Source organism: Lactuca virosa, chromosome 2 (genome assembly GCF_052849685.1).
Source record: "Lactuca virosa cultivar CGN04683 chromosome 2, Lactuca_virosa_CGN04683_v6, whole genome shotgun sequence".
In the NCBI taxonomy this organism is placed as follows: domain Eukaryota; kingdom Viridiplantae; phylum Streptophyta; class Magnoliopsida; order Asterales; family Asteraceae; genus Lactuca; species Lactuca virosa.
Window position 1 is genome coordinate 310,125,921 of NC_136427.1, and position 72,089 is coordinate 310,198,009.

General features: G+C 33.9%; 4 protein-coding genes and 1 long non-coding RNA gene across 6 annotated transcripts; 3 read left to right on the top strand and 2 right to left on the bottom strand.

Annotated features, from left to right (window-relative positions):
- Positions 1 to 31,722: 31,722 nt before the first annotated feature.
- On the top strand, positions 31,723 to 34,428 carry LOC145161659 (protein phosphatase inhibitor 2-like). 2 transcript variants are annotated; one of them, XM_079081241.1, is made up of 6 exons: positions 31,732 to 31,854; positions 32,002 to 32,057; positions 32,860 to 32,926; positions 33,550 to 33,668; positions 33,789 to 33,989; positions 34,073 to 34,428. In XM_079081241.1, exons 3-6 carry the CDS (start codon positions 32,904 to 32,906, stop codon positions 34,243 to 34,245), a joined length of 516 nt encoding a protein of 171 aa, XP_078937367.1. In that variant the 5' UTR covers positions 31,732 to 31,854; positions 32,002 to 32,057; positions 32,860 to 32,903; the 3' UTR covers positions 34,246 to 34,428. The 2 variants fall into 2 exon arrangements, with proteins under 2 accessions (XP_078937366.1, XP_078937367.1); XM_079081240.1 differs by lacking the exon at positions 32,002 to 32,057 and having other exon boundaries at positions 31,723 to 31,854.
- Positions 34,429 to 35,951: 1,523 nt separating this feature from the next.
- On the top strand, positions 35,952 to 36,801 carry LOC145161661 (Sugar isomerase (SIS) family protein). Its single transcript, XM_079081242.1, has one exon. The coding sequence runs from the start codon at positions 36,092 to 36,094 to the stop codon at positions 36,701 to 36,703; it is 612 nt and encodes a 203-aa protein (XP_078937368.1). The 5' UTR covers positions 35,952 to 36,091; the 3' UTR covers positions 36,704 to 36,801.
- A 5,958-nt stretch (positions 36,802 to 42,759) lies between these two features.
- LOC145158777 (ATP-dependent DNA helicase PIF1-like) lies at positions 42,760 to 44,044 on the bottom strand. Its single transcript, XM_079077622.1, has 2 exons — positions 43,936 to 44,044; positions 42,760 to 43,844 (listed from the first exon to the last, which is right to left on the bottom strand). The coding sequence occupies exons 1-2, from the start codon at positions 44,042 to 44,044 to the stop codon at positions 42,760 to 42,762; spliced, it is 1,194 nt and encodes a 397-aa protein (XP_078933748.1).
- Positions 44,044 to 47,429, bottom strand: LOC145158778 (uncharacterized). Its single transcript, XM_079077623.1, has 8 exons — positions 47,417 to 47,429; positions 47,180 to 47,341; positions 46,572 to 46,733; positions 46,213 to 46,470; positions 45,669 to 46,104; positions 45,321 to 45,412; positions 44,817 to 45,152; positions 44,044 to 44,684 (listed from the first exon to the last, which is right to left on the bottom strand). The coding sequence occupies exons 1-8, from the start codon at positions 47,427 to 47,429 to the stop codon at positions 44,044 to 44,046; spliced, it is 2,100 nt and encodes a 699-aa protein (XP_078933749.1).
- Positions 47,430 to 48,248: 819 nt separating this feature from the next.
- LOC145157191 (uncharacterized) lies at positions 48,249 to 55,008 on the top strand. The gene is made up of 3 exons (XR_013737154.1): positions 48,249 to 48,389; positions 48,494 to 48,610; positions 54,747 to 55,008. It is a non-coding gene; the product is annotated as an uncharacterized LOC145157191 (long non-coding RNA).
- Positions 55,009 to 72,089: the final 17,081 nt, after the last annotated feature.

The following is a 72,089-nucleotide window of genomic DNA, read 5'->3' on the forward strand; positions in this document are numbered from 1 at the left end:
TACATTCTTAAGTTTTCGTTTATTTTTTAAATTTCGAAAAATTGGAAAAACCAAAAATATTTTCGTTAGTTTGTATTCTTTTCGAAAAATCAAAAATTCCAAAAAGATTTTATTTTTGTTATTTGTTTTAATTTTCGAAAAAAACTTAAAAACACAAAAATATTTTCTTTCTTTTCAAAAATATAAAATACCAAAAAGATTTTTGTTATTTTGTATTTTGTCTTTTCTTTCTTAGTACAGATTCCACGAAAGCTTTACAAGGGTCATGCTTGCATTTCTAGGGTAAGGTAAATTTTCGACAACTTTGTACTAGTTAGAATGTCCCTAGAAGCATGCTGCAGCATGTCGACCCAAGCCTCTATTGACTAAATGTGTGATTTCGAAAGCCTTAATGAAATTTTTCATTACGAAAATTTCTTCCCTATCAGGCTTGCATTCACATTAGTCTACTGAGCTACTTAACTCTTCTCAAATAAGTTAAGAGTTTTCTGTTTAGTCCAAGCATAACAGAGGTACAATTGAATTCCTTAAACAACCTTTTTCATCTCAAACTTCTAACACATTTCACACACAATGACGTATGTCCAAGAGGTCATTGATCAAACCAATCATGACTTAGACATATCAAACTTATGTGTTAATGATCTAACATCATGAGGCCGTGATGAAAGTGAAACCCACATTATCGAAATCATTTAAGGAATTGACGGGGAACTATGTTCCAGATTTAACGAAACATTTGTTTCAGTACCAACTTTCGAAACTCCAAATCATATTCAATTCTTTTGAGTGATCTTGATCAAATAGTCGAAACCCACGATATTTGTTACCCAACAGGATCCAACTGAAAACAATTTTTCTTTGAATATGATTTTCGTGGGAGTATCAATTCTTTCAATTGTCACTTTCAAATTTTCAATCAAAGCATACTTGTCACTGATTACACTGGTCAAACAGGTAATTTCTGTTACAATTACTCACTTTATGTTTAGGTTGATATGTAACGAAATTTTTAAGCCACCCACGAAGCCTTGAAAAAGAAGCCCTTTGATACTTCTCTACAAGTATTCGATTGAAATTCACGAGAACATACACAAGCTGTTGATTATCTCTCTTGATAATTAACGAAGCAACCTTTGCCCGGGGTTTAACTGCTTTTGTGTCGAAATTTTATTTTTCGACATCACAGATCCCAAATTTTCGTTAGTTTGCTTCTTATCTTATTCTATTGGCACACTGCACTCACGAAATCCTTGAGGTTCTGAGTATTACCAACTCAGGCTGATGATTTTGACAGTCTGGCATATGACTTCGTCTCTAATCCCAAAGACGAAAGAGCCTAACCTCCATGCCGAAGGTTTTCGATCTTATCCACTTGGTACTCACGAACAGTTTGATGTGACGGTTTGGCAACGTGGCCCGAATTTCAAGGCACTTTATCTGACATGGCGTGTTTAACGGCTAGTGGTGAGACTTTCAAGGACAGACGTGGCTTACTCTTTCAAGAAAACGTTTGGAATTCAATAGGGGTTATATATAAAAGGAAATTCTAATCTTCTTTTATAATTACGCGTTCAAATTCTCAGACGATCACAAAGCCCTAAATTTCTCTGTTCTTCAAGATTTTCTCAAAACCCTAATCAATGGCGGTTGATCCAACCACCACTACTGAAGAAATTGCATCTCAACCACTTATGAAGATTCAAAGCACCAACTATCAGGTTGAAGGAGATGTGTCACTGTATCTAGAAGAACTCAAGATGCTGATTGTTGCTCTTCAACATTCAGGTCTCGCAACTGCGATGTTCAATGCTTTTGAAGTCCCGTTGTCATGGTTATCAATGGTTGTTCCACTGCTTCTTACATCAAAGCCACTGATGTAATCACATTCAATCTGGTGAATGAAAAGCGAATTCGAATCACGAAGAAGTTGTTTACTCAAATCTTGGTAATTCCAAATTCACCTCCATTCTTTAAACCTACTGCTGATCAAGTTATGTTCATGTTTAACGAGATGGGTCATCAGCCACCACTCGTTAAGATCAGTGATTTCAAGAAATCTGGTCTTCCTTGCATATGGAATTTTTTGTTTGGGATATATACCTTCGTTGCTTAACTGGGCGAAGTGTAGGGCTTGATAAGGGGAGAATGGAAGTTTATGCTATGGTAGCAAGGTTGTACTATGATCTCAATGTTGATTATGCTACTCAGATTTGGAAAGAATTTATCAAGAGCCTGGAAAACATGAATGTGGTAAAAGGAATTTCGTGTGCACGTTACTGGAGTTTGGTTCTTAAGTATGTATATGAGAAAGAAGGTATTCCAGTTCCTGCTGATGAGGCTAAGGAAGAATTCGTGAAATACCATTTTCCAAAGACTGTTGCAGATGATACAAAAGTATTCCCAAATGTTGCTCGAATTCCTGATGGGATGTTGAAGAAAGTTTATCTAACAAATTCTGTATTGGTGGCATACTTGCAACATGTTAATCCTTCAATCGAAACTGGGATTTTGCTGAAAACAAGTGATGAAGGTTCATCCAAGAAGTCGAAGAAGTCGAAGAAGTCAAAGAAGGTTCTAGAAGAGGTTGTTGTTCAAGAAACTCCTAACAAACAACCTAAGACTAAATCTCCTAAGAATATTGCAATTGAAACTGAGAAGCCTAAGGAGAAGGTTGTTCCTGAATCTTCGAAGGAATTCATCCCTTCGAAATCAGGTGTGTTCAAAAGATTGAGGAATTTCACTTATCATAAAATAACTTCATCAACAGATCAATCTCCTACTATTCGCAAACCTTAGCTTAACCGACAAGGAGTGAAAGTTCGTGAGATTCCTGCACCCGTTTCCCCATCCTCTAAGAAGCGAAGAGCTGAGGATGTGGCGAAACATATCAATAAGAAGAGGAAGAAACGAAAGCTGGTGGTTCGTGAAGAGTAATCAGATAGTGAGATCGTTCCAGAATCACCTTTGGGTTGGAATTCCCCAAAAGTCTCACAACCACTCATCCTTGAAAATGTTTCGTTGCCAACAACAACAGTTCCAATCGAGATTATTGTTACCAAATCAATTCCTGAAACGGTTTCAATTTCTCCAATTATTGCAAACGTATCTAATACGGATGCACATGTTGTGGTGAGTGTTAATCCATCATCTCAAGGTATTCCTGAACCTATTTCCAGTACTTTTGTTTCTCTTCCACCTTTTATTACACACGTTTCCACTATCACTCATTCACCAACTTTCGATCAAGTCTTAAACCAACCTTTCACTACACTTTTCCCATCACAATCCACCGATCCACCAAAACCAAATTCCGATGATGAAACAGATGGCGGAGGTTTCGGAGGAACGTTTGAAGATCTTTATTTTGATTCGGAAGAAGAGGATATACCAGATCACATGTTGATGTCTGGTAAGCAGTTTAAAATTTTGAACAGGAAGCTTAACTCTATTCTCCAATCACAAGCGGATTCTGGTGCAAAGAATTCGGTTTCGGGAATCGAGGTTGATGTTATGATGAAGGAAATGGAGCTTCGACTGCAGAAGCAATTGGATGGTATGGATAAAAGTAACGAATTGCGGGTCAAAGCTCAGACTGATTTGTTTAATTCTGCACTCAAAGATCTTCATTTTACAACAAAAGAACGACATGTTCTTTTTGTTAAAGATGTCAAGACAGTACGGGAAGATGTCAATCGAAAAATTAAGGAGTTGAAGGTTGAAGTATCCAAAGAACTGAGTGAGCTGAATTCAAATTATTCGACAATCAAGTCGAATGTTGATACTATAGCGGCTGCAGTTCGAACGGTTGTTGAATGGTATCAAGCATTAACTCCCAAGTTTGACGCAAAGGATACAGTAGATGCTCAGAATTTCGAAAAGATGGGTGTTTTGCTTGGTGAACTGAAAGAGTTAGTATCGAAACCAGCTCCAACTTCATTTTTAACTCCTGAGTTTTTAACTCAGAAGTTACATAGTTTGGATCAAGCCATTCAAAAGGCGGTTGCTCCTATTTCGAAGTTTACAAACATGTTACCCACTGGTGCCCTACCTGTTATCACAAGGGTGCAAGGGGGAGAAAAGAAAATTCAATAAGGCAAACCTTCAAAAATTACAAAAGGAGTTGATAAGCCGAAAAAGATTGAGAAGATTTTTACTACTGCTGGTGAAGTAACGAAAGTTGTATCTACTCAAGTCACAATTCCTATAGTTCCAAAGGTGAATACAACAGAAGCCATCAAGACTACAACAAGACCCATTCTGAAAGGGATTGTGTTTGGTTCGACAACTGAAGGAGGGAGTTCAAGTTCGTCAAAGCCAAAGGTTTCAGAAGTTGATAGAGATAAAGGAAAAGTAATTGTGGTTGAAAAATCGAAAGAAGAGAAGAAGGTTGAGATAGAAGCTGAAATGGAAAAACAAAGACATATTCAACGCATTATGAGACTTCGTGAGAATGATCCACCTGGTATGGATAAGGGATATCTAAAGAAGTTGCATAGCTACAAAAACATTGAAGCCAGAGTGTCATACAATCAAATGTATGCATTTGAGAAGAAACCATGAAGGAGTTATTCTATCGAAAATTCGGATATGAATCAACTCGACTTTCCTGTTAATGAAATTATGTTTATTACTGCTCAGTATAAAGTGATAGAGAAGTTCAAGAACGAAGATGATTTTCTTCATATGAAACTTCGGTTTCATGCTGTTGTGGGAAAGGAACAAGAAGAAGTGTGGTCACTTATCAAGATCAAAAAGGTGTTGAGTATCACAAAAGATGTAATGTTTGAGAACATGATACATAATTTTGGTTATCATGTTGTTAGAGCAAACAATGTTGCATGTGATTTCTCGATAGCAGATTTTCCTCTCATGAACTTGAATGATCTGATTCAAGTTGCATTAATTTTGAAAGACATGGAGGCTTCGCAACTTCAAGGAACTGACAAAGAAATTTTGAGACTAGGTCTTGGTCATATCAAAATTTTCATAGACAATTATTATGATTGTCTAGCCTTGACTGATGTTGAATTGTCAACGGCTCTTGGGAAGGAAGTGAAAGTTGCTATGGAATTGTCGAAGACATAAGCAGAACTGAAGAAATATGCTGATGGGGAGATATGCTTAAAACCTTTTGGAATGGCCTTTGCTGGAAAAGATAAGAATGGAAAATCTAAGAGGTTTTTGTTCCAGACTTCAGAGATAGAAAGATATACCACTTCGCAATATACGAACTTCATTGTTCGTATGAATGATTGCAAGAAGAACAATGATGGTGATAAGGTGGAGTTAAGGAAGATAATGACATGGTACTCGGAGATACGAAGGATGATGCACTTTGCTGCACAGATTCTCACGAATTGAGAAGTTCGACATGATTACAAATGGGGAGATTGTAGAGTCGAAATGTCTTGTAATATGTCGAAGTCTGTGTAATTGTCTGTTTCGTATGTTTCCTTATGTATTTGCTAAGGCATCTGTTTAACGAAGCTTAAAGTCTAGCCTTAGTATTTTTTGTACTTTCAGCCGCCTATAAATAGGAGCTGAACATAGATTAGATAGTAGAGTTTTCCCATTTTTCTATCGTTTTGTACTCGTGTTCATTGGAAGTAATATGAGCTGAACCAGACATTATTTACTTCTCGTGTTCATCTTTTACTCTGATTTGATTCTCATACTCGATTAATCACAACTACAGACTTAGTCAAAATCTGATAATCCTCCTTAGGGTAACATGACCATTTTATGCCTGGTCAAATTCAACGCTTTGGTTAAAGTCAACCTTCTGGTTGACCCAACTCGTCGAGTCCTAAAATCATGAATCGTGATCTAACTCCTCGACTCACCTCCTGACTCGGCGAGTTCCCTGGCTATTCATAGTCGTGATCTACTGAATCAACTCGTCAAGTCCCTTCACCAACTCTTCGAGTTCTACCTTAAGCTAAAATGGGACAAACCAACTCAACTCATCGAGTCCCTCTATGGACTCGCCGAGTTTCTCTATTTAATTGAGCCATCTCAATGGATTAAGCTCCTACCCTTCAGTTCCAAACTCCATACTTCATCTACACATTGGGAATACACTTTTAAGGGTAAAGTTTCTAACTTTACCCGCTATTAGTCCTTCTTAAATGGTTTAGCTCAAACCCCAACTCTCTAGAACATAGATCTTGTTCCACAAGCCATAATACTCTAAACCAAAGCACACTATAATAGATCTAGGCCTTGGACATCAGTTGAGCACATAAAGTTCCTAACTTTCCTTCCATGCATGGCCTTTTAGGGCTAAAAAGGCCATAATAACGTTTTTAAGCTTGCATGGGGCTTCCATGGTCATAAAGTTTGCACCTTTATGCCATGGAACCCCTTCTAGATTCCAGATCTGAATGTAAGTCACTTGGGACGTCCAAAACCCAAAGACCAAGGTTCTTGAACCAAAATCCTCATAAAAATGGAAGTAAGTAGATCTAATGAATGAATGATCAAGTTAGAGACTTGATTAGCAGAAAGTGATGAGGATGGAAGGAAATCCCTGGATCTACTATCTTCTCCTTGAACCTTCTAGCTCCTTCTTCTTCTTCTAGCTTCAAGAACACACAAAATCAATCAAGCATGGCTCACACACTCACGAAATGCTCTAGGGTTTCGTGGATTAGGGTTTAGGGCTTGGAGGCTGGAAATGAGGCCAAAAGGTGGGGATTAAGATGCTTAAATAGGGTGCAAAACCTCGAAATTAGGGTTTCACTCTAGCAGACCTACTCGCCGAGTCAAGGGCTCTCGACTCGTCGAGTAGATAGCTGAAAACCCGCGTCCAAGACACGATTCTACTCGACGAGTCTGGGGCTTCCAACTCGTCGAGTAGCTCTATAAAAATGAATAATTTTATAAATAAATGTGCACCAGAAACCGGGAGTTACAAATCAGTATAGAAGGGAAGCACGTCACAGTTGTAATGTCCGTGTTTCTAGGCTAGGCATTAATATTGACGTTATAGTCTAGGTTAACCTTTGTAACTCATTTTGAAGAAATGAAATGGAATTATGTGAATATTATGTGAATTATGTGTTTTATGCTTAATTATTAGGGTTTAATTAATTAAGAATAAAAATGAGCGTCAAAAATAAATATTAGATAATGCCGATATCTATTAAGAAAGTTGTAGTGGTCGTGACAAGGATTACGGATATATAAAGAATACCAAAATCCGAGTTATAACGAAGAAGTTATGACCTGTCGAACTTTCACGACGAAACCGGCACGGTGCCGAATGTCGTAAAAAGTGAGTTTTTGATAAACTACTTTTTAGCCCTAGTGATCTAAACGAAAATCATAGTGTTCGTTAAACCGAGAGTAGGTATAAAAAGAACGCCCAAATCTGACTTCGTATGAGGAAGTTATGATTTTTCAAAATTTCAGCTTAGCAGTAGACAGCTAAAAACTCGAATTTTAGATCGAGTGATTTTTAGCCGACACGACCTAAACGAGAATCGAAGGTATTATCAATAGTAGCACAACGGTAAAAAGACAGACGAAAACGGACGTCGGATGAAGAAGTTATGAATTTTTAACGGATTTCCTGTCCCGGTCTGTTAAAAATAATAATATAAAAATTAAAGTCAAAATTAGCCGACGAAGTCTAAACGAAAGTTGTAGAGCGTAATTTTACCTACGCGTGCATATAAAGAACGTCAAAAACGGAGCTCGTATGCGAAAGTTATGGATTTTAGAAGTTTTGGCGCGAAAAACAAGAAAATAATGTCAAAACCGAGAAAATTCGCATACGTGGACTGCGGCCACGTCACCCTCGCCCAAATCGTGCCACGTGTCCGAACTGCTGAGTCATCCGAGGCCACCTGTCGACGCGTGTCGCATTCTCTTCGGACCGGAGGCTCGGCCAATCAGGAGCTGCCTCGTACCCTCTTGTGACATGTCCGAGCTTCGCATATGGTGTCACGTCCGAAGCCTCGGACTAGACCTCGGTCCAATCAGAGGCCGACACCGAGCCCCTCGCATGCGCAACCCACGTGCGAGCCACCTGCGCACCTTCGCCCTGCTGCTGCCGCGTGTCCTCGCTGCTGACTCCTCCCTTCTAAGCCGACTTCGGACCTCCCTATAAATAGAAGGCTTGCGAGCCTTCTCGGATACTTTTGGATTTTTGCCATCTTTTACCCCTTTTTCCATATTTCTTTCATTCTAACATCCCCCAAAGCCCCGGTATCGATTATAACACCCAGAATACGCCCCGAAGTGCCCGAGAAGCCCGAAAAATTTATCTTTTCTGTTTCGAAGCCCGACCTTTGCAGAGCCCGGTTTCTGAATAAAACTCTCGGTTTTATTAGAAACGAACGTTTTAGGAAACGAATTTCTTCCCGATTATCATCAAATCAAGTGAGTGTATAGTCACCTTCATCTTACACCTAGATATGAAGTATTTTCTATAAAATACGTGCTACGTGTAATTATATTAATTGTTTAATTGAGGTGACTGTTGAATAGATGTTTTATACAAGTTTTAAACTGTATATGTATTTTTATCTACAAATATGTTGGGTAAAACATGAGTAGATAGTTGATGTGTGATGAAATAAAATGATGAGAGGCCTCGATGTGATTGTGATCCAGTCATCTAGCGGAGTTTGGATGACGACCACAGACTTTTCTAGACAGTCCAGTGGAACGCTGGCAGACCCGCAACCTATAGGTGTTAATGAACTTGGGTGTTCATTCGTTGTACTCCATCCCCCCCCCCCCATGGTTGCCTTTAGGACATGTATGGCTGAGGAAACCCCTTAGCAGTAGTGTCCATCCCGATGATATTCTTTAGGCTAGGTCCCTTGTGATGAGTGTTTAGGGACGTAAAGTGAGGATAACGGGAATGGGTAATCAGGGTTATTGCCGATTGATGAACTTAATAAGTTTATTATTACTGTGGGTTGAAAACCCTATATGCTCACCAGGCTCCTAAGCCTGACCCACTCAGCTTTTTATGTTACAGGTAGTGGACCCCGAGCATAGTCGGAGGATGAAGAGAGATTTTTGGATTATAGGCCAGTAGTTGTAAATAACTGTTGAAAGGCTTATAATGTCTTGTTTATGCTTTTGATCTGTATCGGAACATGACATCCCAAGGTTTTGATATGAAATGAAATTATATATTTCTTAAAGAAAGGTTTTGACAAACTTTTATCATATTTTGTATTGGGGACCAATTCCGCAACATCTTTTAAAAAGATTTCTCTGATTTTATTTTAAAAAGCATAAATTAAATCGGTCTTTTTGGCCGAGAAATTAGGGGATGTCACAGTTGGTATCAGAGCATTATTTTAAGCGAACTAAGAAATTGTAGGATTTCTAGACTTAAACTTAGAATGCTAAGTGATGATTGTGAGATGAGTGTCTACCATATTTTAGACACGAGCACTAGTTTATTTTAGGAAAGATTCCTAAGATGCTTTTATGTGCTAAATGCTATATGTTTGCCATATATGCCATTATTTGTTCGGATCTATGATCTGCTGTCGACCGGATCTGGAAACCTTATGTGTGTAGGATTCTAAGCGTATGATTACGACATTAGAACTAACATGTAAACGTTTCGGAGTGATAAGGGAATTTAAATACCTATCAAGGATAAAGACCTAAATTCGCCTTATTCGGTATATAGATTATAATGGCAAGAACTCGCAGTGGAGTTGCAAATGCAAACGGAAACAGGGATCAACAACCTCAACCTCAAGTATTTGAGCAAGTACCTGTTGTAGGAGCTGCACCTGATCCAATGACGATGGCTGGGGTACAAGCAATGATGCAGATGATGTTAGATCGCCAGATGGAGGAGACAAGGCGATTACTACAAGAGAATAGGGAAGACACTACGATACCTGTTGAACAGCCCGAATTGAATGAAGGGCAATCAGTAGGAGGGAACTACAGTGGGACTCTTGGTCAAGCCAACCCACCGATAGTTAGACAAAACAACCAGGATGGAGGAGTTGATGGACGCGGATGCAAATACAAAGATTTCATGGCATCTAAACCACAATGTCTATCTGGAAGTCCGACACCGGTGGAAGTCATGAATTGGATCTCCGAAATGGAGACGATGTTTGAAAGTTGTGAGTGCAACAACAAACAAAAGACCGCACTTGCAATTCCTCTGTTAAAGTCTGGTGTATTGAGCTGATGGAAGTTACTAGCTGATTCGTTGCCCAAGGGTGAAGCTAGCAAGATGTCTTGGGAAGACTTTGTGGTACAACTGAAATTGCAATACTGCTCTCAGCAGGATCTTCTGGAAATTAATAATGAGTTCCAGAATTTAAAGAAAGGAAAGATGAGCGTTACTGAATACGCTGCTAGTTTTACGGAAAAGATGAAGCTCGTTCCTCATCTAGTTCCAACTGAACTTTCCAAGGTCAACAAGTTTGCCCTCGGATTACCAGCGGACTTTGGTCTGATGGTTAAGCAAGCAAACACTTTGAAAGCCGCCATCTGGGCTGCTAAGAACGTTGAGATTCATATCAGAGAGAAGGGTCTGGAGAGGGCAGAAGTTGGTGAAAAGAGAAAATTTGAAGGAACTTCAGGTTCCAACAAGAAAAGCAAATTTTCAAAGTCTAAGAAGTTTGGAGGAGGAGGAGGCGAAGTGAAATGGAGTGAGAAGTGCAAGAAAAAGCACTCTGGGAAATGTAGTGAGGGGGTGACTTGCTACAAATATGGAAAGACTGGGCATTTTGCCAACGTGTGTCCGTCCAACCAGAGGATATGTTTTGGGTGCCATGAAGAAGGGCATGTTTTGAAAGACTGTCCGAAGAAGAAGGATGCAACAAATCCCAATCTTCCACCAAAGCCGAAGGCGAGAGCCTTTCAAATGACACTTGAAGCTGCGAAAGAAAAAACGGATTTCGCTTCAGGTACCTTTCTCGTAAACGAATTGCCTGCCCAAATTCTGTTTGATTCTGGAGCCAATTACTCCTTTATTTCGCATGAATTTGGTAGAAAACTAGCTTTGCCTGTAGATAGACTAGTTAATGCTATAATAGTCGAGATTGTTAGTGGCAAGTTTGTACCTGTTAGCCATCGTATGAAAAACATCCTCATTGACTTGGATGGGAATAAGTTCCAAGAGGAATTATTGTCTATCGAGTTAAATGGTTTCGACATAGTTTTAGGAATGGATTGGCTTAGCGCCAATGATGCTGAGATATTGTGTAGGAAAAAGATAGTAAAAGTAAACCCGCCAGGGAAAGAGTCGTTTATGGTGTATGGAGACAAACGCAGAGTAAACTCTGGAATCATTTCTCTAATGAAAGCCAGAAAGTGTTTGGCCAAGGGATGTACATCATATCTAGCGTTCGTGATCGATGCTAAGAGGAAAAGAAGGAGGTGCAGAATATTCCGGTGGTGTGTGATTATCCGGAAGTCTTTCTCGAAGATCTTCCCGGATTACCCCCTGATCGACAAGTAGAATTTCGTATCGACTTGTTACCAGGAACGACGCCGATAGCAAAAGCACCGTATCGATTAGCACCAACAGAGATGAAAGAACTTATGACACAACTTCAAGAGTTATTGGACAAAGGTTTCATTCGACCTAGTTCATCTCCTTGGGGAGTCCCTGTGTTATTTGTAAAGAAGAAAGACGGGAGCATGAGAATGTGCATCGATTACAGAGAGCTGAATAAAGCAACAATAAAGAACAAGTACTCGTTGTCGAGGATCGATGACCTGTTCGATCAGTTGCAAGGTTCGAGCTATTTCTCGAAGATCGATCTTAGGTCAGGGTACCATCAACTAAAGGTGAGAGAGTAGGATATCAAGAAGACTGCGTTCAGAACAAGATATGGACACTATGAATTTTTGGTTATGTCGTTCGGACTAACCAATGCCCCAGCAGCTTTCATGGATTAGATGAACAGGGTTTGTAAACCATACCTTGATAAATCCGTGATAGTATTCATAGACGATATCTTGATTTATTCGAAAAGCAAGCAAGAGCATGAAAAGCATCTGCGTGAGGTGCTAGAAGTTCTGAAAAAGGAGAAACTGTATGCAAAGTTCTCCAAATGTGAATTTTGGATTCAAGAAGTCCAATTTTTAGGTCATGTAGTTAACCAAGAAGGAATAATGGTTGACCCAGCAAAGATCGAAGCTGTGATGAAGTGGGAACAACCAAAAAGTCCCACGGAGATTCGAAGTTTTTTAGGATTAGCCGGATATTATCGCCGATTTATCCAAGGCTTTTCTTCGATTGCTACTCCATTAACAGCTTTGACCCACAAAGGAGCTACTTATACTTGGAATGAGAAGCATAAGGAAGCCTTTGAGAAGTTGAAGAAGAGATTGTGTGAAGCACCGATTCTTTCGTTACCTGAAGGAGTTGATGGCTTTGCAGTTTATAGTGATGCCTCTGGAGTTGGGTTAGGTTGTGTTCTGACCCAAAGGGATAAGTGACAGCGTATGCATCGAGGCAATTGAAAGAGCATGAAAAGAACTACCCCACTCATTATCTGGAGTTGGCAGCGGTAGTATTCGCCTTAAAGATATGGAGGCACTATCTTTATGGTACTAAATACAAACTTTTCACTGATCATAAGAGTCTTCAATATCTCTTTAATCAGAAGGAATTGAACATGAGGCAACGGCGCTGGCTAGAGTTACTCAAGGACTACGACTGTGAGATACTTTACCACCCTAGTAAAGCAAATGTTGTTGCTGATGCTCTCAGTCGGAAGGTAAATCTTGAAAAGAAAAGGCCAAGAGCGTTGAGAATTGAAGTTGTCTCGACAATTGTGGAAATTATAAAGAAAGCTCAGGAGGAAGCTTTAGAGAAAAATGACCGGAAGGAGGAACGTTTGGGTAAGACATTGGTGTTTGATACAAACGGTCAAGGACTGAAGGTATTCAAAGATAGGATTTGGGTACCCAAGACGGGAGGAGCAAGAGATCTTCTGATGGAAGAAGCTCACAAGACCATGTACTCGATTCATCCCGGCAGTACGAAAATGTATAAGGATCTAAAACCCTATTACTGGTGGCCGACGATGAAGCTCGGTGTTGCTAAGTATGTGGCCGAGTGTGTAACTTGTGCTAGGGTTAAGGCACAACATCAGAAACCATATGGGAGTTTAGAACCTTTACCTGTACCCATGGGTAAATGGGAAGACATCACCATGGATTTTATGACTAAACTGCCCAGAACAAGGAACGGTCACGACATGATTTGGGTGGTCGTTGATCGCTTCCTTAAGAGTGCGCATTTCATAGCAGCCAACGAGAAATGGTCTATGGATAAACTTGCGAATTCTTACGTGAAGGAAATTGTGAGGCTTCACGGTGTTCCGTTAACGATTGTATCCGATCGTGACAGCCATTTTACCTCAAGGTTTTGGAGGAGTCTACAAGAGGAATTGGGTACCAAGTTGTGTTTGAGTACACCTTACCATCCTCAAACCGATGGTCAAAGCGAACGAACGATTCAAAAATTGGAGGATATGCTGAGAGCATGTACCCTAGAATTCCAAGGTAACTGGGATGAACACTTACCTCTAGTAGAATTTTTCTATAATAATAGTTTCCACTCAAGCATCAAGATGGCACCTTATCACGCTTTGTATGGAGAAAAGTGTCGAACGCCGTCATGTTGGCTGGAAGCTGGGGAAAAGCAGTTTATGGGACCTGAAATAGTCCATCAAACTGCTGAAAAGTTGAAAGTGATTAGGGAAAGGATGTTAGCAGCTCAAAATCGACAAAAGAGTTATGCTGACAAGAAAAGACAACTGATATCCTTCGAAGTTGGAGATTCGGTTTTACTTAAAGTCTTATCGTGGAAGGGACTTATAAGATTTGGTAAAAGGGGAAAATTGAGTCCAAGGTTTATTGGACCATTTAAAGTTCTTCAGAGGATCGGGAATCAAGCTTACAAGCTATAATTACCGGAAGAACTGGAGGGTATTCATAACACCTTTCATCTGTGTTATTTGAGAAAGTTCACGGGAGATGTGCCCGACATAATTCCCATTTCTGAATTAAGGTTGGATGAAAACAAGAGGTTGATTGAAGAACCTGAGGCAATAGTTGACTGTAAGACTAAGAAGTTGCGACGCAAGATGGTCGATTTAGTGCTGGTGTGATGGAAACATACGAATGGGCCAAATCTCACCTGGGAAACGGAGAGTGACATGATTAGTCGCTACCCGCATTTGTTTGCTGATGTGTGATTCCGGGGACGGAATCATCCTAAGGGGGGAGAGAATTGTAACGCCCGTGTTTCTAGGCTAGGCATTAATATTGACGTTATAGTCTAGGTTAACCTTTGTAACTCATTTTGAAGAAATGAAATGGAATTATGTGAATATTATGTGAATTATGTGTTTTATGCTTAATTATTATGGTTTAATTAATTAAGAATAAAAATGAGCGTCAAAAATAAATATTAGATAAAGCCGATATCTATTAAGAAAGTTGTAGTGGTCGTGACAAGGATTACGGATATATAAAGAATACCAAAATCCGAGTTATAACGAAGAAGTTATGACCTGTCGAAGTTTCACGACAAAACCGGCACGGTGCCGAATGTCGTAAAAAGTGAGTTTTTGATAAACTACTTTTCAGCCTTAGTGATCTAAACGAAAATCATAGTGTTCGTTAAACCGAGAGTAGGTATAAAAAGAACGCCCAAATCTGACTTCGTATGAGGAAGTTATGATTTTTCGAAGTTTCAGCTTAGCAGTAGACAGCTAAAAACTCGAATTTTAGATCGAGTGATTTTTAGCCGACACGACCTAAACGAGAATCGAAGGTATCGTCAATAGTAGCACAACGGTAAAAAGACAGACGAAAACGGACGTCGGATGAAGAAGTTATGAATTTTTAACGGATTTCCTGTCCCGGTCTGTTAAAAATAATAATATAAAAATTAATGTCAAAATTAGCCGACGAAGTCTAAACGAAAGATGTAGAGCGTAATTTTACCTACGCGTGCATATAAAGAACGTCAAAAACGGAGCTCGTATGCGAAAGTTATGGATTTTTGAAGTTTTGGCGCGAAAAAAGAGAAAAAAATGTCAAAACCGAGAAAATTCGCATACGTGGACTTCGGCCACGTCACCCTCGCCCAAATCGTGCCACGTGTCCGAACTGCTGAGTCATCCGAGGCCACCTGTCAACGCGTGTCGCATTCTCTTCGGACCGGAGGCTCGGCCAATTAGGAGCTGCCTCGTACCCTCTTGTGACATGTCCGAGCTTCGGATATGGTGCCACATCTAAAGCCTCGGACTAGACCTCGGTCCAATCAGAGGCCGACACCGAGCCCCTCGCATGCGCAACCCACGTGCGAGCCACCTGCGCACCTTCGCCCTGCTGCTGCCGCGTGTCCTCGCTGCTGACTCCTCCCTTCTAAGCCGACTTCGGACCTCCCTATAAATAGAAGGCTTGCGAGCCTTCTCGGATACTTTTGGATTTTTGCCATCTTTTACCCCTTTTTCCATATTTCTTTCATTCTAACATCCCCCAAAGCCCCGGTATCGATTATAACACCCAGAATACGCCCCGAAGTGCCCGAGAAGCCCGAAAAATTTATCTTTTCTGTTTCGAAGCCCGACCTTTGCAGAGCCCGGTTTCTGAATAAAACTCTCGGTTTTATTAGAAACGAACGTTTTAGGAAACGAATTTCTTCCCGATTATCATCAAATCAAGTGAGTGTATAGTCACCTTCATCTTACACCTAGATATGAAGTATTTTCTATAAAATACGTGCTACGTGTAATTATATTAATTGTTTAATTGAGGTGACTGTTGAATAGATGTTTTATACAAGTTTTAAACTGTATATGTATTTTTATCTACAAATATGTTGGGTAAAACATGAGTAGATAGTTGATGTGTGATGAAATAAAATGATGAGAGGCCTCAATGTGATTGTGATCCAGTCATCTAGCGGAGTTTGGATGACGACCACAGACTTTTCTAGACAGTCCAGTGGAACGCTGGCAGACCCGCAACCTATAGGTGTTAATGAACTTGGGTGTTCATTCGCTGTACTCCATCCCCCCCCCATGGTTGCCTTTAGGACATGTATGGCTGAGGAAACCCCTTAGCAGTAGTGTCCATCCCGATGATATTCTTTAGGCTAGGTCCCTTGTGATGAGTGTTTAGGGACGTAAAGTGAGGATAACGGGAATGGGTAATCAGGGTTATTGCCGATTGATGAACTTAATAAGTTTATTATTACTGTGGGTTGAAAACCCTATATGCTCACCAGGCTCCTAAGCCTGACCCACTCAGCTTTTTATGTTACAGGTAGTGGACCCCGAGCATAGTCGGAGGATGAAGAGAGATTTTTGGATTATAGGCCAGTAGTTGTAAATAACTGTTGAAAGGCTTATAATGTCTTGTTTATGCTTTTGATCTGTATCGGAACATGACATCCCAAGGTTTTGATATGAAATGAAATTATATATTTCTTAAAGAAAGGTTTTGACAAACTTTTATCATATTTTGTATTGGGGACCGATTCCGCAACATCTTTTAAAAAGATTTCTCTGATTTTATTTTAAAAAGCATAAATTAAATCGGTCTTTTCTGGCCGAGAAATTAGGGGATGTCACAACAGTGTTTTGGGTTCTCCGTTTCAAGTGACTTTTCCTCACTGTACCCATGGGTCGAAGGCACCAACGCCAGCCCACTAGTTTTGGTTATCATTTATTATAAGGATACTCTAGGGGCTGTATGTAGCCACGTAGGATAGACTAACGACTCTTGATCTAGGTTTTCTTGCATGTTCCTTATTTGGATGTGGTTGTAGAGTAGGATCATCTCTCCGGGTGTCTATCTCACCTCTGGGTACATATGGTTATGCATTCCTTGCAGAGTTGGTTATGTATCCTTATGTATAGGATGTCACTATGATGTAGTGATCTGCTAGATTTATATATATATATATATATATATATATATCCTGGTGTGGTAAGATGCAGAGTAGTGGTATGCTGGTTAGAGTACCAGTAAGGTGGTTATCATCTAATAGAGTGCCCTATATATATATATATATATATATATATATATATATATATATATATATATATATATACATCCTGGTGTTGTAAGATGCAGAGTAGTGGTATGCTGGTTAGAGTACCAGTAAGGTGGTTATCATCTAATAGAGTGCCCTAGGGGCTGTATGTAGTCATGTAGGATAGCCTGAGAACTCTTGATCTAGGCTTTCTTGCATGTTACTTGTTTTGTTATGGCTCTAAAGTAGGATTATCTATTCGGGTCATCTCTGTCTACTTATGGTTACGCATTCCAAAGAGGTTAGCTGGTAGCGGAGCAGTGTACTGTGAGAGATCTAGTAGGCGGTAGTGAGTTGTATGATTGAAGTCTGTATTATGTGCCTACTTGATCCTGGATTGTTTATATGTCGACATATGGTGGCAGATGATGTTGAGATGGTCTTTGTTGTGTGTTTTAGGCCATGATACCAGGTGCAGACCGATTATAAGCCATAGGCACGGAGGCTCGGGAAGAGCGGTTGGGTTGAGGCGGCAGGCCAACAAACCCAGGGTATTCATGTCTGATGAGTGAGGACCCAGTGTGCATACTTCTATGTGTTATGTTGTGTGTGTGGTATTTTTGGGAAACTGACTAAGCTTTTTGCTTACCCGGCTGTTATTGTTTTCAGGTTTCATTGGTTATCGTGGGAAGGCGAAGGCATGACTGTACACATTCATCAACAACAATGAAGATTCAACATTATTATATTACTCTGATTTTAACAAATGTAATCTGGAACAATTGGTTTTTAGCTTTATAATGTGGGGTTTTACCTTAATAAAATGAAAAACTTTTGGTTGTGAAATTGGGATGTTACATTATAGGTATCATTCAACCTATTAGGCCACCACGAATAGTCGGATATGTTCCACACCTAAGCCTACATTGCTACCTCTTTACCCTCACTAAATGTATTCCTAATTTAATTAATGTATTATTAATTCATCACACAACGGGTTACACTACATAACTACATTATTCTCTATCCTCCCTAAGTAATCATGTTCAATTATTGTTAATATTAAAGACATATTACTTCCAATCTCCTCACTATGTAAACATGCAAACAAACCACAACAAGTTAAAGTATTTTACATCACTAGCATGCAACTTAACTACTTCTTAACCAAACATATTTCTAGAAGCATATCATGCATAAACATCAGCCACAATTAACACATAACTCTCTTTCTATCATGAACCTATCACACACTTCTCACCAAAGTATCATGTCAAAAGTCTAGCATGCATTACATCCTAAACTTTCAATCACAAAAAAGATTCAACATTACCGACATGTATATTATTCATAATTAGAGAACATGCATCCTATAACAAGCTAGGTTCAATATACCCCTTCAAAGATATGAAATTTCCTAACAAAATACTAGAATTGCAACAAGGATTGACTCACCTCTTGTCCAAGATATGTAGGTTTATGAACAGAGGAGAAGCACCTTCCAACAAGCAATTAAGTTCCCTAAAATATTACAAAAAGGCCTAATCAGAAACGAATTACAAAACAGAAGTGGTTCTGTTCCAGACCAAAACTGTACCGCGGCCAGGGCATGACTGTGTCGCATTTTGTGCATCAGATCACGAATCGAAAATCTTTAATTCCCGTCACCGTGCCATGGTGGCTAGCATACCGCGTCGTAGTAGTGATATCAGTTACAAACATAATTTTTGATCATCTGTCCTTTCCAGTCCGATTTGGGTCTGATCAAAACCCATTTTGGGATGATTCTAACCCTCAAAGACCATGGCTAAGTGTTTAAGGCAGCTGAAACACTTTAAGGGCTAATCCAAAACTCTTAACCATGGATTATGCATCCTCCATGCCTTTTTCTAGAGTGTGACATGCAAGGACAGAAAAGAACACATCAAGGAGGATCACATATCTTCTGGAAATTCGATATGTTGCTAAGGACGAGGTAGAAGGAAAGCAATCCTAGAAACAACACAAGAACTTCACCACAAAGGCAACAAATCTTCACTTCAGCTCTCACTACTCCAAAGATGGCATGCTCACAAGACTCTCTCACCTAGGGTTTGTTTGTTGCAAATGAGATAGATTTCCCGGATTTTTGGGTTAGTTATGCTTAAATACCCCACAAACATCAAACTAGACCCTCAAAGTACAACAAAATGACCCCCAACTTCGTACACATGACCAAGAATCATTTTCTTACACTTACGGTCCCAATAACTTGACTTTAACAAGATAAGAGGTTAATTTAACGAAAGAGTGTAACAAAAACTAACCTCGATGACAAAATAAAAAATTTGAGTCATTACATATAGATGGTGAGATGAGTAATGGCAGAGAGAGAGAGAGAGAGAGTTTAACTTGAAATTTTTAGTGAAAAATGTCAAAGAAAAAAAACATAAAGCAATTGTAGAGGAGAACGTATACCTGCAAATATTTACTATTGAAAAGCTCTTTATCTCCAGTCCAGTTTAGGGGTGAGTATTTGAACCTCCGGACCTGGACCTTGATCCGATAAGCCTCAACAGGTAGGTCAATGGTCCACTAATTTCTGCCAAACTGGTTTGGTTCGATGTACCTGTGACATCCCTATTTTCACGGCCAGAAAATGCCGATTTATTTATGCTTATTTAACAATCAAAGTATCCTTTTTGAAGAATTATATTGCGGAATTTGTTCCCATAAAACATGATAAGATATTATCAAAGCATTTCCGAAGAAATGTATTTTATTTACGTTAAAACATTGGGATGTCATCGTCAATACAGAAACATAAGCATAACAAAATATTACAAGCCTTGCAGTAATTAAACTAGTGGCCTAATACTCCTTGAATCTCTCAGCAGAATGTATCTTTCATATAGCCACCTATGATACAATAAACTGAGTGGGTCAGGTTGAGAAACCTGGTGAGTACATAGTGTAACAACCGGTTCTTTCGATTCAATAAAAGTCAATGAAATTCATACTAGTTCAAATCAAAGTTTACCCTAGTTTACAATAAGGGTTGAAATCCTTCACTCTAGAACCTAACACTTAGTGTAAATCACGAACTGTCAAGCCTTTGAAAACATATATATAAACTTAACATTTAAGGGTAATTATAAAATATATTAATATATATATTTGAAAATCGGTTTTTGGAATCAAATATCAATCCAAAACCGAATTCCCTTAAAAAAAGAAAGCCAAAACCGAATTCACTTCAAAAGGAAAAGCAAAAGCCGAATTCTTCTCAAAAGGAAAAGCATGGACCGAATTCTTCTTTTGTCTTGACCAAGAAACCGAATTGCCTCCATTTTGTCCCACTTTAGGATCGAATACAACGGGAATTCGGTCATGAAGGACCGAATTCACCAAGTTAAGGTCTTAAAGGACCGAAAACCTCAATGATAATCCCTTTGACACACTTTCCTAAGCTTACATTCACCACCTTATGAGTTCCTTCATACTTAAGGAACAAATGGATTCATTTAATACTTACACTAAACATATTTCACTTCATATGCTCTCAAGTATCAAACATATACCCAGTAAGCCTTCAAACTCTCAAGAACACTTCGTATATGCATCCATAATGTATTCACTATTTGTAAGTAATTCCTATGAACTAATATTATTTACCTTGTTAAGTTACTAGTTAGCTAATTAGGGATACAATTATATGTAAACTATACTCAGGATATGGTTAATCACACGTATTCTATACCGAGAATCGTCACAACCACATCGTAACAAACCAGGAACTCACACACGAGGTGAGTTCATACCCCTACGTTTTTACTATTTTTCACTGTTTTAGGGGGGGGGGGGGAATACAAGTCTAACACAAGAATAATGTGTTTACAATCAAATGATTTCTAAATATTTCTAAAACGACTTTAAGTTACTGAAACTCTTTTAAATATTGTCAAACTCTTTTAAATACTTTAAAAACTCTTTTAAACTTATATTTTGCCAAAATCATATATATATATATATATATATATATATATATATATATAAGATTTAAAGGGCTTAGGACAATATGAACAATAAACTGACTGCTGATCCGAAAAATCCCCGCGCTATCATCATCAATAATACCCAATTAATAATTGGGTCTTAACCCAAAATCAAGAATCTAGATCACTTGTCTAACATCCAGGGTAAAAGACCATTTTACCCTTTTTCCTACTTGGCCCAACCCATTTTCTCCAAAGGCCCAAATTCCTAAATGGCACCCAAAGCCCAATATGGCCCAATCTAAGAAGGACCAATGTCCAACAATAGCCCAAAGTCCAGAAATTATCCATAGGAGTTAAGGGGCCAAACCCAATCGAAACATAGCCCAAATAACCCATTCCCATAACTCATTCGCTCCATACATTAGCGTACGCTCGGCGTACCAGGATGTACACCCTGCATGCGCGATCGATCTGGAAACAGGTTCACACCCAGTACGCTCAGTGTACCCAAGAGTACGTCATGCGTACTGGCTTGATCCCAAACCCTTGGCCAAACGACTTAACCACTTCAGAACTTATCAACCAATCCACAAAATAACATCATATTAAGGTCCTAACCCATAAATTCGAAGACATTAAGCCTTTGCATGGCTAAAAACACCCCAAGGTCCAATTCTAGCATCTTAACTCCATTAAGTGAAACATCAACCTTGCATGGTTGAACAAAACCCATCAAGTTTTCATTTTTTTGAACAAGGGACCTCATAAAAGCAGATATCTATCATCCCAAGTTGATGGAATAGCTCATACTCCCAAACAAAGTTTAAAGGACCCAAAAATGCATAAAAAGGCCCTAAACTAGATCTACCATAAGAAATCATCAAGTTGAGAGCTTTATACCTCAAATAGCTTGCAAAGTTGATGATGGTTCTGGATCTTCAAACTCAAGCCACACCAAGATAACCTCCAAATGTTCTTCTTCCTTCAAATCACCAAAAACACCATCAAAAGTCACTTCCAAGCTCAAAACTCACAAATGGCGCTTAAGGTTTCATTCTTAGGGTTTAGGGGAGTGGAGGTTGACCAAAAGATACCACCAAGGCAACATAAGTTGCTTAAATAGGTCACAACCCATAAAAAATAAGGTTTGTACCTGCTTAGCGTACGTCCCACTTACACCCAGCGTACGTCGGTGCCTCCACGACCATCAAACGAGCCAGTACGCCCAATGTACTCAACTAGGGACTAAAATGAAAAGAATTCACAATAAGGGTTAAAAAGGAACATACCAATAAATCCCAAATGTTACACAACGACAACCACCCTGTTCTTCCATGCAAGTATCACTAAGATGACTAGCATCATACATAGTATAGTGAGAAGACTCACCTGATTCACATAGATAGATAAACCTCAGCTCAATGCCACTCAACCGATGCTACAACACACCTATCAAATCAGATAAGGTCCAACCTTAGTCTATACCCTGAATCCAGCAAATTGACCAAAAGTCAACCATATTGAAAAGTCAACGGTCAACAGTCAATAGTACCAATAGTTGACCCTCATGTCGTGACCAACCCTTGGTTACGTCATGAGAACGTGTTCAGCCCGATTCCCAACTCGGTCACGCGCCAACTCAGTCACGGACAAGTCGATCAGTAGAAGCCATGACGTGAACCCTCCTTGGTCACATTGTGAACTCATCAGGACAAGATAATCATGGGATCTTCTATCTTCATGTCGTGACATTCCTTATGTCACATCGTGACCACAGTCTGAGCAACTACTTAGTATTTTGAGTCCTTAATCTGATAAGTCTTCAACTTCAACTTTCCAGAAAGCTTTAAAGGACTTTAGAGGTTCATAAAAATGACAACTTTATGGACATGCATGCTCCATGCATGTCCTCTACCCCAACCTAGGTCAAAAGCCAAGAAAATGACCTAAAAACCCATGTAAGGTTCACAATCCACATCCAATACTTAGATCCATAAGAGATAATGCTCTAGGGACTCAGGAGGACTATAAAGTTGCCAGCTTTATTTCATTCATTCATTCAAATCAAAACCATGAATCAAAAAGGACTAGAGTAACTTAGATCTAAGAGAATAAACCACAAAGGTTGAAGCTTAAATCCTTACAAATAGTCCAAAAGGTGATATCAAAGATGAGAAGGTGTTTCTTGCTTGATCCTTGCACCAATTCTCCTCTTACTTCTTTCAAAGAGCACCAAAACCGCCAAAATAAGCCAAGAACAACCAAGAGAGATTAGGGTTAGGGTTTTTGAGGTTTGAGAGAGGAAGCTGATTATGAACCCTAATTTCGAGTTTATGAGGTTTAAATACGAAGGAAAACCTAAAAGATCATGAGTTTGGGTTGCAGCCATCCTCACGACGTGTCCATACTCATGTTACGTCGTGAAATGCTTCCTGGATATGCGTTTCCCATTTGACCTGTCACGTCGTGCCACCCGATTTTTTCTAAAAACCAAGCTTCTGACTCCTTAATGCCCTAAACCGATCAAATCTGGAAAACAGGTGTTACAAAAGCTTTTTACTTTTTTATATGTTAAGCAATTATATTATAAAATGTAAAATTAATTAAAAAAAACTAATTTTTTTATTATAAAGTTTAATTTGTAAATAAAAAATATTTATGAAACCATTTCACAACAATTCAACTCTACTGCATAAGATTAGCTTGTAATGATGAGTTTTTTTTACTGAACTTCTATAAGATCTTAATTAAACCCTCAATGAAGACGGATAGAAAATATAAGAGAGGGGGCCGGAATGTAGAGGTGGAAAAAACTGGCACGACACGAAATGTGTTACGAACTCGGCACGAAATGAACGAGTTTGGGTAAGATATTTTCACATGTTTAAATAAACATGTTGACATAACATGACACAGAAATTAAACGGGTGATGTTAGTGTTGAGAATTTCAACTCAAATATGACTCGAAATAACCCGTTTATTTATATGCAAGTTTTTTGAATTCTTTAAATAAACTAGAAAGATCCAAATCAAAACCATAAATAAAGAAAACGTTTGCATTGAGTCGTCTTGTAATGTGAAAATGACTTAGCCATACGTCTACATCAAGACTTCATTTTTAGTTTTTCCTTTATCTCCGAAACTACATTATCCCTTTGACCACTCTCTCGTCCTCACTATCTCGTCTTCCGCCTCCCCAACTTCTACCACTTCTATTTTGTCATCTGAACTTGCTATGACTTTATCTATTCCGTTTCCCAACTATTATTTTTTCCTTTTCGTCTACCCAACTCCTTCTCTTTCAAAATTTCAATGTTTCAACCTCACATGACACGACATATTTCAAGGTATACCCCTAACACGAAACTCGACACGAACTCTATACGAAATAAACGGGTTGACTCGACACAACATGTTAATTAAACGGGTCGGGTTAGGGTCAACCACTTTCAACCCGTTTACTGTTTCGACACGATACGAACCAGCACGACACGACACGATTGTCACGTCTACCGGGATGGGTGAGTCGATGAAACTTTAATATTTTACACAAACGGTCCTTAAGTATATAAAATGACAATAAAATGAAATAGATAATATAAAAATGATGAGTTTACATATGGTTTACCAAAGGGATAGATTGAAACCTGAAAAAATGGTAAAAAATGATTAAAATAGAAACTACAAGGATTGTTTGTATCAATTTTTTTTTAAAATTGGACTAAGAGTGTAATTTATTTTTGATAATTAGTTTTGCTAGTATCGGTATAAAATTGACTATTTTAATTCTTAGATAATAAATAATTATAATTATAATTCTTTATTTGAATATAAAAAAGCTGAATAATTATTACGAACTTAGGAAATTTGTTTAAAAATACAAATACAATTCTACCAAATAATCACACTTATAATGCTACGCATAAATGCAATCTACCTTATCATCAAACTATTCCACTATAATTTCATTAGGTTGTAAAAATGGTTTTTCATTAGGTTGTAAAAATGGTGTTGACTAGTGAAGATGAGAAAGAAAGAGAGAAAGATAAACATATTCCTTCCGTTAAGATCGTGGATAGTGACGAGTTTAAAACATAAAACCATATAATTTACTATTTAAATAAAACCGAATGAAAACGAAAAAAAAAATCGAAAATGGGTTTCGAATATATATATATATATATATATATATATATATATATATATATATATATATATATTCCAGAACCATTAAGGTTATAAGGTAGTTCAATTAAAACATTTAAAGTAGTTTATAATTTATATTTCTGTATAATAATTTATTATAAAAAAACTTAGCTTCGCCACTTTCTGTGACCACCCTCACTCCACAAGACATCTACTATATTTTAGGGTGGTTTCCCTAGTGGAAACCCATCCACGTTGGATTCCTATGTGTGTTTTTGCCTCCATACCGGCTAGCCTAATATAATTAAAAGGTTTAATATAATCGGAACGAAGGCATGCTGTAAACCTTCTTGTTTAACTGGGAATATGAATTGAATGAACTCTGAATCTTTGGAATTCTTAAAAGCAAATGATATTGTTGTGTTACAAGTCAATTATAGATAAGACATCCTCTAATTCCATCATTTTAAAAACAAATGTCATTTGTAAAAGCAAATCGTACATAAAATACACAAAGTCAACCTTATACATGAAATCATTTAATTAGTAACTTTATTTAACAAGCTTTATTTATAAATAAAACGTCAGGATATCGTTTATTATTTGGCCGGATGACATAGAAAGATAAGAAGCCACAAATTAAAAAAAAAAAATGAAAGAAAATGATGTGAACAAATAACATATTAATCTCATATTCTCAAACAATTTCATTTTACATCCTTTGGTTGTGTTTGGAGTTAATTTATAAACTAAAGCTTATGTGTTTGAACTTTGATTTTTATTTGTTGGCCGTCCATTGTTGAGTTGTTGCAAGTCATTCTATTCTTCTTATTTTATTTAGTTTTCTTTAACACTTTAAAAAGATATTCATATAGAATTATCTTATAGTAATGGGTTGACAATTGTAATTTGCCCCTATAAATAAACTTCTTCATCGACTTAAAATCACATTTCATTTTCTTACATCTATAACATTCTTTGTTCTTGGTAACATTCCTTGAAAATGAAGACTAAAATTCATGTCTTGCTTGTGATAACAATCATGCTTGTGACATCAGTAGATGAGTCGAATTGTAGGAACATTGTTGATCATTCGATTGGTGAAGAAGGAATAAGAGCCAACTTTATTTCCACATTTAAACGTCATTTCAACGTCGACCCAAAGCTTACAAATGGTGAAAATCAACAACCTTATGTTGTATCACACCGACTTGTCCCTTGTGGACCAAATCCACTTCACAACTGAATTTGGTTCACGTAATGTTTTGTGAAGCAAATTATCAATAGATCTTTTTTTTCAAGATATATATACATGTTGCATAATCTTATGTAGCTCCAAAATCTAGATCTACTATTTATATATAGCTGATATAATTAATTGAGTTGTAACTGCCATGATTCAAAACATGAAGTATTTGTAAGCAAATTTACTATATTGTGTCTAGGTACGATGATTTAGGCAAAATCTATTCATGATGTGTTGTTTAGTTTGAAGTTCTATTTGCTAAAAAGTTTTAATGATTATAAGAAGCCTTTAATTGGTAGTAAACCTGAAAGTTTAATAAAGATATCGTAACATGCGACAAATTTCTATTTCATGAGTTGAAATATTTTTAGTAAAAGAGTATTATCCGATGGAAATAAATTTAAATTCAATATAATAAATTTCCAAAATCAAATGTATTATAAATTATAAAACATGTTTCTCCCTAAAATTCCCTTCAAATATTTCTAATAATAGACAAAATCATCTAGATCTTGTATCTAATGTAACATGACTCTAGGGTTTGATTATTGTTATAAAACCGTGTACCATAGGGTACACAAATGTACCTACGAACATGTATACCAAATACTATCATCAAATTTGACTCATACAAATTGATAATGATATACCAATAACACAAACAAATATAAAAATATAATTTATACTAAAATTACTATTCATGTAGTTTTTAATTTAGGAAAGATTTTGTTTAAATAATTTAGAATAGTGTTTGTTTGTTTTTTTTTTTTTTTTTACTTTGTAATTCACACGTTCGTTTAGTTGTTTGTGTTAATATTGTAAAGTACTTGGAATATAAGAAATATAAGATGTTAAGGTATATATATATATATATATATATATATATATATATATATATATATATATATATATATATAGGGAAAAGTTATTTGGAAAACAAAAAACCCTAAAAAAACTCTAAAAATCATAAAAATGCATAAAAAAATACTTAGAGATCACAAAACTTTTTTTTTTATTCTTTTTTTGAAAAAAATCGCAGCTTTCTATACAAATTCGCTGAAATTTTTTTTGAAAAAAAAGAAATTGATTTTTTATTTCTTTTTTCAGCGAATTTTAACAAAAAGTTGCGATTATTTATAAAAAAATTCAAAAAAAAAGATTTGTGATCTCTAAGTATTTTTTTATGTATTTTTATAATTTTTAGGGTTTTTTGTTTTCCATAGAACCTAAACCTATATATATATATATATATATATATATATATATATATATATATATATATATATAATTTCATATATCCTTACAAACATTTAATATAATGTCTATATCCTTTCAAAGTTCATAATTATATATATATATATATATATATATATATATATATATATATTTTAACCTATTAAACTCACGTTTATATCCAATTTTATAATTTAATGAGATATAAATAAATTTAAAACCATGAACTGTATTTATAAATCAAAATAAAAGGTGATTGTACTAAAATATCATTTCCATATTATTAAAGAATAGAACTAAATGAATTTAATTAGGATTAAACCTAATTAAATGTGGGAAAACTCCATCACGTGAATACATAATACGTGATATACGAAAACCTACAATATCGACGTGAAGAACTCCTCCTATATCGATGTGAAGAATCCATGTGAATAACTCCTACAACTTCATCGCTGATACCAATCAATGGTATAAATATAGTCTTTCATATTCTCTTCTTCATCACAACAGTTTAACTGTTCTTCATTCGATTAAGTTTAGTTTTGATTAACTTTTTGCATTTGATTAACTTTTGGTTTTGCCTTCAATTATGTTTGGTTTACAGTAGACAATTTATTTCCTCCTTTTTGATGGATAATGAGGTTGATGCACCGAGATGGGACATAAGCGCTCACTCCCCCATATTGAGTAAGTTTTTATCTACGATGGAGGATACTTTATGTTTCCTTTAAGTTTTATTAACTGTTTTTTTCATTGTGGTTATCAGACATGTAATATCAAATTTCAACTTTAAATTGAAATATGGATGCTTCTTTTAGTTAGCTAGGAACTCATATAGGCAAGTGTATTGATTTGGATCAACAACATGTCTCTATATATACACATGTTCGTATGACTTAGATCATCTAGTTCAATAGGTGAAAAAACATTACTCATCACAAAGCGATATTGTTTTGTCAATAGTATTTATTGACAAACATGCAAAAGAGCAATGCTTTATTGAACTTGATAATAATGAGAGATTCATGGTGATTATGGACACCATGGAAGGACTTGCAAATATCTTGCATGTCAAGGCTTTGATGAAGCATCCACTAGCAAGAATAAAGAACACAAAAGATCATGAGTTTTTGTTATGAGTTTGATTAATTTTTAGTATTTTTATGCTCTTTGTATTGATTGTTTAATTTTTTATTTTTATTGTTTGGTAGGATTTGTCATTGGTAAAACCGTTAAACTTTTAATCAAATATTGTATTTATTTTGTGACCATTTTTGTAATTGTTTTTCTCCCACAAGTTGCCACATGACTGAATCTTTCTATATTTCTGGGGACGAATTCTAGAATGTATTTTTGCACAGGGACCAACTCTTAAATGTTTTTCTGGACAATGACCATTTTATGTAATGTTTTTCTGTCACAAGAACCTGATCTTTAAAGTTTTCCTGTATAGGGGACCGATTTTGTAATGTATTTTTGGACATGGACCATTTCTGTAGTGTATTTCTATCACAATGATGTATTCTGAATGTTTTCCTGCAAAGGGACCATTTTTGTAATAATTTTCTATCATAGGGGACCAATTCTATAATGTATTTCTCGATAGGGAACATTTCTATAATATTTTTCTATCATAAGGACTTGTTCTGTAAAGTTTTCTTGCATAGGGGACCAATTTTGTAATGTATTTTTTGACATGGACCATTTTTGTAATGTATTTCTTTTAGGAGGACGTATTATGTAATGTTTCTCTGCATAGGGACCATTTTTATAATAATTTTCTGTCATAGGGGACCAATTTTGGAATGTATTTACGGACAGGGACCATTTCTGTAATATTTTTCTATTACAAGGACCTGTTCTGTAAAGTTTTCCTATATAGGTGACCAATTTTGTAACATAGTTTTCTGTATGTAATGTTGGTATTTTAAGACACCAGCTTGAACCACATCTTAACCCAACAGTTGTTTGAAGTCTATTTTAGTTTTTAGTGTACTCGAATTGGTTATGTTGAAATACCGCCAAAAAATACATTTTATAACATCAAAGTGTAATCAACTATAAATTGTGCAACTGACATGTTATAACATATTCAACGATACACCAATTACTAACTTTATTACATGGGTAGATTGGTCAAAAATACATTGACATTATACAATCATTGACAAAGCTATAGAATTAACTAAGTCTAATACAAGGGTATAATGGTCAAAAATACATTGCCATCAAAATAAGACACAAAGCTCCATAATTGGAGGTATACTCATGAAGAATGAAATAGGTTATGTCTCTCCTAAATATATTGGTTATAAACTCATTTTTTCTTTCTTTTTTTGACATGCAAATTCTGCTCTCGAGTTAGGAGTTTTGTGTGGTGTTTTCTCTTATGATTTTAATATAACACTTGATACTAATGTTTAGGAATGATAATTTATTGTCTATATTCAATATTGATAATTTTCCTATACTAAACAAGATTAAAGAATATTAGATTTTATGAATTTCAACTCATTTAACTTATGTCTAGTAGCTGGACAAATTTAGGTAATACAATTTTGACATTTCAATTTCATGTTGAACATCATTTTCATCACATACAAAAAAGATTTTTTTTTCCAACGTAGTGTAATGGCATCCATAATCATACTTTTAAAACTTTTAGAATTTTGTTTCTCTACGGAGTCATAACACCTGTCAACTTGAAAGAAAGCTAGAGTTTGAAATTTCTACCACAATTATTTTTTTGTTTGTGTATGATTTATGTGTAGGAGTAAATTATACGAATGATCCCTATGATTTGAGGTAATTTGCGTGTTTGGTCCCTAACTTATTTTGTTAACTCGGAAGGTCCTTACTGTTTGTTTTTGTTACGCGCTTGGTCCCTATTGTTTGTTTTTGTTATGCGTTTGGTCAATGTCTTACCTAAAAAGACTATTATTTATATAGGGAAAAATGGTAGGGTAGGTAAGGTAAGGTGATGGGGTAGGGTTGGAGGTCTGTTTATTTAAATAAATTAAAAAAATCAACGGCAAAATAGTCTTTTTAGGTAAGACAGAGATCAAACGCGCAACAAAAACAAACAGTAGGGACCTTCCGAGTTAAAAAAAATAAGTTAGGGACCAAACGTGCAAATTACCTTAAACCATAGAAACCATTCGTGTAATTTACTCTTTATGTAGTGTAATGGCTACCGATCCAAACATAATGAGAAATAGACCCTACTTTGAAATTTCTACCATAATTATGATAAAAAAAATAATAATAAGAGACTTAATTTAGAAAAAGTGCTTATCACTCATCCATGAAACCCAAATACTAAATGTGCATTATCCATAACAATATTTTATCACAAGCTTTCTACTATCATTTTTCGTATCATAGTTGATAGTCATTACCAGTTGCATAATTGCAAAACATGTGTTTTAAATGTTTAGGATTTTCAAACCTCATACATGACACAGGCTTTTGTTTCTTCGGTATACAACTTCATTGAATGTTGTTTGCACTTCAGGTTTTCAGTCATTCTCAACATTTAGGTCATCCTCAGGTAGTCTTTTAGATGTGAGATTTTCCTTAGGGCCTCTTGTGTATATCTTTCCATAAAAACAAAACATTCATCTTTGTCCCATTCCAACAAAATCAATGTTCTCAAACATATCATGTATACCATTAGAGTAAATGAATGAGAAAGCTATGTTGATCGGTTCCTAATTTAAACAACACATCTAATTCATTATTACACACATGGACTTAAGTACATGGCACCTCCATTAATGAGTTGAAATTATGGGTCTATATAATTTAATGACCATGCAATGGGTAACTCTTCAACTCATCAATTAAAGGACATTTTTAACTTATAAATATTCAATTTTATGTGCCTCCAAAGCCAACAAAAATAAAATTTAAAATAGACCGATTCGAAAGACATCAAACATTAGTGTGGTGAATTGTCTTCTTCCATGAAATCGTAGATTTAACTCCCACCTAAAAATGTATATTGGTTTTAGACGTAGAATAGGAATAGAGGGTAGAATTTAAAAAAAAAAAAGTTATTATAAATTAATAAAACATAAAAACCAAATTAGTAAAAACTTTTGACGGTGCCTTTATAAAGGCACAGGAAAGTATAGAGAGAAATCTTTGTCTGGATTCTCGAGAGGAACAACCGACGCAGAAGCTACAAACAGATCTGCTCGTCGACGTAGTCATTCCCTGCGCTACAGTAAACGAAACTCTGGTTGGTTGATTGTTTGTCTTGGATTTGCATCCATTTTCGATTGAGTTTTGTTTTTTTTTGACCTAATCGATACGCAAATGAATACTTCGATCTTGTTGTTTCACGGTAATTGTATATTGATAAATGTTAGGGCGATCACTTTTTTAGGTTATTGTACGTGATTGTGATCTGAAATCCGATCCTCTACCATGCGAATAATTTAGGTATGGACGAGTGTTGCTGTTTGTTTAGGCATCTGAGGGGAACTGATAGATCTTTTGCAGTGTTAATTTGAGTTTTTGTGTTATTGTTTATATTTATCATTTAGTCTAAGTGTTGACGTCTTCTTAAGACAAGTTCATTGAATTCTTGTCCTTGTCGATCAAGTCCATTGAATTCTTTCTGCTGTTATATGTCCGTATAAATTTACCTATGATAGCAAGTGCAGTTAACAGAAATTGATCTGGACCGACTTTTCAATTGCTTTTGTGGAATTGGAGAGCTTTCTTGGAACGATGTACCAGTGTTTTAGAGAAGTTAAGCTTTAACTAGGCAAAATCAGTCCTAATGGTCAATAACTCATGTGCTTATATAGAGAAACATTACAGTTGCTTATTCAGTGACAACTGGATTTCAAATGCTAATTACAACTATCAAGGATAGCTGCATATTTTTGGATGTGCTTCTTACTATCAAAGCCTTAAAAGTACATATAGTGTTGGACAATTGGCATTGCATCTGATCATGAAAGGTTTAGAGAAAAACAATGACATCGAGTGCCTAAGTTTGGCTATCTTTGGAAATATCACAATGACCAATAATATAGTTATGGTATTCTTCATGCTTGCTTTCATGTTTACGTATCAGTTGCGGTTATATATATCATGCACATATTATTAAGCATTATATTCGTTTTCCAATTTTCAAACAGATCCATGTTATGTGTTTTTTTTACCTTTATTATCACGAAAAACTAAATTCTATAGGAACGAGTGTGACGTGCTGTGCATATATTTCTTGTTTCAGCAAACCTGCTACTCAGCTGCTTCTTGTGATTCTTACGTATCAGAATGTCTACAATCGGAGACACGGGGTAACATTCTATGACATCTGCTTTTACTTCATACTCTACTCTAGTATGTTCTATTATCATCTTTTCTTATAATGAAGGTTTTATTTTCTCCCTTCAAGATTGTCAGACCTTGTTTGGACTTTGGAGAATGCAATCTATTTGATAACAACTAAACCACCTACATCATATTCTATTGTTTTTTTTTCCCCTTGAAGATTGTTTTACCAGAAAGACCTTTGGACAAGGCAAAATGATTGATAGCAAACTAAACCATCTTATTTCCAGTTCTAGTAGATATAACATGTATTTCTTTTGTACAGTAAACCCCCTTTGATGTAACATCGGTAATCACTTAATGACCATGATACCATATCTTTTTAATATTATTTCTTGATATGAAGTCGATTTATCATTATTTTGTTTCTCATAAAGCATATGCAAATTCAACGGGAGCAAAATCTAATGTTAAAGAAAGTGAAAGATATCTTTTGACTATATGATATCAAGTTTACAGGAAGGAAAGATGATAAATATCGATTACAACTAAAATAGATGCGTTTGAAATTAATATACATACGACTATGTTACAAGTTTTTACCATGAATGTTATTGTTGTTGCTTGATTTGTTGTTTTATTGGAGCAGTCGGAGATCTGTGAGGTGGGATGAGGAAAAACTATCAGAAATCGAAGCAAACAAACCAGAAAGGCAGAAAATTACTGAACCCAAGACTCCTTATCATCGTATGAACTCTGATGTTGATGGTAAGTTGATGCATGTATGCCAGAATTGACCCCATAAATTAAACTTTTTTTTTTTTACTAATTGGAATAGAAAGAAATGAAAGTATGTTGCTATTTCTGATATTATTATTTGTGTGTCAGGATCTTTATCTCCTGTAAGGAATCCTTGTTTCTCTGAAAGGGATGGTGAAGAAGAAGAAGAAGCATCATCATATCATCCTTCTGTGTTCAATGAAATGGTGGATGATACAAGTAGACATATTATTAGCTCACATCCCTCTGGCTCTGGCTGGACATCATCATCAGAGAATGAAGGGGATGCTATGGATGAAGATAATGAAGGTACTTTTTCTTTCACTTCAAATTATTATCTATCTTTATGGATTCAGCCATTAAACTATTATTATTATAATAAATAATAATAGGAGGGGGTTCAAGGTTCAAGGAGCAGAGGCGGGCCCACTATGACGAGTTCCATAAAGTAAGAGAACTGAGGCGAAAAGAGTCTGTGAATGGTGATGCAGCATCATCATTGGCTGTTGGTGTACAAGATATCGACATTACTACAGACGCCAAAAAACCTTCATCATCTCAGTAGTAACTACTAACTACTTTTTGTTGTAAAATAAAATACTTGAAACTGGTTGTCTTTTAAGATGTGTAGAAACGTTACTTATATGCAAGTAACTAACGACCTTATCTTTCTGTTCTTACTACTTAATGTGTTGTTTTTATCTCAAACCTCAGACTAAAAACAATCTCGACCTTTCTAGTTTCTTCATGCTTTTACTTGTCTTCCCTTCAAATCTTGAAGCCCCATATTGATATAGTATTCTTTTTGTTGCTCTTCTGTTTGTTTTTTATTCATATTGTTCATACTTTACTTTTAGATGATAAGACGATTACAAAAGAGTTTTAGTTGTTATGCCGTTATGAAAATTGGTTAAGGAAACGTTTTTAACACCAAATCATAAAATTTTAACCAACCAAGGAACCGATTTCGTATTCCTCATCTTTTATTAATTATTTTATCTTACCGTCTAAACTAATTCCTAGTTAATCAACTAAAACGACAGTTTAGTAAATGGTTAATTCTTTTAACTAACTTCCTTATTAAAATATCTTCTTCTTTTTTTGCTTTTTAGGTATTAATTCTATTCGAAAAAACTAACAAAAATTATAATTTTATCCAATATATATATATATATATATATATATATATATATATATATATATATATATATATATATATATATATATATATAGGGTGATGTTCAATAGAGAACCATAATTAACCAAGGAACCAATCTTTTTTTTAACTTTTAGAACTTATTTTTTATCAAAAAAAAAAAAACTAAAAATACAGAAATTCATAATTTTTTATCCTTTTTCCAATGATATCAAATTCGATAAAAAAATTATTTTTTTTTTCGTCAAATTCACAATGTGAATCTTTGAAGATTCACAATGTGAATCTAAATTCACACGGTGAATCCGAAAAATATATTTAACATTCACAATGTTAAGTTATGAATTTAAATATTTTTAGTTTTTTTTTTCGATAAAGAATAAGCTCTAGAACTTAAAAAAAGATTTGGTTCATTGGAGAACCAATAATTATGGTTCTCTATTCAACTTTTCCCTATATATATTCCTCAATTATATGTAGTATCATATGATTTAATACTAATTAACAACATCTATATAATTAAGCATTCTAATCAATTTTGGAAGATAGTATTTGAAATTGGAGGTAGGTTTTACATAGCATAACAAAATTATATAAAAACCTAAGTCGGGAGATATCAAATCCATATACCATTTTTTTGGACTAACATAAAATCGAAGAACCGAAAAACGATGGTTTGGCTTTCCAAAGTAAAAAAGTTCAAATTTTAGGTTCGACTTCAATTTCAGTTTTAATCAAAAAATCAAATTGAATTGAAGCATGCTCACGCTAAACCCCTAAGGTGTCTTTTTTTAATTGGATGTTGATCCGTATATAACAATTTATACTTTAAAAAGTTATATTATACAAAGTATAATCTTTAATGCATCAATTCATGTGTATACAAAAAGGTAATAGTTTAAGGGTCATTTCTTTCTGATTACACAAAACATACACTTTTTCTCAATACTCACAAATATATCGCCTTCATTTTTAGGCTTAGATTTTTATTTTTATTTTATCTAAATAGTTATTTGATTTCTTAGAATTTTATGGTTTAACTGAATACAATCTCATTAATCCATTATCCGAAACAAATTACAAAGATCAGCCGCAAATGGATATTACCAAAAACCTGGTTAGTGGAGGCCACTTCTTCTTGAAAAAAGACCCACTCCTCGTGGCACGCACGTGATGGAAAAGATAAGAATCTGAATGTGTTGAAGTCTTTGAAGAGCAGCAGCAAAGCAAAGAAAGTTCAGGTGAGCAATTGGCAATGGAGGAATCAACCGCCGAATCGATGTCAACTCTCGCAACCAGAATTTGCAATCAAATAAACTCCGTCTTCACCAAATCCTCCACCACCACTCCCTCTCCCTTGGAGATCACCGTCGACGAAATAGCTTCCGCCGCCGCCCGCCGTGGAAAAGTCTTCGTTTACGGAGTAGGTCGAGAAGGTCTGATGATGAAAACTCTATGCATGAGGCTCGCACACTTGGGACTCTCCGCCCACTGCGTCGGTGACATGACTACGCCTCCGATCTCCTCCTCCGATCTCCTTATCGCATCGGCTGGTCCAGGTGGTTTCTCGACCGTCGATGCCATATGTGGTGTCGCAAAAACAAACGGCGGTCGTGTGCTGATTCTCACTGCACAGCCGGAGTCAGGATCGTCGGTGAAGTATGCGAGCGTGGTGGCGTATATAGCGGCTCAGACGATGGCGGATCATGGTGTTGCGATGGAAGAAACGACGACACCATTGCTTCCGATGGGGAGTGTATATGAAGGGGCGATGTTTGTATTATTTGAGATGGTGGTTTTCAAATTGAGCTCAGTTTTGGGTCAAAGCCCCCATGAAATCCAATCTCGCCACACCAATTTGGAGTAAGGAGTTGGGAAGCAATTTAATTTGGTTATGTAACTAATTTACTTTTAGATGTTTCTATTAATTTATAAAGTGAAATATATCTATTTTGGATTTGTGTAGATATCTTTTCACTTTGTTACCGATAACTTTTTTAATCTCTAGTGTGCATACGAGTGGGATTTGAACCTAAACGAGGTTTATTTATAAGGGTGCTTACATAAATCGTAACATTATGGAATACACAAACATTATTGCACTCACATAAGATAGGTACACAAAACAATTGAGGGTACTTATAGAATTTCTCTATTCATAATCAAAATTTAGGGTTAATGTGTTAACGACTTGTAACTTGTAAGTGTAATGTACAGGGCAATTAGTTAGTCACTGAAACTTTTCTTTATATATAATACAAACATTGTGGGTTGAAACTAACTATAAAAAGATATTAACTCAAAACTGAAAGCTTTAGGGCCTTTCCTAAGTAAACTGCTCATATAGAAGGAACAAGATTACTCTATGAAGGTAATTTGTAGCTAAACTTCCAAGACGATGAAAGTAATAAATCTAACGGTTAATTAATAACTCCAACGAAAGGAATAAATCCAACACATCAAGATAACTAAATAACTCTCAAAATAGAAAGAAACGAATTCAACCTATTAAGGAATTCATCATTTTTAAGCTCTAAAGTAGGTACCTAGTGTACATTGGAATTTTTTCCGGACCTATAAATATTTCTAAAGTTATGTTTGACGTACTAGTTGAAAAGCTAGTTGTTAAATAAAAAATTCATATTAACGAATTCATCATTTTTAAGTTCTAAAGTCGGTACCTAGTGTACATTGGAATTCTTTTCGGGCCTATAAATATTTCTAAGGCTATGTTTAACGTACTAGCTGAAAAACTAGTTGATAGCTGAAAAGCTAGTTGTTAAATAAAAAGCTAGTTGATAGCTAAAAAGTTAGCTTGATAAAAAATGACGTTTGCTAAACTAGCTGAAAGATATAAAATTACATAAAAAGGCATTTAAGAGAATGTGTTTCTATAATTAATTATAGGGGTGTCGAACGGGTAAAATTTTCGGGTTTCGGGTAGAACGGGTATTTCCTTAAGAAAATAATACCCGATACCCGACCTATATTGTAATTCGGGTTTTCGGGTATTCGGGTTTGAGGTCGGGTCGAGTAATTATCGGGTATACCCGAAAATTTCTTAAATAACACTTATTGATAATTTTTTTTTTATTTTTACATGTTGGTTGGTTTAATAAAGAATCGGGTAGGAAAATACTTCATACAATTAACAAGTACATATATAATAACAATACAAATCATTATAATGTGTTATGTATTTTTTTAATTCCATTCCATGCGATAGTGAGAAACTGAGAATTGTGATGACTGTTCAGGACTTCACCTTCAGCGTTGTATTCACTTTGCAAGTTTGCGTCGACTGTCGAGCCGTCGTTCATAAGAAGGAAACGAAGGGTTTTGTTTTATTTGAAGTGTACGTACGTGACTGCATTGTATATTTGGTATTATTTAAAAAACGAATTCGGGTATTCGGGTATACCCGAAAATAAATATCCATACCTAAAACCCGACCTATATTATTATCGGGTTAACCTATTACCCGAATGTTCATACCCGTTACCCGTTCTACCCGACCCATTCTACCCGAATTCGGAACGGGTCGGGTGGGTAGAACGGGTTTCTGGTTTTTTCGACAGGTCTAATTAATTAAAGGGTATATTCGGAAAAATTATTAAAAAAAAATCCTAATAGCTAGTCTAAGTAGTTTTTAAAAAGCTAACTTATAAACTACTTTTTGGTTTGTCAAACACGACAACATAAAAAAGCTCGAAAAATAAGCTAGATTATCATCTAGCTATGGCGCTCCAAACACAGCCTAAGTCTTTTACATTTACTTGACTTTTTCCTTATCTTCAATTATCCATAACTTCTTTATCTAAAGTCCAAGTTTTTAGTATTATATCTATTGAAATCTGGCCACGAGCTCTACAACTTCTTCTTACTGACTCTTGGTTACATGTTTCCCTATTTTGAGTTATTAACTCGTGAACTAGAGTGTTCACTTATTTTTGTTACTTTTAGACTTTGAACTACCCATCTTCAAATGATTATATCTTCTTCATCATAAATTCATTTTATCTGGTTTCTTTTTCTAAATGTTCTTTGTTATATAGACCGCCACTTTTATTTATAGGGCTATCTCTCATTCATTTCAGATCTCCAGTTACGAATAAATTAAGTCTTATTATAAAATTTAAGTGCACACAAGGGCTTCTTGTATATTATTTCTATTTAAGTGCATACAAGAGCCTCTTGTGGACTATTATTATTATAGTGCACCTATTCTTGTATATTATTTCTATTTAAGTGCATACAAGAGCCTCTTGTGGACTATTTTTATTATTATAGTGCACCTAGAGGTTTACTTACACCATAAACACTCTAAACTCATTATATATCATATAAATATAGCATGTTTAACATTATTTCCTTTGTTGGTCATGTAAAATGACTATTACTATTTTGATCATTTTGCAACTTATCTATGACTTTAATTTCTCATGGTTATTTATTTCATTTCCTTATCTTTCAAACATTGAACATTTTGGATCTTACTACTTCAGAAAAATAAGGTCATGTAAAATGACTATCACAAACATCAATTTATCGATTTCTTTTTTCGACTTCTCAATAATAATCAAAATCAACAAATATGTTGGAAAAATATGTCACAAATTCGTGGTATCTTTTTTTCGAGAGATAAGTGAATTTTTTTATAGATATGAAGAATATCTAAATATGATTATCTCATACGTATCACTTCTAAAAAAGATATTCCAGCGAATAACTCATCTTTATTATGTTAAAACTAGACGAATACTTACGCGTTTACATAGTTATAATTTTAATAAATAAATATTAAAATTAATATATGTTATTGATATTTATATCATAACACCTTTCATATTTTACCCTAATATTACATGTTATTCAAAATATAATATTTTCATTTTTAGAAATATATTAATGTTGGTTTCTGTATTTGATGAGTTTTTTTCTACCAAAGTTAAAACATCTAACAAATATTACGAAATATCAAAACCTATGTGTGTTTATCACCATACATCTCTACTGCGCCGCTTCAATCCGACTACGCCACTTTAAATGCACAAAGTTACATTTATATATATTTTGTAGTCTACAATATCGACCAAGTAACTAATGTGATGAACTTATTGTTTTTTTAAATTCATATCTATGCATCATATTATTTTTCATATTCCAACATCGGCAAACTAAAACCACATAGGTATAGTCTAGATACCAACATCTAGTTTCTATAAGAAACTAAGACAAACACACCCCTATCACAAAAATACTTGGTTGAGATTAAATGTATATATACAAACAAAAAATTATGAAAACTACAAATATTACATTCTAATGATTTGAAAAGAAGCATAACACCTCATTGTTATCGGGTTATCAGTTGTATCAGTTTAACATTCAAAATAATTATGACATGCATTTAGTTCACATGTGATATTGTATAATATCAAAGAGGAAACCATGACTTTAATGGAAACTAAGGCCAATTAAAATGTAAAACAATTTAAATATAATTTAAATGTAGCGATACATTTGCTAACTTGACCTCAAATTTTCAATACATTCCGGGCTTCAACATATCTACCTTGCGGTCCCAACGATGAGTATTTCACTGGTTTCCATCTATTTTAATATTCTTAGATATTAAAATGGTTTTTACAAAAACTCTTGAGAAAAATAAAAATTCTTACACGCATGGATACATATGGAAGTGTCAAATAGTGAAGGTGGAGATAATTTCCATTGTTGAAGGAAGGATGATGAAAACCAAATCTATTCAATTAATTTAAATTGATTAGTAAGATTTGTTTGTATATGTATAACCCAAATATGAAAGTAGTATTTCTAGGGAATGGAGTTAGGTGATCTCTCCGCAAAAGTGTATCCTAAATATAACATGTGACATACCGGAAGAAACTAAACATTCAACAATTGGTAAGACAAAAAAAATCTTAAAATTTATATGAAACACAATATCTATAGAAAAGTCTTTTTTCCTCCTTTAGAGGTCCTAGCATTGCAAAATATGACAAAATGTTCCTATTATTTACAATACTTATATTTGTTCTTGTTATGTTTGATGTTGTTCATGTTATTTTACATTAAATAACCAATTAATAATCATTAATAAAAACTCTTTTGGGTAGTATCAATTAAATTAGGGGGTTTCAAATGTATAAAAATAAAAAATAAAAAATAAAAAATGTTTGCTTATAAGATATATAGATATAGATAGATACGTATAAGTATAGGTATAGATATAGATAAATATAAATATAAATAAATAAAGATATAAATACAGATGATAAGCCTAAAAATAAATATGTGTGATGGGCTTATGAATTCTAGTTTTAAATAAGCACAAAACGTAACCAACGTACACTTGTCTACATCAACAACAAAACACCAAGAATTTCCCCAACCTTAAAACCATAAAATCAACTAAACACAAAGAATTTATGAAAAGACAATGCCTTAATTTGACTTGATTTACGTGGAGGATGCGGAGGTTGTCATGACAAATTTTTGGCCTTCTCCCTCATCTTGCTTGTTTTTCGTATTCACAATATGTGGAACAACTTTTTTTTTTCATGTTAATATTCTGGAATCATTCATATTTAATTAAATATAAGATACAAGAAAGAAAGAATAAAAATAGAAAAACCTGATCATCTCGACTTTCAGGATGGATTTGTAATCTTGTGATTCTTGGACCGCTTCTTAGGTTGTGTTTGGCACGCCACAGGCACAATTAACTGATAAACTAGCTTATTTTTTGAGCTTTTTGATGTTGTCGTGTTTGGTAAGCCAAAAAGTGGTTTATAAGCTAACTTTTTGAAAAACTACTTGGACTAGCTTTTTACGAGTTTTTTTTAAAAATTTTCAAATACGTCCCTTAATTAATTATAGAAACACATACTCTTACATGTCCTTTTATATATTTCAGCTAGTTTTACCAAACGATATTTTTTATCAACTAGCTTTTCAGCTATCAGCTATCTTTTTATTTAACGGCTAGCTTTTCAGCTAGTACGCCAAACACAGCCTTAATCTTGAATCCAGAATATCTGATTAAATTAAACCAAAATAATCCTTCCAATAAATGAAGGAAGATAAATGTTTTGAAACATACTTTTATATATTATATTTATTATTTATTATTATAAGATAGCAGATAATAGAAGCACGAGGCCTCTCATATTATATATACTAGGTTAAAACCCGTGGAAACCACAGGAGGTAAGTTAAAAATTTTATATAGTACAAAATAGTTAATAAATATAAAAAAGCATTTGATTGTGGATGGTAAATAAGTACAACTTTATTTGATTTAAAAAAATAAACATAAAACTTCAACATAAATTTTGAAATACTTCCTTGAACACAACATTGGAAGTTTTATTAGTCAAATTATCATCCTTATCTAAAATCAATAACTTCAGTCTTTCTCTACTCTTTACTCTTGATAAAGCAACGTATAACTGACCGTGTGAGAAAACCGGTTCTCGCAAAAACAACCCAACCCTTTTTAACGATTGGCCCTGACTTTTATTTATGGTCATAACAAAACAAACCGCTAGGGGAAATTGTCTCCTTTTGAACTTATATGGAATTTTGTTGTCTGAAGGTGTTAAAGACAACCTTGAAATAAAAACTCGATGCCCAATGTTACTTCCAGTTAAGACCACTGTTTCTATGACGCGATTACCCAATGATACGACCTGAAGTCTAGTACCATTACATAACCCATTTCTGGTCGATATTTCTTAGTAACATAACCGGAACACCGACCTTTAAAATCAACTTATGGTTTGGTAAACCGGAGATTTTAAGTCCATTTAGAACATCAGGTGAATATAAACTCTCATCAAACTGATTGTGAATAAACTCTGTTTGGCAGATGCTATATGAACTGAGGTATTCTTTTTCTTCTCAAGGAAACAATGAAAGCAGACGATCATTTATTTCTTGAACAACTTCATTTTTCGGTGCAAGTATTGATCTTTCTTCAAAAATTTTGGGATCGTTCAAGTTGTCAAGAAGTGATGGATATACAAACTCAATTAATGAACCTATAGGATCAGAAGATTGAGTAATAAGAAGATATTCAGGAATACGAATAACTGCATCACCATCATTAAAACCACCAACATTTCCCTCTCCTATATCCAAGAGCCAATTTGCAAATAACCTTGTTTGTTGTATTTCAGACGGATCTTTTCCAACAGTCAACCTCATGTTCTTTGTTAATTTTAAAACTTTGCAATTTGTCCATATATATGAAGAACTTAACGACGCGTTGACAATTTCTTGTCTGCTACCATTAGAAACAACCGGTAGAATCTGTCTAAAATCACCTCCAAATACGATTACTTTACCTCCAAACGGGATATGTGAGTTCCTAACGTTACCAAAACTTAAAACATTTCTTAAAGTGCGATCCAATGCTTCAAATGCATGCTTATGAACCATCGGTGCTTCATCCCAAATAATCAACGATGTTTGTTTTAGTAATTTGGAGGCATCACTATCTCGATTTATAGAACAAATTGAATTTTCAGTAAGATTTAGTGGAATACCAAAGTGAGAGTGTGCTGTTCTACCTCCGGTTAGTAACAAAGAAGCAATACCACTTGAAGCAACAGTCAAAACAATTTGACCTTTAGATCTGATAGCTGTTGATAAAGTCTTCCAAAGAAAGGTTTTGCCTGTTCCACCATAACCATAAACAAAAAACAGACCTCCTTTATTATCTTCAATTGCTGCCATGACATCATCAAAAACACCTCGTTGTTCATTTGTTAATGAAACAATCAGTGTCTGAAATTCGTTTTGAAGACTTGTGATGTCATAAGATAACTCCTCAGCAATCAAACGATTATTAGAAGAAGATACACAATCAAAATCTAGGTAAGGCATGCCTTTGAAGTTCTTGAGGGTGGAATTGTTACGAAGTAGAAATGATTCAATATCAAACAAAGTCAAGTTCTTCAATTGATGATCAGTAAGGGATAAATCTGTAGAATGGTAAATATAAACTTAGAAAAAAAAATACAAATATATGGTTTATATAAAAAAGGTTAAATTCATAAAAGCTAAGTATTATACCAGGAGACTTTAACCGGCGTCGTTGATTGTAAAGAATTTCGTCTGAAAGGTATTCCCATGTATTTTCCCAAACAAATATTGGTCTTCCCAAACTATCAGAGATCAACATCATTGAAAATAATGACTGTAGGTAATAACAGTAGCTGAATGGCTTGCTTCTTTAATAGCTTCAATATACTCTTTATCATCGTCTAGAAGTCCTAAAGCGTAACATGCATCTCTAAAAGTAGGACATATTTCTCGATTTACTGTTCGGATATCTTCAAAAGATGTTGGACCTCTGACCTTGTTTAAAAGAATTCTTAAGAAATATGTTTCACCAAGTTTAGGTGAAACAGCATGAATTCTCCCAATTAAAAATCCTATTTCCCTTGGTTCCCATTTCCGTGAATTAGCTTTCCACACAAACTTTGTAGGGAATTCAACATAAGTAAGATCTCGGGCTTGTTTATAGATCTTGTTACACTCAAGCCAAGATGTGAACATTAAAGATGCAACAGACGGTTTGTCAAGGATATTGTCGATATCATCATCTGGATCATAAATAACTTGTTGTTGATCAGGAAGATGAAAAGGAAGTCTAACCACAGAAGGATACCTATAATGAATATCATAACCAAAAATTCTCCATGATGCTTCACATGCAGATATATATCTACAATCATAATACTCTTTGATTTCGTCTACTGAATTATCAGTAGCACTTTCATTTTTCGATTTTATGACAGCAAGTGTAGCTCTGTCAGGACCTTTATTGATATATTTGAATAAATACTTTATAGAACCAGCTTGATTGCACCACTCGACATTAATGTGTCATTGATATCTTTTCAAAAGGTCTTTGTTATAAGCAACAACATGTCTGTTATCCAATTTGACACCAAACTTTTCAACAAAAGATCCATCATTTCGTCTCCTATATATCGGAAAACCGTCTTCATCGGCTGAAGTTTCATTGGAGAATTTTTTCGGAAAGTTTTTTGAACAATTATTATCAACCATGCATGGGCATTTCATATTTTCAGCACCACAAGGACCATGCATCATGAACTCGCTCACAAGTGAATACAAATCAGGATCTTCATTAATGTTTGGAATCTCGGCCGAAATATACTTATCAATTTGTTCAACAGTACGGAGTTTGTCATCGGAGTGCAAAAAGAGACATATATGACTATGAGGCAGGCCGCGCTTTTGAAACTCGATTGTATAAACAACTATATATTTTTTTTAAGGAAAGTAAAAAATAAAATAAAAAACGTCAGTAATGTAAATAGATAAAAAAAGATAAATAATAAATGAAATGTAATAATTTTGTTAGCTATGATAGTATTTATACTATAAATATGAAGATGGTAAAATTGAAATTTTAAAATCAGACATACCTTCTTGAACTTTTCCGAATAATTTTTTCTCTCGCAAGTCTTTAATCATTGCATCAAGCTTTATTTTAAATATCCTACACATAATATCTGGCCTTCAGGTTTGAGATTTGTGTTTTTAAGAAACTTTTTGATTTCAGGCCATTTTGGATTGCATGTTATAGTTATAAAAAAATCTGGATATCCAAACTATTTACAAAGGGACATAGCATCCAAATAGTTCTGCTGCATGTAACGTGCACCACCAGTAAAAGAAAAAGGTAAGAAAATAAAATGTAATTTAAATGTTAATAGTTGTAATGAAAAATAATGAAAAAACATAAAATAATTTTGATATGTGTGAATATGTACCCAAAAATTGTTTGCCTATTTGACTCCTCATTATCGGTGTCATATATGTATAACTGAGAGAATTTTGGTTTAGATCCATTTAAGGGTAACAAACTTCCAATTCTATGATAATTTCGACCGCCAAGTCTGAATATGAATGGAGCTTTTCCACTATTAATGGATGCATCAACTTTCCCACCCATTGAGGTAAATGAGAACATTGAATTGTAACGACGAATGTTGTTAATGAAGTATTTGGATTTAGAATCTGTTGAACGAAAAAGATTTAGGTAAGTTGGTGGCGCTTCTTTAGAATCTGGCAACTCAACCTTGCCATAACCACAACATAGTGAAAAACTTGTATTCTGTTTATCTTTTCCTCTAATAGATTCAGTTGTCCATAACTTTGCATTACATATTTGACATACAACATTCTGGTCACCATGATCAATGTAATCTGTTTAAAAAAAATCAATGTCAAATATAACAATCTATGTAGCTGTAACAATTGCATAAATTTAAGATAATAATTAATTCAAATAACTTTTTTTATTGTGATGGTTACCTTTTGATACACCTTTAACTATGTTTGCATGGGTATGTTGATCATTAACTTCTCCGTGTATTGTAAAGTCAAACATAGGAATTGCAGATATGTTGGTAGGCTTCCTTTTTAATCTCTGGTTTCGTCTTGTTAAATTATCAGAAGAAGAAGGTTGAATTATAGTCGACGAGTTGATGGATTGCATGCCATTGGAAAAGAAAGATTGATGTCTGCTATTTGATATTGGTGTTTGGATGTTATTATAAGAATTATATATGCCTGTAAAAAATGATAGAAGAATTAGACAGTATAATTTTTGCTAGAATTTTTAAACATTTAATGAATGATAGTAATAATAGGTGGACGAAAATTACTCATACCATTGGAAATGTTAGATAATGGTGTTCTAACATTTCGAATTGAAGAAGGAGATTGTAAGCTTCTTTGTTGATATGAAAACGATTTATAGTTACTTGTATTTTCGTTACCAACATTTTTTGAGCTGTTTGAAGGTCGAAACTGTCCACAAGGAGTGCACATTTCTGTTATACAATATAAACATTTGTTAAAAAATATATAATTATCTATAAGAAATCAAGGTATGAAAAGAAAAAAATATATATTTATAAGAAATGGAAAACGATTACCATGGATGTGCATGTTCAAAACATTAGAATTATATGGACTTTGAAAGATTGATGCGGTAGAGATTCCTTTGGATTTTATATTATCCAAATATAACTTTCTAATCTTTCTTCTCTCTCTAGTATAATTATAATACATGTCCATTCGTTCTATAAAACAAAAGTAACGAAACGATAAAAATATTACAATAAAATGTACTCAAAATGTAATGGAAAATTAAAAATGTTTCAAGATACTTAAAAAGATTTAAAAAACGTTTTAAGAGATTGATATGTAATTCGTTCATATGATAATCTCGAAAATAGTAAAAGTTGGATAATAGGTTGTAGAAAATGACTCATACCATTGGAAATGTTAGATAATGATGTTTTAACATTTAGAATTGAAGAAGGAGATTTTAAGCTTCTTTGTTGATGTGAAAACGATTTATAATTGCTTGTATTTTCGTTACCAATATTTTTTGAGTTCTTTGAAGGTAGCAGCTGTCCAGAAGGATTGCACATTTCTGTTATACAATGTAAACATTTGTTAAAAAAATATGTAATTATTTATAAGAAATGAAGGTATGAAAAATGATTACCATCGACGTGCATGTTCAAAACATCTAAATTATATGGACTTTGAACGGTTGATGCGGTGGAGATTCTTTTGGATTTTCTATTATCCTAATATAACTTTCTAATCTTTCTTCTCTCTCTAGCATAATTATAATACATGTCCATTCGTTCTATAAAACAAAAGTAACAAAGACGATAAAAATATTACAATAAAATGTATTCAAAATATAACGAAAAATTTAAAATGTTTCAAGATACTTAAAAGGATTTATAAATCGTTTTAAGAGATATGTAATTCGTTCGTATTATAATCTTGAAAATAGTAAAAGTTTGATAAAAAACAAAATTGATCCTATCACCATTCTGTTTCATGTTTAAAACATGTACGGTTGATGAATACTGAGAGACTGAAGTAGAAAAATAAATTTTGGATTTTTTTTATCCAAATATATTTTTCTAAGTTTTCTCTTTTCTTTAGCATGACTATAGTCCATATTGTTTGTTGAATCTGCAAAAAAAACAGTATTTAAATGTTAAAAAAGATGATATATATTTGTAAAGATGTTATAAGTATATATGGAGAGTTAAATAATCACAATCAAATAAAAATTACATTGGATTATACATCAAATTGTTATTATTATAATTATTTTTGCATATAATATCATATTTGTTAATTAATAACATATATCAAGTTTTCATTTTTAAATAGCATATTAATCCGCATAGTTATAAAAAAATAACAAAAGATGTAAATGTGAATGTACATATTACATATATTAAATAGATGCGTATATATGAATACAGATACAAAGCAATTTTAAAACAACATTTACTATTATTTTAAACTTATGTGGCTCACCCAAAATATACCTTGAGAAACAAAACACTCCGGCAGGCAAAGAAGAAAGCAACGACTGCAACGAAGATGTAGAGGGTAGCGACGGCGGCCGATTGTGGAATCGGCGACTCACTGCGTGCTAGGCGAATAAAAGGGTTAGTAATCGAAGACTCGATCTGACTTTTTGTGGTAAAAATTATCAATTTGGTATCAATAATGACTTTTTTTTCAACCTTATTGGCGATTTTGGTTTTGAAAGAGGAATGAATAGATAGTATAGAAGAAAGATACCTGGATGGAGGTCAAAATCTGGATAAAAGGTTTTCAAGAATTAATGGTTCTGATGCTGCAACACGTTTGAAGAAGAGGAATCAAGGTAAAACCTAATTTTTTTTTTTTGCAGAAGATGCAGAAATAATTGTTTGAATAGATTGCAGATTAGGCGTTTATTAAACTGTTTAGGTGATTGAACTTGAAAATCGAAATTTGAATTTTCATTGTTAATGTGCGTAAATTTCAAAATACAGCATGTGAAATTTTGGTTTTATATTCGATTTCCCGCTTGGTGTTTTATCATGTATTTTGAAATTAACAAAAATGATGCATTTTTAAAATAAGTCAGTGTTCATATGACGGGGGTGTATAAAATGTAATAAAATCAAACGATTATAAATGGGTATAATAGGAATTTTAATTATATGTTTGTTTGTTAGGGTTAGGATGCATCTTTGTTTGCATTAGGTTGAGAAGAAACTATCACAGTATGATAATTTCAGTATACTTTTCTCTAATTTATGTGTTTATGAGCATTTATAAATTTCTACTTATTGTGCTTCAATTAGTTCAATATCATTACACAAGTTTAAACAAAAACTTTGTAGTTAAAAAAAAAATTAGAAAAGTCAATGAAATTATTTAAATATTACAACTTTTATGAATGTAATCTATAATAAGTTTACTTGATATATAAAGATGAACAACAAAATTCAAAAAAAAATCAATTATATAAAAATTGAGAGCCAAAACAGAAAACAAAAAAGTTAATTAAAGACTAAAGAAAACAAAAAAGTTAATTAAAGACTAAAATACCCCTGGGACGATTTCCATACGTATAGCTTTTTCTTGTTAAGATAGCAAATAAGGGTATCTAACACTCAAATTTCAGTTAGATATAACAATATATCTGTATTAGAAAATAAAAAATGATGATTAATATATATGTATTAGATATAACAATATGTCACCCATCTGCCCATTTTGCCCTCTAGAAATAAGGAATGAAACTTTACATTATCGTTTTTTCCAAAAATAATAAAAAAGGAATAAAACCTCTATTTTCTTTAAACTTATTTTAAACATGGACATCATCAGTACCAAAACTGAAAGGCATAAAATACACAAATGAAAGACATAAAATACATTGCATACAATGATAAAATCGATAATTGTAAGAAAGGCATAAAATTTCATAACAAACATTTAGGGACAGAAATATATTCATATCAAAAGAAAATTAAAATAGCAGTGAATTGTATTTTTCAAAATACAATGTCAAAATAGTTACGAAATGATAAAAAAAACAATATTCAATAAAATTAAAAACAAAACCAAACATAAATGTCTTAAAATCCATCAATGCAAAAGAGTAGTGAATTGTACTTTTCAAAGTACAATGTCATAATAACTTCTTCACCAAGTTTGAAGAATTATTAAAAACTTAATGGGTACTTATAAATAAAGCTAAAGCAAGAAATGTTTCAATAAATGTTTGTCTTCTTATTTTTCAACTTTTGGTATCAAAAGCTTGATCCCCTCTCCAGTTCCAGTTGAAAGACGTGGTGCTTTTGTTGATGACGAATTCGAATACTGTTCCACATCATACACTTCTTCAAACTTGCGTGTTAAATTCATCGGAGTACTTTTTACATGATTAGAACTTGTTGGTGTCAAAATATCCCCGGTAGACGGTGTAACATTTTCATCAGAATGTGAAACCCAATCCTTAAAACAAAAAATTAAACCATATTATGTAAAAAATGAAGAAGTAAAATACTTATAATGGCATTATATTAGTGTTAAATTATACCTTGGTAACTATTTTTTCCTGGGAATTGGAGTCGGATGGTCCATCGTTCAAAGACTCTAAAGTTGCAGGCTATAAATGTGACAATATATGTTTTATATGTGATATATTTGCAAATACTTTAAAATAATAGTAAATGGTGTTTTAAATTTGCATAATAAATTTAAATAATAGTAAATGATAACCTGCAACTGAAGTAACTTTCTCTCCAAAGTCTCAATTATTTGCTTTTCCTCCGTTACCCTTGAGATTGTGTAGACACTGTTTTGAAATTTCACATTATATTTCGTGACACTCACTTTAAAAGCTAAATGCTTATTTTTCAAAAAATTGAGTTCAGGAGGATATATGCCCAAACTGAATCCAAGCTGAAAAAATGGTAAAAATAACTATTACATTTGGAGTCGAACGGTAAAAATAAATAAATTTGAAAAAGTATTGCTAATGTACCCTAGTATGTTTTTCTGCTAAATCTCTGGCTGAAATTCCCAAGAGCCCATATGCTTCCCGATCAAACATAGTTAAGATTGTAGAAGCAGAATCGTCTTGAACACAAACTGGAATCATGTATCTAAAAAAGAAAGTTATAACAATTTCAAATTGTTAAATTAAAAAGAGAAAAACATAATTATTTTTTTAAAATTATTTAAAAAAAAACCTTGGGATAGGAACTTTAGTAGACTTGTTGCATTCAACATTTGTACACTTGTAAAGTTTCACATCTTCATTGGTATTCGGAATTTCTACTGTCTTTACGTGACAGTCGGGACAACTTTGGTAACACCAAGGTTTGTCTTGGCGGATACCTATTATAGTACCGACAATGATGAACTCTTCAACCTACTTCAAAAAAAAGCAAGATGTTAATAAACATAAACATTAACATATAAATATATGTTTGTATAAAAATTGATTTACCTGGACAGGTTCTTTACTTTTGTAAATTGTCTTAACTTCATTATTTTTTAAGAAATCATCATTGATTGAAACATGTTTCGTCCGAATCAAGCTGATGGTACCGGATGATTGTGAAGATTCATTATCCTTAGCCAACCTGATTAATATTTAATTATAAGTATATATTTCAATGTGATATAATGTCATATAATAAAAAAACGAATGTTTATTATAAAGAAAGTAACAAAGTAAACATAAATACAAAAAATCAATAAGTTAAAAATAAATAAACATAAAAGAAAGTAACCAACTTTTCTCTAAACTGTTTGATTTCATCAATATCAGTGTTGATGAAGACAGTTGTGACATCATAGTAACTTGCAACACCGAATTTACCTATAGACAACATAATAAATGTTATAAAGATATTTATAATAAGAAATAAATTGACAATTATTGTGTGACAAACCTCTATAATCATTTATTTTTGCAAACTGCACAATTATAACAACACAATCATCAGTGTTATGATTGTCAAGATAATCAGAAACTTTGTTGGCAAAATGACCCCACAAAGTGACCTTAAGATGTACACCACTGAAAAAAAAACAAAATTAAAGATTAGGTGCTAAAAAAATTAAAATAAATAACAAATATTCAAAATGAAATTTTTCTAACTCCAAGTTTTTGAGCTCAAGATGGATTCTCTGCTTGTCTTTTTTCTGAGAGGGGATAATAGTAGTACGGGAGACAACCACGTCAATAACATCTATGAAATTCATTTTGTATTAATATTAAAAATAGTAAATAATGTTAGGTAAACTAATTAATAATTAGTATTTATTAAATTTTTTGAAAACGTACCAACAGATCTTTGGGTTGGGATAACCTTGGAATTAATTTTCTGAAAATCCACAAAAGATAATCCGAAAACATTTTCCGGAAAATCAAGAGAATCCTTAAGTTCTGTTTCCCTTACAAAGGTTATTTTATTTGGAAGATCAGAAAAGATGGTAGATTTCGGATGTGGATTGTGTTTGGCAACAGATAGGGTGGTAATTTCATAAACGGATCCCTCACGAAGACTTTTTTCAAACTTATAAAATAAGTTTTGGAAAACATTAGCTTGAATTAGAGTTCCCTAAACAATATACAAGACAACATTATCAATTTGTAATCAAGTAGTATATTTAAAAAAAATGAATGATAAAATGCAATATTATTTTGGAAAACAATAAGAATATACCTGTTCATCCAAGAAAATCATTTCGATGGAATACTTTTCGTTATCATTAAATTTAGAATTGAGCGTCCATAATTTCAATACTTTCACTTTGATAGTGACATCCGAATTGACTGGGTCAATGTCTTTTATGAATGTAATCTTTGAAGTAGCCATATCTGTAAAAAAAAATTAGAAAAGTCAATGAAATGAGAATAAATATTACAACTTTTATGAATGTAATCTATAATAAGTTTACTTGATATATAAAGATGAACAACAAAATTCAAAAAAAAATTAATTATATAAAAACTGAGAGCCAAAACAGAAAACAAAAAAGTTAATTAAAGACTAAAATACCCCTGGGACGATTTTCTGTCCAACACAACCATGAAAATGTCACCCATCTGCCCATTTTGCCCTTCAGAAAAAACAAAAGTAAAAAAAAACAAAACACAAAAGTAGGATGCTATTATATGCAAAAAAATAATAAAAAAAAATAAAAAGTAACATAAAATCACCAAAATGACCAAAAATTACCAAAATGAATAAAAAGGTAAACATAATCGATTACACTCAAAAAACTTCTAACTTATGTTATGATTAATTAGATAAACTACCTATAAATGATGTATTGATAAAGGAGTTATTTGTTAGACAAAACAGAAAACAAAAAAGTCAATTAAAGACTAAAATACCCCTGGGACCATATTCTGTCTAACACAACCATGAAAATGTCACCCATCTGCCCATTTTGCCCTCCAGAAAAAACAAAAGTAAAAAAAAAAAAACAAAACACAAAAGTACGATGCTATTATATGCAAAAAAAAACTAAAAAATAACATAAACACGCCAATAACATTTTGCCCTTCAGAAAAAACAAAAGTAAAAAAAAAAAACAAAACACAAAAGTAGGATGCTGTTACATGCAAAAAAATAAAATAAAAAAAATAATAAAAAATAACATAAAATCACCAAAATGACCAAAAATCACCAAAATGAACAAAAAGGTAAACATAATCGGTTACACTCAAAAAACTTTTAGCTTATGTTAGGATTAATTAGATAAACTACCTATAAATGATGTATTGATAAAGGAGTTATTTGTTAGACAAAACAGAAAACAAAAAAGTCAATTAAAGACTAAAATACCCCTGGGACCATATTCTGTCTAACACAAACATGAAAATGTCACCCATCTGCCCATTTTGCCCTCCAGAAAAAACAAAAGTAAAAAAAAAACAAAACACAAAAGTAGGATGCTATTATATGCAAAAAAAAAACTAAAAAATAACATAAGATCACCAAAATGACAAAAAAGTAAAAATTATCGATCTGTTCGATTTATTTTATTTGTATACCTTCAACATCTTCAATTTTTTTTATTTACCAAAACTGAAAAAACAAATAAAAAGTTTTCTTAATTAACTGAAAGCCAACAATAGATGGGATGAACAACGAAATTAAAAAAAAAAAATCAATTATATAAAAACTGAAAGTCAACAATCCTGAAATTATTAATTAACTGATTAATGTGATTTCACTAAAAATCACCAAAATGAACAAAAAGCTAAACATAATCAATTCCACTCAAAAAACTTTTAACTTATGTTATGATTAATACCCCTGGGATCATTTTCTGTCTAACACAACCATGAAAATGTCACCCATCTGCCCATTTTGCCCTCCAGAAAAAACAAAAGTAAAAAAAACAAAACACAAAAGCAGGATGCTATTATATGCAAAAAAAATAAACAAAAACAAAAAAATAACATAAAATCACAAGAACTTTACCAACTTGAATCATCCAAAAAGTTAAAAAAAAAAAAAAACAAATATGTTTGAACTTTAAGAAAAATAAAAGGACCATAATGGTATTTAGTGCTGGAACTTTCAAAATTAAATTTGTCACCAAGTTGGTAATCTGTACATGAAAACACACACATTCAAATACAAAAACAATATCAACATTGTTGATCATTAGCAATCATACTGATCATCAATTTGTTGTTGTTGGGTACACTTTCAGTAACAACCCATCACACTTCAAAGAAAAACAAAACACAAAAAACGAAAGTAAAAAACGTCAGTAAAAGACTAAAATACCCCTGGGAACATTTTCTGTCGAACACAAACATGAAAATCACACTTCAGAGAACATCAAAGAATATCAAAACACAAATAACGAATAATGATTTCACAACAGATGTTTTTAGCAAACAGAGCTGCATTGGTATTAATATATTTTCACAAAAAGTTTATAATTTTTGAGTTATGTAGATGAACTCACCAGATTTGTTATGTCGACAGTGTGCAGAATGCAGATGCAGAAATCGTAATATTGAAGAGGAGAATGGATGTTGAAGACGAGAAAGCACAATATAAACGGAGTTAGAATATTATATTGAAATTCCTGATTTTTTGGGATTCATTTAAATATTGAAAAGAGTCTAAAAAAGATAAGATATGCAGTCAATGAAATTGAACGTAAGTTGTTATTGTTTCCAAAGAAACATGGATTTTTAATTTGAAATTTGAATGGTATATGATCCGAAAATGATAAAGATGAAAAAAAATCGGGATTTTTTCTACAGGTATGCAATTTATGCGAATTTTTTAGATTTATTTTGTTTTATAAAATTTTAGATTTTAGAATTACAAAATAGGATTAAATGAATAGATGACACGTGGCAGATTTGCAATATTGAAAAGGGGACATGTGGCCAATTATAGGTTTTGTTTATTAGAGGAGGTATATATATATATATATATATATATATATATATATATATATATATATATATATATATATATATATATATATATATATATATATATATATATATTAAAGGACATGGGAAGTTTCAACAGAAAACTTTTCATGTTTATAATTTTAACACTATATTTTTACTTTTTCTTAATTTTGCGACTAAAGTTTCAACAAACTTTTCATTTTTATAATTTTGCCACTAAAGTTTCAACAAACCTTTCATTTTTATAATTTTGCCACTTTATTTTTACTTATTCATATTTTTGCCACTAAACTTTCACGTTTACTTCTTTAAAACCCTTTTTCTTTATTCTTTTATAATTTTACCACTTTATTTTTACTTTTTTATAATTTTGCCACTAAAGTTTCAACAAACTTATCCTCTTTATAGTTTTGGTACTTTATTTTTACTAATTATGCCACTAAAGTTTCAACAAACTTTTCATCTTTATAATTTTGGCACTTTATTTTTACTTCTTTATATTTTTGCCACTAAACTTTCACCCGTGCAACGCACGGGCCTTTTCCTAAATGAAATGCTTAGCTGAATAAAGAACAATAAAAAGAAAACATTGCATAAACAAATGGAACTTTCCATAGAAATATCTTCTATGAGAAAGACATATGCTTTAAGGAGTCAAATTAAACTCAATTATCGTGTGACCACCACTCAATAATACCACCCCAACTCTTAAAACTAATAACTTTCTACATTAATTATTTGATTAATTTGTGTTTCAATTAAATATTTATATAAAAATCAACCATATCCTTTTAATGTTTTATGAGTTGATAGACATCCATAAAATTAAATGGCAGCTGACACACACACACATATATATATATATATATATATATATATATATATATATATAAAAGTTAAATTGAGAACATGACAAAGGTTGAGAACGCGAGAACAAATCACAACCATCCAATTTCTTAGATGTAGGGCTAATATGTAAGGGGCCATTTCTGTTAATATGAAAACTAAATATCTCAAAATGTAAATAAGAAAATACCGTAAAGGGTATTGAGGTAAATTCAAATGGCTTAATTAGGGTAAGTGTGAATAAGAAAATAACGTAAATCAAATTTCCTTAAATTAGGCTTAATATCGTTTGTTGGTTATGACTTCTGTGTGTTTGGGAGGTGACCTTTGTTCCTTGGAACATGATCTATCACCATCATCACCACATGTGTTTGGGAGGTGACCTTTGTTCCTTGGCACAAACCACCAGTAATACACCGTCTTCAACCCTTCATGTTCATCTATTCACGCTTCCTTCCCCTTCTCTATTTATTGGTTCCATCAAGTCCTAATATCCACCAACAACCACCAACAACCACCATTTTCGTTTAATCCAGAAAAACCAGAGAAGGTAGAGATCGTGCAACAAAGATAGAGATAGAGGAAAACTAGAACAAAAAATATGCTTGTCTACTACTTCTGCGACATCAGAAGCTGATGGAGGCCATAGAGCCGGCATCAGCACAAGTTACGGTGCGGAGGCATCACCGGTGGTCGGATTTTGGATCCGGAAAAAACATGGTTCAACCCATATTGATTATGATTTTAATGTATTAGACCTTTATATAAACTCTTGGTATTATAACACAAGAAATTTAATAAAAAAAAAACTTTAGTGGAAATACTTTTACCATAAATTATGTGATTTATTAATTTGATAAGCTAATTTTGGTTCATTTCATCTAGTTTTATACTGTAGTTTTTAATTGTTGAATGCGGCTTTGTCAGACATAAATTTCCATATATAGGCTAACATAGTCATAAATATACTTTTCAGACGATTAGGATACAACAACTAATTGTCTCTTTTGTGATTTATCTGAATGAATATTGTCCATTGAAATGAAAACAAATTAAGATCTATATTATCATACGCAAAAAATCAACCAATGACCTAATTAGAGAAAATTGTCTCATCATATACGTTATAACTGATGTCGAATGTCGTCTTCTTCTTCTCTTCGTGCTACTAGCTTTCGAGTCTAGGGTCGATTCGTAATCATCCGACAAGCATCTATCCATACGACGAAATTGATCATTGTTTCCGAGCATTGTCTGAAAAGCCAAGCCTCGATGGAGTTTAAGAAATGAAGGTGCCTCTCATTCATCCATCGGTAGTCGGCGACTTCTTTAGCATCCATCTGATTAGGGTGGTTCCGGCGTCGTGTTGCAGGAAAATTACGCCTCCGTGAAACGAATCTCTCCTTCTCCAAATCGCAATTTTTTGTTTCGGTGGAGGGTTTTATAGAGAAAGGGTATTGTTGCATTATTCCTGAAATATAAAGAACGTGGATTAACGCGAGTGAATAGCACTCGCTTCTAATATTCGACACGTGTTAAAAGTCACCGACTGAAGAAAGCGAGTACATTACAATGCTGTACTCTAGCATTGATGAAAGAGAAATGCTTTAGAGGAGGATGGAAAAATATCTGAGGATAATATAATTTATTTTGAAACTGATATTTTAAAAGTTAAAAGCAGATGTTTTTAAACGTAAAGATTCCTGATATAGTAATAAAAGGTTAAAAAGTGGAAAAACAATTCTATATTTCTTTGTCTAAACAAAATCTTATTCCTAATTTGGTTTAAAAGTTTTGGAAACAAATGATAACTGAAAACAAAATTACAATGATATTGTTATATAATCACATCAATATTGTTAGGGTTAATGATCAACATATCACAGACATATAGACGAATAAAAGCTCGGTATTAATTTGTGCATTTGAAATAATACATCTCTTAGCACTATTGTGTTGAAACAGAAAATAGTCACAATAGTGTAAAATCTCTCATGTCACCCTTTGGGAGCTTTCTTTGAGTCGTACAATGATATAATAAGTTTACACACTTTCTTTTCATGTCCGATTATCACAAACCCTTATGATTGTTCCAAATAAATCTCCTCATTTGAAATAGTCATTTGGAAATGTTGTCTTCATGTTTATTTGATGGATGTACAATCTTCTCATTGATAAGATTTATATAAGAGTTCTAATTTAACAGATCGTAGAACCCGGGGTATAGGTGTCGAAGTAGTCGATACCTTCTCAATGTATGTATCATTTAGAAACTAATCTTGCTTTATATATATATATATATATATATATATATATATATATATATATATATATATATTGATCCATCTGGATAATAATTTTATTTTAAAAATATATTTAGATCATTTGGTTTTTCTTTAGATAGATCAAAAAACTTCCAAGTTTCACTACCCATAATCGAGTTTATTCTATCATTAATGGTCTCCTTCCACAAAGGAGCATTTATAGATGACATGAATTCTTTAAAGGTATTAGGATCAGCATCCAAGTTGATGAAGAAAGTGACATTTCTCGTTTAACACCCGTCTTTTCCAGGTATTTTCGGTTATGGCTTTAAGTTTAAAAAAGTACATTTACGATCCTTACGCGGTGGGTACGTTGGGCGTAATTCATTAAAAGGTGTAGATTACTCATTTGACTAAGCAGGGCGTACATAAGAAGGAGAAGAAGAAGGAGTTCATTATTGGTGATTGGTGGGCTTGGAGCTTGTAGATCCAAAGTTTTCTTTTCATTTTCCAACTTCTGGAGGTAAAAAGCCCACATATTTATGGTTCTATGGTTTAGATCTAGGCTAGGGTTTAGTTTTGCATAACTTTTGGTCTTATGGTTTAGTTCTTTTGAGTAAAAGCTACTCCATAGCTCAAGTTTATCGCTTTATGTTGTTTTTAAGGATCTTGTGTCATAAAAATGAAGACTTTGTTGCTATTTCTCACTCATGCAAGAGTTTGAGGTTATTAAAGAGTGTTATGGACTTAGGGTTTTGTTTTGGGCTCTATTAAGCCATGAAAAAACTTAAAGTTGTCGAATTTATCATTTAAGACCTTCCCAAGATTAAGATCTGTGAGTTGGACGTTTAGTCTTTAAGTATTAAGAGCTTAAAAGTGGTTTTGTACAACATAGGATTACGCAAGGCATAACCTCTGAGTACGCAGGGCGTAACGGGTTTTGCCCCGTAACCTTTTCTGTGAACACTCAGTACGCAGGACGTAAGAAAGGAGTATGCATGGCGTACTCCCAGAAGTTCACTTGGGCCATTTTTGGGCCTTGGGCCATGTTTAGTTGGGTTTAGTTTGGAAAGGGTATAATGGTCTTTTACCTTTAGTGAGAGTGAATATGATTTGGACCATGATTATGGGTTATTACCCTAATTATTAATTATGATGGGTTTCAGATATGTTTAGTGTGAGGGGCCCTTGTAGCAGCAAGCGCGTGTGTGATTCGGTTGTCTTCAGTTTGAGGTGAGTCTTCTTAGTGTGCTTGTGGGTCAAAGGCACCAATGTCGGCCAACTGGATTGTGTATGTAGGATGCTAGCTGTCTTTGTGACTCTTGTATGGTTGTATGATTGGGTTGAAATAAACCTAAGGTTGGGCCCATTAATGTATGATCGGGTTGAAATAAACCTAAGGGCTAGGCCCATGAGTATATGATGGGTTGAAAGAAACCCTAGGGTTGGGCCCATGATTATATATTGGGTTTGGGTTGGAATATACCCCATGGTTGTATGTTTGGTATGTGGTACTTTGGGGAACTCACTAAGATTTGTGCTTACAATTTATGTTTATGGTTTCAGGTACTTCCGGTACGAAAGGGAAGGGCACGGAGTGATGGCACAACATCCCCCTCATGATTCCACACTTATGATTATTTGTACTCTGATGATTTTGATATTTTGTATCGTGGTTGACTTTGAGACTTCTGATGTATGAAACTAATGGTTTTTTGAAATGAAAAAATTTATCACTATTTTTGGGTCGTTACATCTTAGTTACTTTCTTTTGAGTTCCTTCAACTAAATCAAAGAGAAAATCATGTCATATCATTTTCTATTTTCTAGCCCTTGTACAACTCTTTGATTCTTTTATTATTTGAGAAGATCTGGTATTATCTAGAGAAGTACTTGGAATTGTACAATTTGAGTTTTCATCTTCATAGAAAATTATGTATCTCTATATTCTCCTAGGAAACCTAATTTGCTATTCAATAGTCGGTAACCTTGTTGTATTAAGCATATTTAATGTATACTCTTTATAGCTCGGGTTTCCGATTTGGACCACTTAAGATCGAGTCTATAATAGTAAGTGATGATATATATATATATATATATATATATATATATATATATATCAAACCCTTTTCTGGGTACATGAAAACATGGTTCTGCCAATATGGTTTGGCTATTGTCGTTCGGTTCAGTCTTCTGCTGATGGTTCGGCTCGGTCTTCTGCTTATGGTTCGGTTTGGCCATTCGGCCAACATGGTTCGATTCGGTCTTCTACTAATGGTTCGGTTCGGCAATACAACTTGCTCCTTCCTAAGACAAAAGGTACACCAATCATCTCAGTCATCTCATGAACAACTGGTAGCTTTCTCTCCAAGAAAAAGGTACTTGAAACTATATATACACCTTTCAACACACATACTGAGGTAAGCTATAACTCTTTCTAAAATACATGACACATACATATAATAGGTTTCCTTTCGCTCAAAGGATATGGCCCATATTTCGTATCGATACTAACTTAATCGTTATAGGCCGCTCCCAGGACTCAAATCCCAGGGAGACTCTAATGATTCTAGTTTGTGAATGTAACAAGAATTACATTAGCGCTCACTAGCGACATATAAACACATATCTGAGATCTCAACTCGATCAGCCTCATGACGATTTTCTGGGTTACATCAGTAAGCAACACACCAACATAGTCTTATATAATTTATACTAGGTTTCTTCATTTCGATAAGTTATAAGGACCTGTGGGAATCACACGACTAGTGATCCTATTATTTACATAACAAGTGGTCAATGATGCTTCCCTTCATAAATTGTTTGGTAAGCATGATTGATTCAACATACAATTTAGCATTTCGAATAAGGTTCGATTCTTTCTTTCAGTGAAACCATCATGGTGGGGAGTAAAAGGTAAAGTTCTTTCACATTTGATATCATTCTCTTTTTAATAATGTGTCAAGATCTTGATTGAAGTATTCTCTGCCTCTATATAAGAGAATAATCTCTATGTGATTTTCATGTTGATTTTCTACCTCGTCCTTATACAATTTGAATGCATCAAAAGCTTTTTCTTTTGATCTTAACAAATAAACATGTAAATAACAACTTGAGTCATCACAGAATGTAATGAAATGTCACTTACATCCTCGTGTTAGTATTCCATTTAGTTCACATATATTTGAATGGATCAGCTATAGCAATGTTGTAACTCATTTAACATTTGAAAAAAGTTTCTTTGTAAACTTAGATTTTACATGTGTTTTGCATTTATCAAATTTTGTATCATTAAGATTTAACATATCTTTATTTTTCATTTTTCCAATATTTTCAATATTTGTGTTTGCTAAAAAAAATTCCATAAAGAAATCGAACAAACGATATACTAAATAAAATCATTTATCTCAAAATCGGTTACATCATTACAACTGGTACTATCACTATCACTATTAGTAACCCCACTATCACCATCACTAAATTAAACATCTAACATACAAACACTATACTCGCATCCTTCATTATCTACATCACTTTCATTCCAATCAAGTTGATACATTTCATGTGTGTTTATTGCTTGACCAAAACAAAAAATTGTTTCTGGTGAACTTATCATGATGCTTCTTGATTATGATCTTGTACCCATCCTTTTCAAACTTGATTTTTGACATGAATCCATTTGATATCCTAAGAACATGTAACACGTCTCGAAGGGTAACTTTGCAACCATTCTTGAAGTTCAACTACAAAATCATGGCTTTATGGCAATGTTGTGGACCATTCTTGAGGTTCAACTGCAATTGTAACGTACCCATTTACATAATAAAAATTTCATTTTTATTTATTCAATTAAATCATAGTATACTTAAATTACGCAGAAAACATGATGTCAATACGCGTATACGCAGTCTAGCGTTTCCCTTCTCACGATCCGAAGAAATTCCTGAAATCATTTGTAAACAACTGGGTAAGCTCGAAGCTTAGTGAGTTCCCCAAAATACCATATACCACAATACATATACATGCATACAAAAAAATGGATCACGACCTTTCGCCGATCCACCAATTGGTTCATGACCTTTCGCTGGTCCACCAATAATATGTGTATCTTAGACTTACCGCCTACCTTCCATTTCGTCTTCAACACTCGGGTCTATAGGCTCCCGACTTGTCGTCGTTCCGCTGTCAACCTCTAACTTAACCGTAATAAATAACAATATTTGCGTACATAGAGACTGCACTTTCAACTCTACTAATACAGGCACACAGAGACTATACTTTCTACTTTACTGGCTTCAAGTACACTAACATTAAGCAACTAGAGACTATACTACCAGCTCTTATATCTTAACATACATGGACATATATTGTAATAAATAATATAGTGAAGTAACTCACCTGATTGAGGTGGAAGATCCTTGGGAAGCTAGCTCCTGGGCTAATGCTTTAGTTTATCCCTCTTAAACAACCTAAGTACGAATATTATTGTGCTTTAGTAATCGTTTGTATTTATACTATTTCATGGATTCCTCAACAATACAAATGAATACATTGAGAACTATAAAAAAATGAACAACTAGGTAAGATCATGTTGGAGGTAGAGTCCATTTGATATATAGAGTATACTGTTTGGAAATCTCACTTTAAACACCTCACTAGATCTAGCCTATACATCAATCTCGTAAGCAGATCAATCAATAATATAACCGGAATCACTGATAAATCTTATTTATAAATTGATAATAACGACTATGAATATAAATATAAGTTACACTTAAATCGTAGTAAGTGCAGCTTAACTTCCAGAAATTTCAGAAAAAAAGCCGGAAAGTCGTGGGCAGAACTTTAACCCGAAAGCTTCTATTTCTCTAAGCTCTCTGATGCTCCAGAGCTTCATTACTATCACTTAAAATTCCCTATAGTCGGATCTCTAAGGTTTGGGAGAATTTAAGAGTGTTTGGAAGGAACTATTGTGAAAAATGAGGAGAAAACGAGTCCTATTTATAGAATGAAGACGAGGTACGCCGCATACCAGATAGAGGCACGTCGCGCCCTTATTTGGCATGTCCGGATGCTTATGGTGCCACATGTTAGGTCAAAATTTGTCCACGTCGTCTTGTCGCACGCCGTCTTCGACCATGCCATGTGTTCTCTTCTCATCATGTCACATCATCGTGTCGGTGGAAGAGTTCGACTCTCATTCAGCCACGTGGCGCACTCGGGTGCTGCCACGTCATCACAACAGGTATTTTCCCAAAATCTTCAAATAGCCATAACTTTCACATACGAGATCTATTTTAGACGTTCTTTATATCCCCAGAATCTTATCGACGAGCACTACTACTTTCCTTTAGGTTTCAACAGCCAATTCTCACTCTATTTTTAAATTCATAATTTTATAAATATTAGACTGTTAAAGTCCATGCGAAAATCATATCTCCTTAATACGAACTCCGTTTTCGACTGTCTCTATATCAACTGGTTCGCTTTTACGAGATCTTTAACTCTTGTTTACATCGTTTTGACTAACAATCAACTGATGTCAATTTTGATTTTTGGGTCGCACGTTGATGTATTGTGTCACATCGAAACTTCGAAAAATCATAACTTCCTTATACGAAGTCAGATTTGGACTTTCTTTATATGCATGCTTTCTCTTTTACGATTGCTTCCTTATACGAAGTCAGATTTGGACGTTGATGTATTTTGTTTATATTACTTAGGCTAATAAGCAACTTTTCTCCTATTCACTTTTTACGACATGCTAACGCGAAACTTCGAAAAATCATAACTTCTTCATCGAAGTCAGATTTAAGCGTTCTGTATATCTACAGAAATCGTATTGACGTATGTTATACGTTTATGATGATTACTTTGGCTAAAAAGTAATATATTTCTACTTCGTATTTATAAACAAACGGTTTATATTGAATCCTATTGTAGAGCGAAAACGGGGTGTTACAACAATGTCCTATGAACACGCAACACATCTATGCATACCACCATTGTCATTTCTCGTATAAGACCATAAGTCTGGAAGTCCGACTAAATTCTATAGACTTATATAGTAGCTCTTACATTTATGAAACAACCTCGGGATTGTGTTGCCCGTGTAAGATAGGAAATCATATTGAATCATCCAAGACCCTTGTTTATCACCAAGTGGTTAAAATCATCAATAACACTTGCATATCTGTGTGTAGGATCATATTTGCTCATAAGGAAATCCCGAGCTTAGTAACTGCTTTCTTCGTAGACGTAACACTTTCCGGTTCTCTTTGGTTGATTGTTGTTGGTTTGTTGATGTTGATGATTGGCTTCTTGAACTCCCGTTTCTTGAATCCCAGACATTTCTTGTTTTTGAACCCACTTTTTCTCCTTTTTCCAGAATCCCTGACTGAAAATTAGTGCACACTCGATCTGACTTTTACCTCATGTTTCCATGTGTGCACGTTTCCTCCTTAAATCATAGGTTTTTTAACAGATCATCCAAGGAGTAGTCCTCAGACGTGTGCATCATCCTATTAGTGAAGTATTTTTAGAAGGGCAACAACTTTTCGATAATTACACCAAACTTAAAGAGCTTCGGTAGGGAGATGCATAATGTGATCAAATTGTTGACTAGGACACGGAGCCCATTCATTTTCTCCAAGATTGGTCTTTCTTCGACCATTTGGAAGTATAAATACTTAGACACAAAGTAGTTTTTAGTACCTTCCTTGTGTTCATTATAATTAAGCTCTAAGGCTTTACAAAGCTCTTTACAATCAATGATTGACACATACGGATCATAAAGAATGTATGATAGTGATTTATTTATATGGCCAAGGCATACGATCTCAAACTCTCTGTGTGGAGACCTCACCTTTTCCATATCAAAAATTGCTTTCAACAGTGGTTCCTTTTTTGTTTTAGCAATTCAAGGTCTATAATAAAACTAAGTTTAAGCATGGCAAGAAGAAAATTGGCCATGTTGGCCTAGCGGGTGTATGTCTGGCCGTTGAAGTGGTCCGGTTTGACAAATTTATGATTCATGAGTCTAAAGTTAGTAGATGAGATTTGGTTTCCATTTATCTGAAAATTTATATCAAATATAAAATCCTTTAAATTTTTTGTAATTTAAACTTGACTAAACAATTTGATAATTAACTCAATTGAACTAATTATCATACCGTCAACAATCTAAAAAATAAACAAACTGATAATTAATATTGATGATTAATTACACGATCATTACAAACATTGATTATTATTATTATTATTGATATTATTATGACCAAGTTGTTTTCCAGAAAACTAGATTAATCATTCGCGATTAAATCTGGTCATAACTAGGGCTGTAAACGAACTGAACATTCGACGAGCCGCTCGTGAACCGTTCGACGGGAAGTTCGTTTATGTTAGTTTATTTACTAAATGAACGAACATGAACACAAATTCTCCTTTGTTTAGTTAAACGACGAACATGAACAATGGTCTCGCTCGTTCATTTATGATCGTGAACGTTCGTTTATGTTCATTTATGTTCATTCGTTTAAGTTTATTTATGCTTATATATGTTCAATTGTGTTTGTATTCTTTGTTTGTTTGTGTTCGTTTAGCATGTGCACCAACATAAACGAACAGATATGAACAAGAAAACTCGTTCGTTTATCCGTTCGTGTTCGTTAGTTTGTTCAGCTAACTTAAATGAACGAACATGAACAAACCATTGTTCATGTTCATTCGGTTCGTCTACATCATTAGTCATAACAAAGTTCGAAAAAGACACTTCCATTATCATACAAACTAAAAGACATAACATAAAAGTAAAACCAACCTAAAATTCATGGATTCTTGACGGGTAAAAGATGCATGAAATAACTTTTGTCCTTAAATGTTTTTATGTTGATCGATGGTTGTAAGCGTTAGCTTAAAACGCTAGGAATTAATTCAAATTATTTTATTTCCAATAATTATGGAAGAACCAATAAACACAAATCAAATACTCGAAAAAGCGAAAGAAGGAAGAAACTGGAACACCGTGCTTGTTGATTTCGCATAAGAGTATATGAGATCTTGATTTTTGGTGTGTGGAATACAAGCTATAGGAAGGTTGTATTTATAGTACTAGAAACTCTAGGAGAAACCCAAAAATCCACATAAATTGATGGCGACAATTGAATCACGACACTTCATACGTCACATGTTTTAATTATGCCAAAACCATATCTACAACACCTTGCTCTTTTAGCAACACGTTTCTAGATGACTCTAAAAACTTCCGTTGGCGCCAATACAATGTGCAAAGTACGCCAAAATCATGACATATCGCAAACATCGTGCCTCACTCGCACAATTTGACTACGCACAAGTTTGGGATATACCCATCTCTCAACACCCGCTTAACCTACAAAGGCTAAGGTCAAGGAATGTCGTGTAAACCCTTTCAAGGCTTTTCCTTTCACCTATGTGAGACAAAGGGAGTTAACCATCATATAAATTAACTCATTAAATTTTCAGTACCACGTCTGTGAAAGCCTATTCTAAAAACACTAAAATATGATACTTATATAATATTAAAAACTATTAGTAAAAACATGAACAATAAATTATTGTAATAACATAAAAGGCAACTTAAATATCTTTCTAATAAATTTAGGTCATATTTATAATTACTTTTTGGTGTTTATGTAGTCCACAATCAACATATTGATGTGTTGATAGAGAGGTTGATGGCTCGATCCCTGTCTCTTCCGTATTGATGTATTGATAGAGAGGTTGATGGTTCGATCCCTCTTTTTTTAATATTGTTAAGTAATTGGTTAAATTAGTTTGCTATATATATATATATATATATATATATATATATATATATATATATATATATATATATATATATATATTATGTTTTTTTAGATTTTATCTTTTTTATAAATTAGTTTTCTTTTCAAAAAAAAGTTTACATATTCGTTTCTATGCTTATACTATTGTAAAAACAAATTAAATTTTGTTTTATACATATTCATTTTTACAAACCATATATGCACTTTTATTTATAATTGAACTTGATCCTTCTATTAATTATATCTCTTGACTATTGAATACATATATATATACAAAATTTCGCCAGCATGACACAATGTGCCACCTTATAATTTAGCATGCAATATTTAGTTTGATATAATTTAGCATGAATAATATTGCAATGAATTTTTGTAACTTGATGGGTTAAAATACCAAATTTGAAGTCTTTGAGGTTATAATTGAGTGGCTCTAACAACTAAAACAATGCCAGAAAAAACAACATTTTAAAGAATAATAATCACATCCGAATAAGAAGAAATTAAACTAAAGATTTAGTTATAAATAGGTTTTAGTCCAATATAAGCCCACTAAAAATAGCTTGCGAGTTTAAGATTTTCATGCACTATTTAAAGCCCAAATATTACCTGTGGAACCCAAGTGCGAAGTCGTCTTAACAAAGGAACAAAGATGGAAATGTATTATTCATTTTGAAATTTTTTGAACAAAGTCGGATCATAATTTTATAATTTTATAAAAGAAGAACTTTTTTATATCCTTTAAACTTTCATAATTGTTTTTTTTTTAAACATAAGAAGAAAGTTTTATATAGACGCAGCGGGTAAACGAGCAACAAGTTGTGCCGCAACCTCTTTTTGAATGACAAAACTAATTCTTTTAAAAACAACATCTATAGATCTTGGAGTCATAACATTACTATGAATGACCCGTTGAATTCTATTGAATAGCTCCACAGCTTCTGGCACAAGGAAACCGAAAATATCTAATTGTTTTTATATCTTTATCACACTTCAAATACTTAAATAATCATAATTAATTTATTTTAAAAACTTATAAACGCTTGACTCAACTCAGCTTGCTTATGTAAAATATGATTAAAATAAAAGGTAAAAGTATAAATATAGTTAAGTTCGATTAATTTCATAATTTTTTTTATATCCCTTTGAACAAACTTTTATATATATATATATATATATATATATATATATATATATATATATATATATATATATATATATATATATATATATAACACTTATAAACGCACATATATAACCAAATACTTAAATAATCATAATTAACTTATTTTTAAAAATTAAAAGCAACGATCGATTGTAGGGATGTAATCAGGTTGAGCCTATTATGCTTGAATCTCAACTCGAATTAAAAAATACTCGGGCTCTAACTCAACTTGAGCCTTTACTTTAAACTCAGGCTCGAGCTCGATAAAGTGTTTGACAATTTCGAGCTCGGCTCCACTCGACTTGACTAATTATTCAAAAGATAAAATTACATCAAATTGAATAATAAATACAACTAAGCTCCTGCTTGACTCAACTCAGCTTGCTTATGTAAAATATGATTAAAATAAAGGGTAAAAGTATAAATATAGTTAAGTTCGATTAATTTCATGAATTTCACGAGCTGAGTAATTCAATACTCGAGCTCGACTCGATAATATACTCGAGTAATTCGAGCTCGAGCTCAATCTCGACTCAACTTGAAATGAATCAGTTTTGAGAAATTTTTAAGTCGGTCTCGAGTACCTCATGAGTTTATTCAACTCAGTTACATTCATTACTGATTGAACAAAGTTTGGGTCCTAAACTCAAAATCTGACATGGAGGTGATGGTTTTCTAGGTTAAAATTAAATATATATTTGTACAACGAAATTTACATAAAACAATTTATGGGTACATTGTAACGTCCCAATTTTCAACCCAATTTTTCATTTTTATTTATTCAAATATATTAGAGTCTAATTACATTAGTGAAAAAACATGTTGCGAATATGCATGTGTACAGTCGAACCTTGCCCTTCTCACGATTCAATGAAGTACCTGAAAAACATTTATAATCAATTGGGTAAGCATGAAGCTTAGTGAGTTCTCCAAGATATTATATCTCACAATACATATACAATGTATACATATAATGACGTTCAGCATAAAGTTGGTGTAACGTCCCAAAATACCAAGTAAAAGTTTCATTTTTTTACCAATCAATCCATTCATTCATTTTCTCCAAAAGATAGTAAAAGTAAAGTAATAGTTTTCTCAAAATATCAGAGTAAAAATGACAACTAGCCAATGCAGAATAAACTCTAGGGGATGTAGTGCGATCACGTCGGGCCCTTCCCTCTGGAACTGGAAGTACCTGAAAAATGTTTAAACCACAAACCGTAAGCACAAAGCTTAGTGAGTTCCCCGAAATACCACATACCATACATATCAACAGGATCAACCCGCTCATTGGGCCCAACCCCACATGTCAATGGGCACAAACCAACATACAAATGGGCCCAACCCAACATGCATACTAATGGGCCCATCCCAACACGCATACTAATGGGCCCAGCCCAACACACAATGCAAGCATCACAAAGACAACTAGCATTCTACACAATATAGTGAGAAGACTCACCTGACTCGCAAAATCAACTAGACCATAGCTCAAAGCCCGCAACAGATGCTACAATACTCCTACCAAAACATACAAGGTCCAACCTTAGTCTACACACTAAAACCAACCATCAACACCAAAGTCAACCCAAGACAAAAGTCAACGGTCAAAGATAAAGTCAAAATTTCCAATAGTAACCCTCCACGTCGTGGCCTCCCTTTGCCACGTCGTGGGCGCAAGATGCCAAAACAGCCGATGATTCCCTAGTCGCCACGTCGTGGCAGCCTAAGGCCGCGCTATGAGGATTGTTCTGAACAGCTCAATCGAGCTTAATCTGATTTCCTCCGATTTTAAGAATTTCAAAGCTCATATTTGGTTCTTTCCAAGGTCTTAATGGATAAAGCTTCCAACTTTATCCCTTAAGACACCCCTTTAAGTCTAGATCTAAATTCCAAGGTCCAGAAAGGCAACTTTAAGCATGAGACTAGACCATTAAGCACTTAATCCAAGAAATCTTCAACTCAAAACTTCCCGAAGCACTCTAGGGATCCTAATGAACCCTAAAAAATGTAAACTCTATGGACATGCATACCCCATGCATGTCCTTTCCTAAATCTAGGTCAAAAGATGCAATGTGACTTAGATTTCATGCAAGGTTCCCAAATCACCACCACTTCCTAAATCTATGAGATAAAATACTCTTGGGACTTAGAGAAGCCATAAAGTTGCAACCTTTATCTCTTCAAACCATACAAACCATATGAAAGGGACCAAAATATGACATAAACCTAGATCTAGAGAGAAAAGCACAAAAAATAGGAACTTGATTACTTACAAGAGTCCAAGTAATGCTCAAGAGGTCGATGATGATGTTTTCTTGCTGAATCAACACACTGGACACCTTCTTCTTCTTCTTCTTCAAGCTACCAAAAGCACCAAAATAAGCCAAGAATCACCAAGAGGGTTTAGGGTTAGGGTTTTCTAGGATTTGAGGGTGATGGATGATGATAAGGAACCCTAGATTCAAGCTAATGGAGTTTAAATACGAAGGAAACCCTAAAAGATCATGGGCATGGTCTAGAATAGTTGCCACACAGTGGCCAACCTACTGTCACCCCCATCACACTCACTAAAACACGCTTTCCTTTTAATCATCGTCATGTCCTTGGAATCCTTACACCACGTCGTGGCACAGATTTTTCTCCAAAACTCCATCTTTAGTCCTGGATAAAAGTAAGCTAAACCAATCTGGAACACGGGTATTACAACTCTCCCCCACTTAAATTAGATTTCGTCCTCGAAATCATTCCTTACAACTTACTTTGAGACACCAGACGACCCTGCCAGAATTTCCGGGACTCCGACCTGAATTATCTCACTGATAACAAATATACTGAACCCCGACCATTCACTGATGCCAAAAACCTCTCTCTCGAAAAGCGAAGGTGACTCCTTACATAGGTCTCAACCGTTAACGCCAAATCAATGCATACCTTACATCCTGCTAATCAATATTCACATTTTTTGATTCAAATGAGATCTCCTGACTCCACACTAACCTTCTAGCAAACCAGGATGTCGGATCCTTACACATTTGTTGAGACTGAGAACCTCGCACACAACCGCACGACGAGATTATGCCCAGGATTCCACTGATAAAGGGTACCCCAACCTTTCTTCCACACGGGTCCAACCCGCTGATGACAGAGCTCCCTACACCACTCATGTCCTAACGCCCCGGACTCATACTGAGGGCTCGGGAGCATTCTAGATACGAGTTGAGGGCCGGTTGGCATGCCAGACTCGTACTGAGGGCTTGAGGGTATTCCAATCAGATGACTGAGTAGACCCATTGTATATTGGCATTACAACCTGGGGTATTCCATATTGAGGATGATTGGACCCGGAGGTTGACTGGGCATGGGGTATTCCAACCCGATGGTTGATTGGACCCGACATGTTGTTGTATATGTTATTTGTTTATGTGTTGGTACTTTGGGGGAACTCACTAAGCTTTGTCTTACGGTTTTTATTTATTGTTTCAGGTACTTCTGATGATCGCAGGAAGCCGAAGGCGTGACCGTACACATCCTCTATTTTATGTACTTTTGATCTATGGGATACTCTGATATGGAACAATACTTTGAAAACAATGATTTTGTAAACATTATATGATTTGGGGTTGTTTTAAAAAAGTTTAAATTTCTTTGTTATTTAATGGATGTTACACATATGACATGTATCATTGTTGGTTCAAATCCTTCAAATAGTGGAATGGTAGAGTCAAGATGGGTGATGATTGGGTGAACAGTATCAAGGGTAGTTGCACGGTCTAGATCAAGATGCACAATGTATTGTCAGG

Excerpts from the sequence above, each read along its gene's own strand:
- LOC145158778 (XM_079077623.1), bottom strand. Across the intron at positions 46,734-47,179 it reads ATTATCTAACATTTCCAATG|AAATGTGCACTCCTTGTGGA; the intron begins GTATGAGTCATT and ends ATTGTATAACAG. Across the intron at positions 44,685-44,816 it reads ATCTTTTGTTGAAAAGTTTG|GTCCTGACAGAGCTACACTT; the intron begins GTGTCAAATTGG and ends ATATCAATAAAG.
- LOC145158777 (XM_079077622.1), bottom strand. The coding sequence starts at position 44,044 with ATGTTGATCTCTGATAGTTTGGGAAGACCAATATTTGTTTGGGAAAAT. Across the intron at positions 43,845-43,935 it reads ACGCCGGTTAAAGTCTCCTG|ATTTATCCCTTACTGATCAT; the intron begins GTATAATACTTA and ends ACCATTCTACAG.
- LOC145161659 (XM_079081240.1), top strand. The coding sequence starts at position 32,904 with ATGTCTACAATCGGAGACACGGG. Across the intron at positions 33,669-33,788 it reads TATGAACTCTGATGTTGATG|GATCTTTATCTCCTGTAAGG; the intron begins GTAAGTTGATGC and ends TTTGTGTGTCAG. Across the intron at positions 33,990-34,072 it reads TATGGATGAAGATAATGAAG|GAGGGGGTTCAAGGTTCAAG; the intron begins GTACTTTTTCTT and ends AAATAATAATAG.
- LOC145161661 (XM_079081242.1), top strand. The coding sequence starts at position 36,092 with ATGGAGGAATCAACCGCCGAATCGATGTCAACTCTCGCAACCAGAATT.